At 44.2% G+C, this 72089-nt stretch overlaps 3 protein-coding genes across 7 annotated transcripts in view; 1 reads left to right on the forward strand and 2 right to left on the reverse strand.

Moving 5' to 3' along the window:
- Positions 1 to 7124, reverse strand: part of kcnip4a (potassium voltage-gated channel interacting protein 4a) — a 116395-nt gene extending 109271 nt beyond the window's left edge. For both annotated transcript variants that reach the window (XM_029455146.1, XM_029455143.1), the window contains exon 1: positions 6914 to 7124. In XM_029455146.1, coding sequence (XP_029311006.1) covers positions 6914 to 6974 — 61 coding nt within the window. In that variant the 5' untranslated portion in view covers positions 6975 to 7124. The remainder of the gene's footprint in view (positions 1 to 6913) is intronic.
- Positions 7125 to 13165: 6041 nt separating this feature from the next.
- On the reverse strand, positions 13166 to 41905 carry adgra3 (adhesion G protein-coupled receptor A3). Of its 3 annotated transcripts, XM_029454879.1 has the most exons (20): positions 39633 to 39679; positions 36571 to 37344; positions 28996 to 29067; positions 24805 to 24876; positions 22466 to 22537; positions 22315 to 22386; positions 21728 to 21888; positions 20698 to 20911; positions 20356 to 20520; positions 19918 to 20119; positions 19687 to 19836; positions 18560 to 18718; positions 18125 to 18292; positions 17779 to 17986; positions 17449 to 17657; positions 17191 to 17315; positions 16974 to 17097; positions 16400 to 16545; positions 15900 to 15995; positions 13166 to 14978 (listed from the first exon to the last, which is right to left on the reverse strand). In XM_029454879.1, exons 2-20 carry the CDS (start codon positions 36801 to 36803, stop codon positions 13451 to 13453), a joined length of 4176 nt encoding a protein of 1391 aa, XP_029310739.1. In that variant the 5' UTR covers positions 36804 to 37344; positions 39633 to 39679; the 3' UTR covers positions 13166 to 13450. The 3 variants fall into 3 exon arrangements, with proteins under 3 accessions (XP_029310739.1, XP_029310741.1, XP_029310738.1); XM_029454881.1 differs by lacking the exons at positions 36571 to 37344; positions 39633 to 39679 and adding an exon at positions 41869 to 41905; XM_029454878.1 differs by lacking the exon at positions 39633 to 39679 and having other exon boundaries at positions 36571 to 37554.
- On the forward strand, positions 39669 to 43669 carry gba3 (glucosidase, beta, acid 3). Of its 2 annotated transcripts, XM_029454882.1 has the most exons (5): positions 39669 to 39897; positions 40489 to 40713; positions 40949 to 41745; positions 42718 to 42841; positions 43433 to 43669. In XM_029454882.1, exons 1-5 carry the CDS (start codon positions 39843 to 39845, stop codon positions 43633 to 43635), a joined length of 1404 nt encoding a protein of 467 aa, XP_029310742.1. In that variant the 5' UTR covers positions 39669 to 39842; the 3' UTR covers positions 43636 to 43669. The 2 variants fall into 2 exon arrangements, with proteins under 2 accessions (XP_029310742.1, XP_029310743.1); XM_029454883.1 differs by lacking the exon at positions 42718 to 42841.
- Positions 43670 to 72089: the final 28420 nt, after the last annotated feature.

Raw genomic sequence — 72089 nt, forward strand, 5'->3', positions numbered from 1 at the left:
AATAGTGCGTACAGTCAGTTCACATCGCTCCCTCTCACACTTGTTAAATGGACTGTGGCGTTACCATGGCCAAAGTCATGTCTAGTTTTAGAGCAGAGAAAAACATGAAGTATGAGGAACTGAACACACAGCACAAGCTGCTAAGAGAAAGTTGTGTGTGGAGGCAAACCTCTCTGAATACAAACACACACACCTCCAGAGACTGGCGTCAACCCTTTTACCACTCCGCTGCCCTCTATGACTGCGTGTCGTTTTGAGTCAATGTGTTGGAATGCCTCCATAAATTATTCAGCCGCAGCGCCTGCTATCTGAAGATAACAGCGAGTCTTTATCGGTCAGCGTGTATGGAGACGCTGCGCTGGTGACTGTACAAGCACAGAGAGGGATCTGCACCTTCTGTGTGAGGATGCGTGTCATTGTGGCAGCGAAGCATACGATGGAATATAGAATCAGCAGCTTTATGTAAGGTCACTTTCATGTTCTCATTTTCAGCTCAAACAAAAGGGCACTGCTCATCTAATGTGGGCTAAAGATCGGGAAAGTTACAGTCTGTATGCGTTTCTAAGTATCGAGGACAGAAGCAGTTTCAGCATAAAACACAGGCCATGCAATTTAAAGGATAATAACGTGTGTCTTCTGATGTACATGGGCATCATGGGATGAAGGCATTACTGTTGTGCTTTGCTTTATATTGCAGACACGGTCATGTTCAAGGCACATTTCTCACTGGGACAATAAAGTCTCTTCTTCGTCTCATCTTATTTTGTTTAATGTGAAAAAAACAATTGTTACAATTCTTCTATTGGTCAAACAAAAATGCTCAAATTCACCGTGTCCTGCCTCGACACTGTCACAGATTAATCTACAATGAAAAAAAGCATCTTAATCCCTAACGATATTCTTCACTTTACAGGTACATTATGTACAATAACACTTTCTTACCTCTTGTCTACATCAGCCTATAAAGCAATGCACAATATCTAAACATTTATCTTTAGGACTACGAGTTGACATCTGACAATTTACTTAACAAGTCAATGTTAATTTAATGCTCTCATTTAGATTTACCAGTTTGTTAGCAGTTTTATTTATCTTTCACTATTAATCCTCACCTACTTTATTTTGTTATTATTTTTCTCTCGTCCGTCTTGTTCAGGATTGTGTTGTGCGTCATAAAAAGACAACGGATATGCAGAGCGACATCGATCTGAGAGAATATATTAGGCTATAGCAGGTGCTCCTGTGATGTCAATATAAATAACATAAATAACTCAACAGAGCACAGTGTGTGCAGACTTATAGCTCAACAAGCTTCACGTCTCTGTTCAACCACATGGTGTCAGCCTTGCACATCACATGGACACTGCGACCACACAGGAGACACATCCCTGACATCTATTCTAGGTTGAACGTTAGTCGACACAACACCTCTGATAATTACTTACCGTTGATCTTTTGACAATCATTGGCTATTCTATGGAAACTGCAGTTATATTTTCAATCTACTTTCAGTTCTACTCCATTTAACAAGATGGAGGCCGGCATGTGGCTCATGTCTGGGAGCTTTGCATGTCATCATCTCCCATCGGAATGACAGATATGTTTAGTATTGTGTATTCTATATTAAGTGCTGGCAATGCCCTGCAGGACGGGGACTTTTGGAGGGACTGAAGCCCAGAAGAGGCTTTGGAGCCCCCACCCCCCCATTGGAAGAAGAAAAAAGACAGACAGACCCTCCAGTCAGTGACTCGTGCCAAGCCTGCCTCCACATATGGCCTTGTATGATGTTCAGCTCTGACACCATTTCATCAAGGACTCCTTGGGAAGTTTCATACGACCAGACATACGGCGGATCATTTAATGTCGGTGGCCAAATGATTATTTTCAGGCTTTGAGGCACAGTGGAGGGAAATGTTGGGGGAGTGACATGTGACAAAGTTAGAACTCATCTCAAAAGCATTATTTGTAGAATGATAATTCAAGCAGTGATAAATACAAACGATAACTAATGTGTGCAGTGCCAGAATATCTGATCTCTAACAGAAAGAAAGACGACAAAATGAGAAAACATCAATAACTTTCATTTTCTATTGTCGATTATCCCATGAAGGTATCCCAGCATGCACTTGGAAAGAGGCAGGTTACACCCTTGGCAGGTTGCCAACTCATCACTGGGCACCAAGGTTATCACGACACTAATCTAGTTTCTCTTTGCAGAGCAGCTCGGAGACAACTTAGAAGTTCAGGGTCCTACTGAAGCAGACAGACACTCTCAGGAGCATCAACAACCATTAGAATAATGTTATGAAATAGAACTTGAACCTTCATCCGACTGTACAATCGTAATAAAAACAGAGCAAATCAATTGTCCGATGCCGAACTGTAGCGATAAAATGCTAATGGTTTACTTAACCTTAAAATAAGTTGTTTAAAGATAGAAAAGGTATTTCCTCCATGTTCCTTCAATCTGTATGAAACTTCTTCACGGGTCAGTCGGCTCTCTGCGCATCGCAGCAAAGTTATTCACAGACACTTGCAACATCATTAAATATCGATAAGACACCGAGATAAAGCAACAAATGAAACGTTAATGAGGCATATTATCCACATAACATAACACATTATTCCATAACTCGGGCATAATTTGATATGTGCTGAGAAAAGTCAATGATCATTTGACTTTGTACTGTGAAGCTTCATAGAAATAGGATTTCTGGACAGAAAGGTGGAAACATGTTTCTGTTGATCCTCTGGGCACCAGGGAACGTTTTATCTTTAATGTGACTTTAATGGAAGTCTAATGTAGAGAATCTGCGGCATGAATCAGCCTGCGGTGGAAATCTAAACATGAAAGACAGGCCACTTGTTTTAGCACTCCTCGTTTCTTTATAATTATCACCACAGTGATGAGGCTCCTTCCAATCAGTTGATCCGTCAGGGTCTTCCTCCACCTCTGTCCCCTGCAGCCTCATCCTAGTTCCCTTTCCTCTTCTCCTTCCCTCATTCTTCCATGGCCCGAGTCCCAAAGCAGATGGTCCAATGCAAGCAGATGCTCCCCACCCACTCTCTTGGAGGGAACAACAAACAGTCTGCTTGGGGGGGGGGGGGGCCCAGCAGACGAGCATGGAAGTTCATGGAACAATTAATCCTAGATTTGACCAAGTGCTGTTTTTTCTTTATTGACACGTAGAGAGGAAGCACACAGGTGGTCACCAACACAATCTACCAACGACAAACTTCTTTCCAGGTCCCATCTTGATGCAAAGGAGGACAATTAACTTCCCAGCAGTTGGTACGCCATTAACACCATCTGATGTGCCAAATCTGGCTGTTTCATAAGTCAAACTGTCCGATTCAATCTATTTATAGAGTGAAGTGGAGATAAACCTGAAAAACCTTGATTGATAAAGTCACATAACTACCTCACCACCTGAACATGTTGTCACAATGGGTCTTTTATGAAGCGGCCACTCAAAATGTGCAATAGATAACGACACCATCAGCGTTTAGCTTGGTTCCCTTTGAGCCTCGCTTTCATTAAGCGTCTGCCTGCAGAAGCCCGTCACACACACACACACACGCAGGATATCTGTGTGTTCTCTCACTAACAGCCAGGATCCTTCGACACTGGTTTCCACCTCGGTAAGTGAACTCAGAGTTTCTCAGTCTGGCTATGAGCGCGTTCAAATAAAAAGGGGCGGAGTTTGCAGTATATGACCGATCACAAACAGGATGTGCCGTCAGCAGAGTGGCACATTTTTTTAAAAATCAAGCATTGACTAGAATATTAGACAAATATGAAGAAGTTCAACACACAATCCAGACTGTGTGAATGTGTAAACTAGTAGATATATGACATCGAGGGCACGAGTAGATCTGACTGTAATTACATTTGTGTTTTCCATTAAATGAAGGTGTTGCTTAGATGTATTCTAACAGAATATAAGATGTTTCGCACGACACACGGCTGAAGAAGCCGACTTATAAAGTGATGTATATGATATGATTTGATATAAGTTCGCATCGCCTTGCGTTACTTTGCTCCGTGTACTTTTCTGTATGCTGTAAGTGTTTAATAGATATGAACATAAACCTGTTTACCGCTTTGAATTAAATTCTTATATTCATTTGCTCCCAAGTACGCTTCACACCACCGGGGTTGCAGCTGAAAAACAAGACTAAAATATTGTCACACGCCACAAGAATAAAACTAAGCAACAAGTTCATTTACCAGAATACACACATGTACTTCTAGTCAGATACGTGCCCTATATGGAGCTGTGATATTAAAAACTTGTTAATGCACATTCAGTCAGATCGTTTGCTCTTCTTCCTGCTTCTGGCAGTTTAAACGGCTGCTTTTAGCTGGATTATGACTTTATATAGCCTATAACTTCTTCGTTTTTGTGTATTGTTATCTTTATCTTATCTACGATTGTTTCTAACAAATCAAACGGCACTTCTTTTGCTCTAACAAACAGAAGAACTTTCAGATCGCTGATCTGCGCTGCGTACTGTCACAACTTCCCTCTGAAAAGCTAAAACACAGTGTTCTGCTGTCTGACACATCTGGAGCAGTTTCTTCAATGTGCAGCTTCCCTGTGATCTCCGGACCCCTGGCTGAGAAAACACACACCGCATGTGGTCAGTTCTCCACGTCATGAAAGCTCAAAGCTGACATCTGAGAACGGACAAAATACACTTTGGTTCCTCTGCTTGTAGCACAAGGATTGTACATTATTTAAAATCATTCCCAACTGAACCATCAGTAACTATATCAGCATCTATCAACACTGTGTATCCCATGCTGACATCTCTAGGACTCTGTGACAACACATTTAACTCAGGAGTCCTAAATATTGATTATTTCAGAAAGTTGTTTGTTCTCAATGTGCATATTTCTGTTGTGAAATTTAACTCTCCACCTTATGCTTGCACTTGTCCCCACATGGTGTTCTAACATGGCACATCTTGTGTAGTCTCTTGATGGAGAGTAATCTGCAAAGTTTAGTTATTTAACGAGTTCTGTTGGGAGATATTATGCATCTACAGGCTAAACATAAGCCAATGTAATTAAATGCAGGGTAAATGAAGCATTGATTCAACAGCTATAAGGTAATGCCTTATGGTAACATTTTTACTGTTTATATTTTAGTACTTAATGTTGTTTAGCACTGTTCCGAGGCCATACAATACGAGGCATAATTAGCTATGATAATTCAAACTGACAAAAAGGAAAAGAGGACATTCATCACTTTTCTTTGTGTGATTTATGCCCACAATGGACACAGCTCATTCTCAACCATTTGAGTCCAGAAGACAGAGCTAGCCGTGGTGCTGAAAGTAGCTCATCCGGAACAATAAACCTTACGGGGCTGCGTCTCATATTCTGAAACTGAGGGATACTAAAGGAGAGAAATGTCTCGGGGAGCCGCTGGGCACGCACCGACACAAGTTTCAATGGTGATCTGAGAAAGCTCCGAGGCACTCATGCACAGAATCACGGCACCGAGGAAGCAGCTCTGGGAGGATCAACTCATGGCTCGGTGGATGAAACATTTTTGTGGGCGATCGTTACATTTAAAGATTTCCCCGGGGAGGGATCATGATGTGGAAGCCCACTGGGGACAGAGTAGAGGAGGGGGGGGGCTTCAGAGAGTGGGGAAAGAGAAAAAGTATGAAAAGTTCTGGCATGAGTTTTACTATTCAATAGAAGATATTTGAGCAGCTACATACATTATTGTTCTTTATTCAGGGCACGGGTAAGAGAACCTTGTACATCTAAATCCCGGACAGACACTTGAATACCTCTCAATAGCTCAAATCCTGAAGGTATGACTCCTCTCCTTAACAAAGGATAATTAGGAGTCAATTAGGTGTGCAAACAAACATTAACCTGAGCCAGGAATGATGAGAAGTTAACTGCTCTGAGAGGCAGTGAGGAGCCTGAGGGGAAACCTATGGACTATAACTGAGTGATCATTATTCTGGATGCCGGCCAAGTACTGTGGAGGGGTGAACCCAGGAGAGGACTTGTGCTACTGAATCCATTATGGTCGTTTTTGTTTTTTTCACCGATGCCCGTCTGCCCATTAAATTCAATTATCACAAGTGGGAGCAAAACTTTCCTGCATACAAATAAAGTGTGGGCTACAGTGGCAGATGAACATGAAAATAACTATCTCTCCTGCAACAGGGATTTCTAAACCGTACCTACTAAAAAAAGAAATGTGCTTGCCCTGGGGGTACAATTATTCAGCAGAAACAGAATAAAAGAAGAATTGCTGCCCAGCATGTTGATTTTCTGACAAATTGACCAAAGAGAGCATCAACCAAACACATTTTCGTTTCAAGAGAAGGCAAAAGTTCAGACATGACTCTACAGTTACCTGGTAGTGAGAAGAAGAAAAAAACATTTATGTTGCAAAAGCATGCAAGCTAAACTTTGGAACGAGAAAAAAAAAAGTCACGCCAAACTCCATTTAAACAAAACATACATTTAATGTTGCCTTCCAGCAAATACGAACTACAGGGAAATGAGCGGTCATAGTCACCCTTACATACAATTTAAACTTTTTAAACTAAAGCCATTGACAGTGTATTTTGTGTCATTTGAAGCACAGTGCTAAATAATTAAGCTAGTAAATCAAGTAAGCGTTAACGCTAACATTTAATAAGTTGTATAACCGCTACTTTTATCAAATTAATGCGCAATAATTACAAGCCGAATTAAGGAGTGGTCCTATAAATCACAGTAACATTTTAGTTACACTGTACCAGATATATATTTTTAACTATAAACAAGACAACACTAAATTAGGATTATTTATATAAGGAGTTTGGCCTGACGTTTTCTCCATGCAAGAACACCAATTAATGACCAATAAATGAGAACATGCGACCACAGTCCTACCAGGTGAAGAAACAGCCGAGTCCACCCGGCCGGAGATGGTTTCTACCCTCTTAGTGTCCATAGTTTTTATAAGAGTTGGACTTTTTTTAGTCGAAAGAGCCTCGTTTCTGGATGTCGTCGGTTCCGACTTGTTCACGGATCGGACTAGTTGCTGCTCATCCAACTCCCAAGTTTAGAGTGAGAGAGAGCGCGCCGGAACGCTGCTCGTGCACACGGGGGCTGGCGGGAGCGCGCATAAGTGGGTGATGTTGGTGTTGTCGCAATGTCTGGAGATTTATTAGAAAAATACATTTGGTTGTTAATGATTTATAGTATGCCTATTGCTGTCAATGCATCAACTACTCAGAATTTAGATAATTGAATAATAGTTTTATAATTTATGAAGAAAACTACCAAACATTTGCTGTTTCCATCTTAAATGTGAGGATTTGCTGCTGTTTTTATATGATTGCAAATGTTATATCCCTGGGCTTTGAACGGTTGGTTGAGCAAAACAAGCGACCTTTTAAAAGATGATGATGATAATAACAATTATTATTGTTTACACTTCGTACTGTGAACCGTTGCATGTTCTTTGGAAGATTTTGCACATTTCTGCACAAAACTACCACTTCTAAAAACTGCACAGCTCTTTAATTTTAATCCAGATATATTGTACATATTTCTATTGTAATTCTCTTCAATTTTATATTTATATATATTTTTTTTTTATTATGCACCAATACACTAAAGCAAATTCCTTGAATGTGAAAAACTACTTGGAAATAAACCCGAGAATTAATCTGAAAAACATGAAATAAAAAGCGGATTAATTAAAAATTAAAATAATTGTTAGTTCCTGCCTTAAGGCAAAAGGCAAAAATGGTTGAAAATTATCTCAAATTGAGACACGACCGTACTCATATAGATTTGTTTTATTACTTTATGATTTTCGAGGGTTAATTCTAAAGAAAACCTACATAAATCCTTCCCAGAGGAGTGAAATACACATTTTAATATCCATAGTGCAACAATAACAACTTTGAAAGTGTGGCTCAGGGACAGGGTTTTTATCACAACCCCCCCACACAGTTTAGACAGTTACATAATTCTGCACCAAGTCGAATCACTTTGTGAAGCTGCCGGATGGAATGGGAGTCTGCAGACAAATGCATACTTACTCACAGCAGCCCAATGAAACAAGACCGGCAATAAAGCCTCGATGAAAATATAAACCCGGAATAAATCAGACCTGCTCTTAGACGACTGTCAGCTATTTCGAAGATTAGAACATTTTAAACAACAGAGCACATCTGTTTCATGGCAGCAGAGATTTTGCAAAGGAGTGTGTAACTGTCTCCCAAGAATACCACAAAGGATCGAGTTTTCTGTCTCACTGTAAAACACACACTTCTGTCAAACACAAGAGACAGCTTTAGACAAATCATCAAACAGGAGGCTATTTGCTCCGCTGGTATTACGGGAAATTGCTGACACTTCTAAAAAAACAGGAGCTTCTTCCTCCTTAAATGGTTTTGATGTGCACGTTAGAGCGAGTAGCTACTTTTATTCAGTGTAGTGAATATTTTTAGACACATTTATTCCTGGAATATACATGAATCATGTGCAGCAGATGAAAAACAAAGTATAAACCTGGTGTTACATGTTCCAGGTACCTGGCATCATGTATTTCAGCACATTTATGAGAATAAACAGGAATAAACAGAAGCGTGATGAACTCAGGTGTGTTGCATATAAACTGTAAGAGCCGTACGCATCTTTCTATTAAAAGTGTTTCATTAAATCTGAAAACTGTTTTGAGATAATTAAATATTATATAACTGCTATAAATGCTGATAATAAAAGCTACAACATGGTGTAACAATAGTACGCTGCAGGTAACGATAAAGGCAGTCATTTAAAGTGTTGCTAACATTAGCACAGCCACCGTAAGCTAGCTACTGGTCATAACAGACTAAGTAAGGCTGTAGCAACAAAAAGCCTGAGCGTATTAAATTCATATTGCTTGTGCATTAAAGTTTTCACTTGTAAGAGGAAGAATGTGATGTTAATCTTTGCAAAAGTTGCAATCTCTCTTTAAAATGGCATGCTAACAATTTGCAGTAGGCTAGCCTACTGTCTGACAAGCGTCTCCTTTTAATTGTATTAAATGAATCAATTTACTTAGAAACATTAATCATTTAAAGCAAAGGTTTAACATTTTGGGAAGTATACTTATTTGCTTTCAGGTGGAAAGTTTGATGAAAATATATTATTTGTCTGTTTGAATATGAAGCTAGCAGCCTGTTAGCTTAGCTTAGCACAAAGATTGAAAACTGTTAGACTGACAATCAAAGATTTTCTCTGTTTTATATGATAAAGTGAATATCTTTGAGTTTTGGACTGACATCATCCTGGACTTTGAGAAACTGGGACGGACACGTTTCACTGTTTTCTGACATGTTATAGAACAAACAATGAATCTAGATAATAATCCACAGATGAATAAATAATGAAAATACTTGTTGGTTACAGCCAGATTGTCAAAGTGTGTTTGTTGTGTTCAATATTTGTAAATCTCCATCCACACATATCTAAAGCCTCATCACAATCCCTGCAGCGTGTCGACAAGACAAATGCATCCCATAGACAGCCTTCAATCTGAGAAGTATGAGTTTAAGAGAGGGCTACTGTCTGAAACTGTCACTGTGAACAATGAGTGATACTGTTTTTGAGGTGGCTATAAATAACAGAGCACCTGGACATAAAGATGGAGCCAGAACGAGCTCCGACACAGTGTCTGGCACAGGTAGATGGATGGCAGAGCGAGGGCATTAATGAGAGCACAGGTCCACCAACACATGGGGAGAAAAGCTCTGCAGATGGCTTGATGTCATCATTATATAGCAGTGTGTGTGTGTGTGTGTGTGTGTGTGTGTGTGTGTGTGTGTGTGTGTGTGTGTGTGTGTGTGTGTGTGTGTGTGTGTGTGTGAAAAGAGGATGGGGAATGGCACCTAATTTTCTCATCATTATAGGAAGAATTTGGAGAAGATAATAAAACATCTCTGTGCAGGTCCACTTTGATTTGACTCGTGTGGACGAGAAATATATTGCCCATGTAATTAAAGTGCAGTTTATCTGAATACAAAGCAGGAGTCATCATTTGATCTCACTTTGGGAAAACTATCCGAGTACACATTCAAACTGATCTAATGATATTGAACCAGCAGCAGCACCCTCTTCTTTGAGTTCAACAAATGAGCATCTATTTCTGTCCGGCTCTCTGATGCTACCCAAAGTTTAATCAGGATATATTTTGGTTTGCACACAAGGTCTCTGCCCTGTGCTTAATGAGGAGGCTGTGCTTATATTAGAATCCTGTATCTTCCATTCATCTAAACACAAAGATAAAAAAATGACCAGAACATCATCACACACATTCCAGGAGAATAAGAACGACTGCGCCACAATGTAAGAGTCAGATGGAGCTGAAGCTGCAGTCTTCTTGGGAGATTTGACAGGATGAGATGTGGAGTTGTGTTTCACTTCATCTGCCAAGACACATTAATCAGTTTGAATGAAAGAAGACAGATTGGATGTCATAAAGGCGATCTCAGATTAATGTACAGTCACAAAAGAGCCATATCTTCCTGGTGTTGTCTTTGAGAAGTCTTTGGACTGTGGACTCTCCTCACAACACATTCAGGTGGACTAACCATACACCCAATGTAGAGCTGAGGACAAAGTTTGCTTTAATCCAAAATCTTGAAGTTTAAATTTACCAGTTTGAGTCATTGTCATGCTTTCCACTTCCACTCAACAGAACATGGACAGGAAAGTTTCTATTCCTATTCAGCATTATCAGCATAAAGTGCAAAGAAATGGAAATCTGCACAGTCACATCCTCTGGCTTCAGTGACAAAGTGAATGATGTGCAAGTATAATATTCTGCAAGTATGAAACCATCAGCAATTAATATTAATAATATTGCTAAAATGTGAAGCACAATTGGCAGTTTCTGCATCGCATTTGTGCAGTATAGAGTGTGTGTGTGTGTGTGTGTGTGTGTGTGTGTGTGTGTGTGTGTGTGTGTGTGTGTCCAAGTGCTTAAATGCAAACATTTGCTAAAGCGCTGACCTGAGCTTTAACACAACTTGCATACTGATGTGACTTCATTTGCAAACATTTACATAAAGAAACTTCCCAAACTGCATACATTTACCAATTATCTCCGCAGACAGCATTGTGACAGCGATCATCACAAACATGCTAATTAATCTGGGGGGGGGGCACACTGCAGGTAAAAATGTGTGGCTCCCCTGGACAGCCACAGCCACCTCATTACAATCAGCAGTCAGATGGCTTCACTCTCCAGAAAGTATAAATCTCCATTGCAGTGGCAAGTCTCCACATCAGAGCCAGATGCTTCCTGCAGGCGGGACGAGCAGCGACCGGAAAATGTAAACAGCACATCAGCTGTCCGACGCCGGTCGTCCCGGGGCCTCCTGGTGAGGCATGGAGCTCAGATATGCTCCACAGAGCGCACTAAGTGGAAAGTGGCTGGAAAAGAGCAGTCATCGCTGCATCTGAAAATAATTAGATGTATTGTTTCTGGGATCTGACCCTGAGACGAAGCAAAGATCTAAATTACTGTTTGTTTCATCTTAATTTATTATGGATTTGTGCCCAAGGTGTCCCTGTGATCTGAAAGCAGATACCATCAGTGTATTTACCTTGATGAGCTTTTCCCCACACGGCACAAAACATCCTCCCATTGTCAGTCGTGCCCCGCTGACGACCTGAGATGAACTTTATAACAGATGGCAGTGCTAAAGAACCTTGGCAATTATTTGAAGATCACTCTTTCATGCCTGGAGGGAATCAGCGAGGCTGCGACTAATCACGGCGTAACTGCTCCCTACATAATTCAAAAGTCTTATTATAATTTGTCACATCCAAGATGGCTGGGCAATATATCTTTGCCTGGGTGAAATGTGTGTTTTATTAATATGCCATTAATGAAAAATTGGAGCGATGCTGTCGCTCTTCTTCTTCTGCGACGGGGATGATCAGCCGGCGACTTTACTGATCGTTTCTTAAATGTGGAAAATTGTACCATTTTGCAGCAGAACCTTTATAATTCAACACTTAGTGGCATGCTGTGAGAAGATATGAATATCACTTTCAACAGGAAGTGATTGACTTATTGAATAATATCAAAGCACTGGACAAGATTTCACTCAAACAGTGTGCATGAATATCTGAAAATAACTAATCTATTCAACAGTGAACATGCTACTTCTGCATCGATTCATCAGTACTTGCAATTAATACTGTAATATATGGTGCCAGTTACGGGAGAATAAGTACTTTTAGAGTGTAACAGCTCTGAATACATCTTTCATCACTGCTCCATGGATGATTAGTGAACGGGCCTGCCAGACGCAGGTCCACGGTCCCAAAGTGTCTGAGAAAATGTCACATGAAACTACAAAAACAGCTGCAAAGAGACACAATGAGAAAAGGGGCAACACCACCACAGACACACACAATACATAAACATAAAACAACCACAAAGAGACTCAAAATTACGACATACAGACGAAAAGCAACTAGAAAGAGACACAAAACAAAAGAGGCGAGAGGAGAAGTGTGTGTCTTACTCCTGTAGGAGAGAGGGGGGGGCACAGTCTCTAAATCCCCCTGCTCTACCCTTAAACCCTGCAAAAGCAGAGCACGGATTCAGCGTCAGACTTGAACGGCCCACGGCTGTTGACACAACCACCATGTCAGATACATTCAAACTAATCCATTTCTAGAAAAAACTCATACTTTGTCTGCTGGATGCCGTGTGCCCGGCAGCGCTGTGGAGATGTGAGTGGGACTCCGGTTCAGCTGTCGGCCGTGGAGCAGAACGGAAGGAGGTGAAAGAAGCTGCACTCTTCTCTTCTCCTTTCTTCTCCTGGCGGCTGGCATGTGAGTCAGCTGTCAATCACAGCGCGGGCATCGAGTCAGCGCGAGTGTACGGTGCACTCCTCAAATCTGTAGCGGGCAGGGAGAAGGCATCTATAGAGCCCAAAGCCACCAGCCAGCTGCAATTAAAGTGTGCTCCGCTGTGGAGAAAGGAACCTGAGGCCACCTGAAGGTCAGCAAAAAACCCAATTACCAGCTTGTCATATATTGTCAGCAAGAGTAATTCTTGGAAACATAACAGCTGACTCACCTTTGCAGTCTTGCAGGGAGAGAGGAGATCACAAGAATACAAACTTTCAATTAGGTAAACAGAACTTTTGTTTTATTATTGTTGGGGCAAACTATTAAACGGAAAATAACCCCCGGGGTAAGGGTATGCAGTTTCATACAGAACTCTGAAAATGGCACAACAAGGTTTGGATTAAAGTTATAAAAATAGACCATTTACAAAAACATCTACAAAGATAGTTCAGTGGCAGTAATGATTTGATTGTACATGAAATAAATGTACAATCGGAAAACAAAAGAAGACATTTCACAGTTTAAAGGCGTCTCACGATGCAGTCTTTGGGACGGAAACTGTCGCTACACAGTAGTTTCATGTTTCCACAAGCCCGTCTTTACACTGGCTGCACTCTCTGTGGTGATTAAAGGCACAAGCTGCCCATTTTCTTTAAGTGTGCCACCGTTCTGAGTGACGAGGTTGAGTCCGTACGACTTGGGTTGGGTTTCTAGTTCAGTGGTGCCGGGCTGCTGTGCAGGGTCAGAGTCTTTACTGGAGATCGACCCAGCAGCAGCAGCAGCAGCAGCAGCAGCAGCAGCAGCAGCAGCCGCTGCCGCAGCAGCAGCTTCAGCTTCAACTTCAGCATCAGCAGCAGCAGCAGTGACCAGCTCAGTGTCTTCAGTTACCACCGTCCCGTTCTCCAGCGTGCTGCCCCCTCCTTTGTCTGCGTGGCGGGAGCGGCGCGGCAGGCTGGCGCTGTCACTGCTGTCCTGCTGCAGCTGGCTCTGATGGCGCTCTCTGTAGGCCATGTAGGCCGCCCGTCGACTGTTGCGTGCCGCTACGTCGTAATGGTGGTGCCGCCTGTGGGGGGCGCTCTGCACGCTGCCCTCCACGCTGGTGGGGACGTCGTAGGCGTACTCTCGCAGCACAGTCAGCCGACTCGCCCTGTGCGCTCGTGCTCTGTTTTTATGATGCCTGCTCGCGTGTCCGTTCGGGACAGTTGTCGGATTGTTGATGTTGTTCATCGGGCGGAACTGCACCTCGACTGGAGCTATGTGCATTTTAATTTCATTGTCTATCGAATGTTCCGTCAGGCTGTTGTCTAAAACGGCTGCACCGTTGGCGGTCACCGCAGAAGCGGACTTACACTGCGCTGCCTCTGCGTGCAGATTGGTCAGCTTGCTGCCATGGGCGGAGTTGCGCATGCTTGGGGCGCTTTTATTTGTGTAAGAAGAGTCTGCGCTGCTGTGGCCGCACCTTGTGGACTCACCGTCTGCTTTGCTCGCAGATCCTGCAGTTGACGTCATCGCCACGCCTGGCTGAGGCAGAAGCGCGTCCTCCTGTGCCGAGTAGGCTCGTCTCCCAGAGCAACAGGCCTGGGACCAATAGCGCCTCATATCCTGTCTGTTGACACAGTGATGCGCCACCATGAACGCCCCCAGTGCCAGCGCGGCCACGCCGAACAGGCAGGTGAAGGCTAAGTCAAAGGGGTGATCCTGTGACACGGCCATGGCCCCAAACACCCAGAGGGCGGCGTACAGCCCCAACGCCCCCGCCGCACCCATCAGCTGAGCGACGAAGGTGTGCTCATTCTCCAGCGCCGTCAGCGGCACAGAGTGCGAGGCAGACCCGACGGAGGAGGACGCCTCGTTGGGCTGCAGCTGCAGAGTGAGGGGTTGGCAGTGGCTGCTGGCAGCGTCCGTCCCGGCCTCTGCGTTGGCCGGAGCCAGATGCTGCTGCTCTTCGGCCGGCTCCTTGAACTCATAACGACGCTCGGGGTGCCGGCGCAGCTGGAGCAGGATGCTGAGGAAGTACATGCAGTCCACAAAGATGATGAATCCCACTGGGCCATAAAAAGCCCCGATACTGGGCTCCCAGGCCATCCAGCAACTAGAAGGAGAAGAGAGACGGCTTTAATAATCTTATGGTATATCAAGATCACTTTACCTCCGCCCAGGAGGTTATTCTAGGGCTTGGTTTGTCTGTCAGCATGGTAACAGAAAAAGACAGATTCTTTTGACACTTGCTGGAAGACTTGGTGACATCAATGTGTTTAAGCGCTCTGAACGGCAACAAAATGCAACAAATCTTCTTTGTAGCGTCCATGTTGTTGCCACATTACGACTTAAAGCTCCTGAACACACCGAGGTCAGAAGAACGACTTCCCACCTCTGGGAACGGGACCATCGGAGGAGCATGTGAATGCATCAGCCGGCCTTGACGGAGGTCTGCGTTCTGAGAGACGTTCTAGTTTAGCAATAACTTGAATTATACGGCATCTCCTAAAAGTAAAAGTGCCACCAGTGCTCATTAAAACAATACCACATCTTAATCTGCCACCATCATTATTTACTTCACAAGCTCTTTGAAGAACTTTTGCGTCTCGCTTTTCCAGTCACTGTCCCATTACATTTAATAAGCAGGCTGGATTCCTCTTTCTTGCGAGAAATTAATTAAACTCCACAGACTTCATACAGATACGGCTCCAGATTTCTCAAATAGTCAGCCGCGTTGCACTAAACATCTAAACAGCTGCTTGTGTGGAAGCGGGGTGGGGAGCGCGCTGTAAACTGGCAGCAGTTGCTTGTTGCTTGGATGCACATTACCATTAATAGGCCTCCATAATCAGAACTTCAGGGAATAAACTTCTCCTACCCCTCATAAAAATATCCATTATTTACTAAAGCAACGCAGCCGGCCGGTCGATAACTAAAGCCAGCTCCTCCTGCGGACAGTGTGAAACATCTGACGGGCCGGGAGCACGAGCAGCATTACCATGAGCTTTAATTGTTTTATACAGGCGCTACTTACTATTGTGCATTAGTCCGGCTGCCGTAGTTTTTGATGTTCGCTGCTGCAGTGATCCCACAGACAATGATGGGTATCCCTCCGCCGATTAAGTAGAACCTTCCAGAGAGAGCACAGAGAGCTTTAGTCTTCTAGGATGGAAGTGGACACTCGACACTGACACCATGTGGCACCAACTAACATGACCACTAAGACAAAGGTCTATGACATACATCTTCTCTCTCTCTTTAGAAATGTCGAGTAAAAAATATAGGAAAAAAAAGTATGTAAACCTAACATGTCATTTCATAACAATGTAAACATACTCCCATCTTCAGCCTGCGGAAGATGCGTTCAAGAGTCACATGTATGAAGACAAAGTATCACAAACGACCTGATTCTGTCACTAAATACTCATTTGGAATATTGCCCTCATGCTAACATGTAAAGTTGCCTTGTCCAGCAAAGAAACTAACTAACCAACTGTACAACTAGATCTGTAACGTAAGCGCGGTGTGTCGTACCTCAGCATAGGCCGCGGCGGCGGCGGAGGTTCGTCCAGCTCTTCGTAGCGCTTGGCTTTGCGCGTCACCTGTTTGTAAATGTTGCGCGCGGTCACTCCCACCCACAGAGCGGTGGCCAGAGTCGAGTAGTGCAGCAAGATGCCCACCTGCAGGAGAGTGCATCATTATATACTTACTTGAAAGAAATGCAATCAATCTCCGACTGAGAGAATGCAGCTGGTGGTAAATTTCACCAATAAAGATATAAACGATGAAAGGCAGTGCGTCAGTATTTTAAATGCCACGATGATCCTTGAGCAATTTTGCATCGAGTCTGTCATCATCCGTCTTGTGAGATGTGTCTTTATGCCCAAAGGGGATTTAAGGAACAAACTAAAAGTTCTCTGCCGAAATCTTTGATCCGGGTGCAAAGAAAAAGCCTCCAGATATGGAAACTATGTACTGTATCGGTCTGAGTTTCCACAAGTCTTTCTGAGCGCAGTGAACTTAGCCAAGGGCAACTTTTAAACTATCGTTTTCCAAAAGGAGTTTTGGACTCATTTGTGACTGCTGATTGTTGGAGGCGTTCACTCACCGCCTGGCACACGCTTGCATATCGCGTCTGATTTATGCCGCCGATGAAGACCCCGTAGGTGAGGGAGATGTGGAAGCAGAGGTTGACCAGCATGTGCCAGAACTTGCGGCTCACACGGACAGACCTGAGGGCACAGACACACAGAATAAGTTTAGTTATGGACGGGACAGTCGTTTATGTCCTGCGGGGTTGTGAACATGAAGAATATGAAGGTTACCTGTGATGGTAGAGGTAGCTGGTGATAATGGTGAGCAGGCAGATCAGCAGGATGATCGTAGTGGCGTAGATGACGGGGTGCAGGGGCTGGATGCTTGGGGAGAAATACTCCACGCTGCTGAGGTCCTGCATGACGGACGGACGGATTAATCCTCACTTCTAAGTGATATTGTTACTTCACGTCACGAATGATCCTGATATCTATATAAACATTGCATGTCTACGTCATACGGCGAAGATAAAGAATCACCCAGCCTACCATCAGGAGGCCGTAGTTTCCCAGAGAGTTGCAGGATATGGTGGTGAAGTTGTCGTGATGACCCAGGATGCTGCAGCCGTCGCTCTGCCATCCTCCCTGGCCTTCCACCAGGCTGAAGTTCCAGCAGGCGGACACTGCGTCAGAGCCGCGGGCAAACCGCCGCAGAGTGATGTTAACGGGCGTCCGGAGGACACGCAGGGACATGCCGTCTGATGGAAAACATCGACAGACATTTTATTGAGTGAAAATGTTATTGAGCTGGTCAGAATATTCTCAGATTACTTCTCTCTTTGAAAAACAAACATATTAAACACAAACGATCTGACTTACCGATCTTGGCCATGATGACAGGAGTGGAAACGCTCCTCCTCTTCCCTCCGTCAGCCAGCTGGGAGGAGTTACTGGTGGAGGGGAAGAACTTGCCATTGCGGAAGCCCAGTAGATGGAGCCTGTAGACCGTGTCCTCTGGCTGCCCAGGCAGCGCAGCCTGAGTAAAGAGAGCCTGAGGAAGCTGCAGGGAAGCCTCCACAATGGTGCTCTATAGGGACGTAAGACACAATCAATACATCTACTGTAAAAACATGAAATGCTTCGTTTACGTCAAGCAGCTGAGGAGTTCATCTCATGTGCGTGCTGGGATCAAAACCAAACCCTGCAGCCTGCTGACGAAGCTGACCTTGTGGAGGATGCTGGAGAAGGAGCTGGTTGTGTTGCATTTGAAGGTGAGTTGGCGGTCCTGCCCCGGCGTACGCTCGGGGCTCGGCCTCTGGAACAACATGCAGGTCATGCCGTTCCAGTCGTTGGCCCGGACAGCGTGAGCCTCCAGTGCGATGTTGGGGGAAGTCTGGAAGGACAAAGGAAATGGACTCAATTCATTTTAAAAATGTTATCCTGCAAAATGACAAAAAGGTCCTAATTTAAATCGCACAAAGACGAGTGCAAAGCAGGAAGATCTTGGTGGTGTTTCTCTTCATCTCCAGCATGAACTAAACACAGAAGAAGATGCAAAACGACTGAAGAGAAACACAAGAGACGCAGACGTGTTGCATCTTTCAGTCCGGGGGTCTGGCTCCTGTAAATGTAAAGCTAAAAGGCAGACGGAGGGACTAACCAGGGAGAAGACCTGCGCTGTGGCCAGACGGTAGACGGCGATCTTCTGGAGGCAGGCGATGATGCGTGAGCAAGCCATGGCTTCACGCTGAGCCATCCACAGCACCCGCTCATCGGCCAGCATCAAGTTACTGGCCATGCTCACCATCACCTCACCCAGCTGGGACACAAAACACACATTTACACGTGAGGGAGTGTACACGACTGTCTCACGAAATATAAAGGAATACAATTAGTATTGTTTTACATGGAACTGTGGGACTCGAGCATGGTTCACCTTACAACTTTTATACATTGAAAAGAAAAGCATCACAATGTTGATAAATACCTCAGACATTCTAAAATATATGTTTGTTTTCTAAAAATAAATATTGCTCTTTGAAAAACCATGTGACACACGTGAACATATATTTAAAAATAAAATTAATTTGTATTATTTTATGTGGGATAAATAGTGTTACTCATAATTTGACATTAAATAAATAACACTGTATGCATCTATTTGTAGAATAAGATTTATTCACCTGAATTTCTTTCATGTCACACTATAGGACACATTTATGGTGCAATTCAGTGAACAAATAACAAACATAAATGTTGTGTGTTGCAAAAAAAAAGGCATTTCTAAACACATATTTGTCAACTACCCACACATTCACTCATTCATTCAACAAACATTCACGGCACTGGCTTGTAAAAGTCGTAATCACAACTTGTGTGAGTCCATGCAGCAGCAGCAGAAGCTCTTCTCACTGACTCGAGTGGAAACATAAGATGTGCGTGTGTTCAGACAGCATCTTGTTTGCATCAAACAGCCACAAACACAAGCTGGAGGGGAGACTTCACTCGCAGCTCGGCGACTATTAGAAACACATTTCTTGCACAAGTCGCCCGACTAAACTTTTAATAAGTTGTTTAGTGCTCTGCGCCTCCAGGAGTCACAAACGCGCTCGGAGCTCCTTCACTTTGAAAACTTTTCCTTTTGTTGTCCTCCAGCTGTGCCGAAAGACATCGTCACAAGACATCCTTTGTAATCAGACGACATGACAACAAACAGCTGTTGAGCATTATTCCATTTGTCCGTGAAGGAGGACATGCATCGCATTCCAACATCACAGCGGCACTCACATCTTTAAACTTCTCGACAAACTTGGTAAACTTCTCGATCATCTCGGCCACGAAGATGATGTCCATCTTGTCGGAGAAGTTGGCAGCATCGACGGTGTAGACCAACAGGCGTCGAGCCCTGGCCACCACGTTGCTCTCATTCAGAGGCATCTAGCAGAGCACACAGAGAGAATGAGTCTGACGGGCAAACAGGAAGGATAAGAGAGAAGGATCTGATTCTCAGACACAGACCTGGTTGATGACGAATAGGAATCTTGTGACGTCTTTCTGGAACTGGCAGTGTGAGTAGTCCTCCTCCGTCCACAGCCCCTTGCGGTCGCAGTAGCGCCACGCCCGCTGCTCTTCGCCCGGGCCGCCCGAGTAGGTGCCGGCGCTCGATGGCAGTCTGTTGCAGGGGAGGTAGGCTCTGATCCCCGCCAGGGTGCGCGGCCACCTGGAAGCAGACAAATGAACACGTGAACACAAAGATGTTTCCTTTAACGGAGACATGCAGCGTTTTCTGCAGCAGAGTCATGTTCTCATTATGGCTCAAGAAGTCATTCACATGTTTAACCACAAGGGGGCGCCACCGTGCTTGGCATGACAGCATGTTGCACAAGTCTTATATAGTTATTGGCTGGAGCGCCCCGAAGTAGCAGTGAGAAGCTCTGCATCCGTGTGTGCACTCACTTGAACTCTCCCTTGTTGTTGGAGATGCGTTCAGGAGCACAGTACTCCGCAGAACTCTCCAACACCACAATGTGGACGGTCCTGGTGGTGTTGCCCCGGCTCGTCTTGACCCGGCACTCCCAGTTCCCAGTGAAGCCAGGCTGGATGTTGGAGATGGTCAACGCACTGATGGGAAACACGAAGCAGAAGTCAGAGAAGATGCAGATGCGGAGCAGGAAGAGCTCGACACAGGTGCTTTATGTATCTTAACAGGGAATCCAGCTGTTCAAATGTAATTTCAATGAAATAATCAATGCTTTATTTCCTCATATACACTCTACCGCAGAGACATGACTGCCTTACCTCGCAATCAGAGAGCAGTTCTGCACCATGTGCTTCTCAATGAAGATGCCTTGGGAGGCGTCGGTCTTGACCATGCGGCCGTTCTGGTACCACAACACCTGCATGTCCTCGGCCACGAAGGAGGCCTGGCACTGGAAGGGCAGGCTGTCCCCCTGAAAGACGACCTGCCGCTGGGACGGAGTCAGCTGGAAGGAGGGCAGCTCCAGAGGAGCGTCTGGGGGGAACCACACAAAGGTTAGGAAGAGATTTAGGTCGTCATAGTAATTATAATTATACTATACTACTAATTATAGTATTTTATGCATTTGAGTTTGTTTTAAGGGAACACGAGCCCAGTTGGCTTTAGACCTGAGCTTCAATATTTAAATCACGTTGCTGTTATTTGATTCCACAACACGAGACTGCATGTAGAAAACAACAGACTCATTGTGAAGCGTTGCAGAGTAGCTCCATCTGCTCGGAAGGTCCAGTCTGTTCAGTTTCTGCGGTTCAATGTCACAAGAGCTGCTTTTTGTTTCGGTTTCAACTTTAGTTTACGTTTATAACCCTGCTCTGGACACACTGTCCAAAAAGTGCCGAGAGGAAAACAAAACAGTGCCTTGAATTGTGGGTAATTTGTCATTCATGTGAGGCCACGGCTCCTGCTAGACCTGTGCCATTTATTCCATAATCCCTCACTGTGATGAGAGCCAAACTGATAAGACATGAGCAAGTACAAACAAAGGCAGCCGTGGCCTGCGCGGCCCTTCCCTTATCTCCTGTGTCATTGCACAAGCCCCCGCTCCCCAAACACCAGCAGCCTCACTGATACCAAAATAGAGAAATTAAAGAGACAGTGCTCTGTCTTGACACTACAGTCTGTGTCACAACTCAACATGACTTATGTCAACCTTTCAAAACGTCTGACTCTGGACAACAAACACATCAGAGTGTCGCCGAAATGACAAATGAGTCCGTTTCAGAGTGTTGGAACAGCTGCTGTTACAGGGCGACATCTTTGTGCTGTGTGCAGGTGTGTGTGTGTCCCTACCACAGGTGAGCAGCTCCGGCCTGATGGAGGTGATGAGCTGGCCCTGCAGAGACTGGGGGAAGGAGCACTTTGTGTTCTTCACCACGATGTTCCTGTCTTTGATCCAACGCAGCAGCCACAGCAGGTTGCAGTCACACAGCAGGAAAGGCGTCTGAAACTCCCTGTGGATGTGTAGAAACACGCAGTGTTCACAAACACGGGGACGACAGGGGAACGAGCAGATATCAATTTAGGCGACACGTTTGCCAGATGGAAAACTCCAACTTTGCAGCCGTGTTTCATGACTTTAATAGCATTTGTCTAAAAACGGTTTATATTGAATGTTCATAATAAAACATCGACTGTTAAGTAACTTAAAAACTGCACTTAGTTACAGGCCTTCTCTCACCAAGTCAATAACATCTACCTGAAAATGACTTGCAGTAAGTTCCCAGAAGAAACCAGTTGCAACATTTGGACTTCCAGGTGTCGTCTACCCATCATGTGTCGCATGCGTGTACATTTCAATTAAAATTGGATAATTTGATCAGCGGACGTCCGGCCGGCGGTGGATCGAGCGGTGCATCTCTGGTTCATATTATACTTACAGCGACTTCAGAGACGCCAAGCTGTCAAACGTCTCCTGAGCCAAAGAGGAGAACATGTTCCCTGAAAGGTTTCTGGAAAAATAAGAAATGAAAGATTATATAAATGTTTTAGCACACATTCATACATTGATAAAAACGACTGATGACTTACAGTCTGATCAGACTGGTGAGGCCTTTGAAGATGTCCACGTTCAGACAGCCGATGCTGTTGTTGGACAAGTCTCTGCAGGAGGACACAGAAAACATTTCAGAGTCAACACAACATGACGGCAACAACGGCCTGAAACACCATCGATGAGTCAAATCTGGGAATGTTTTACAACGAGATTAGCCGTGACAATCTGATTGTGTTCTGAGAAGAATTGATAAAAACAGGAAAATGCTGACGTTGCAGTTAGATTGTAGAAGAGTTTTTGAAGAGGAAGAAAGAGAAGTGGAACAGAGACAGGTTGAGGCAAAGAGCTCGAATACTCAGCTGACAGGTCGACAACGTTCAAGGTGATTGCAGATCATTTGTCAGAGTGGGCCTCGGGGGGGAACCTACACATCTAAAGGCAGAGCAACACTCTGCGAGAGGATTAATCGCTGATGATTAATGTCAAAAACAGTGTGTTTCTCCTCTGGATGTGATCTGACATGATGTCTCTGGCAAACATCAGATGGAAATGTCTGAGACCGCCGACGCCTTTCACAAGGAATCAAAGGCGAGTCCACGAGCAAACACGGAAAAGACGGATCCTGCCTCTGTGAATTACACTCAACGTGAAGCAGCTGCGAGGAGGAAATATTCACTGGAGGCTCCAGGTGAACTTCAGTGCAGCGTCCTCTGATGCATCAGCGCTGAGATGCGGCACTGACGTCGCTGCATCAGACATGGAGGAAGTTAGTGTAGCCGTCTGTGGGCTAACATCTGAAGCGACCAGTCTGCGAGGGATCCGATCCTCGACACGTGAAGTAAAGAAACAAGAGGTGCTGGAGGAATGTGATCCTGACACAGAACTTTACCTGTCATTGGTCCTGGAGGTACCAGCTGGGGAATGTACTGTGAGGTTATTAGCTCCACTTGGAAGAGACGAAAAAGCCGCCTTTTGCAGGGTTGCCAATGTGTGCGAGCATTGTGTGTCAGGGGAAGGACAACACAGGGGGGGGGGGGGGGGCAGTCACACAGATGGAGAGGAATCAAAGACTGGCCGGAGTCAAAGGGGAGATATCGATGCAGCAATAAGATGGTATCGTGATAATATTGCATGTCGGGGCCTCTGGTGATTCTAACTCCACGTGAACGTGATGTATAAACTGGTAAAGTCTATAATCTAACTCTTCCTCCATCGTCCTACAGCAGGGACAGAAGCTGCGACGCTGGACGCCAACCTTTGATGTCGGGCTTCTGTGTTTACATTCCCAGAGTCCACCGGCACTACCTCATCCTCTTCTTCACTCGTCTTTCTCTGTGTGGCGCTCCCTCCCTTTGAGATGAACAGGCGGGCGGAGAGGCCAGTTACACCGTGTTACCCTCAGACTCTGCAACAAACACCCTGCATGTGTGTTTTGATATGCAGCAGACATATAGGGAGGCATGAATCCATGAGTGTGGCATGAATATAAGGGGGGGGAGTCCAGGTCTGAGCCAAGGAGCTGAATGCCTTCCTGTCTCGCTGCAGCAGCCAAGCTCAAGTTTGTGTTGGCAGCAGCCGGGTACTGTCGGGTGCTTCCAAGTCATACTGTGTTCTCTCTCTCTCTCTCTCTCTCTCTCTCTCTCTCTCACACACACACAACTGAACACTCTGACCTCCCACACACACACACATCCCAGGTGGACGGTGTTCTCTGCATATCAAAATGATGGTCACATGACATTCATAGACACACACGCGTTTATATATCCGCCTCCTTTTTGTTCCTGTGGTGTGTGAAAGTATCGAAGGCCTCACGCTGTCTGCAGTGGACTCTGGCAGCGCGCCAGAGACAACAAGGCCGCAGAAAACAGAGCGATGCTCGGCCGTGCTCCCTGATGGACACTGGATACACTCCAGACCTCCGAGAACACACGCAGCACAGAGACACAACACAGCAGCTGCTTTAAACACAATGTGTGATCGACTCTTTGCTAAAAGCAGCCTCTGACTAAATGTGATTAAACATAACACTTGCACGTACAGCCTGCACAGCACAGACACTACTTCAGCCAAGTTTCCATCTAAATGTATCAGAAGTTTTAACCCAATTCTGAGGAAATCTTCAAAATAAAAATGCAAATGAATGATTTCCCCCGAAGCTTTGGAGCGGCAGCCGTGCTACCAGAGCTTTCAAATAGAAAAACGCTTTAACCACATCTCAAAACCACAAATAATCACAAGAGGACACATTGAACATGAAGCATCTCTTCACTGAGCCTCTGTTCTCACATGACAATAATCAGAACAAGCTTCACACACACACACACGCACACACCCACACACACACACACACACGCACACACACACTACTCACAGTCTCTTGAGAGCAGGCAATCCGAGGAACGCTCCTGGTTCGATGCGACTGATCATGTTGCTCCGCAGGTCTCTGTGGGGGAGAACGAGAATCTTCATGAGTAATTGAAATGGGAACAAAATAAAACTGCAGCCATTAGTCGCTCAAACAAACTACATCTGTGTGTTTTCTGAACACGTTACCGTCGAACCTTGTGAAGATTAACTGATAATGAAAATAATGGTTAGTTGTAGCCTTGTAGCACGTTACAGGACAAGTTACAGGACCTCAGCAGACTTATTCTCCACAATGATCCCTAAATGTTGTAATTACATGAAACCACTTTAACTGCCGGCCTTGAATTTAACATTTCATGCAAGCGTCAACATGGCAGGCGAGTAAAAGTGGCAGGAAGAGACTTGCTTAACGTCTTTAGACCAACTCTAAGATTCCTTCCCCCCCCCCCACTGATGGTGCCCACACAGCTGCATATCAACCTGACCCTCAAAGGCTCGGAGGTTCAAAGGCTTGTGGTCACAGAGTTCCTGCAGTGCTCACCTGCGCTGGCACTGCAGACTCACTCATTACAGTGCAGCTTCGGAAGGCTTTCTAGTCGCCACCTGAACCCACACAAAGGGCCTCTGGGTAACTCTGCCCGTTTGATGTGGAGGAGCTGTCATCTGAAGGTGGGTAGGTGGCCACAGATAAGTCATGGACAAAAAGCATGCAGCTTGTTAAAGCTTTTGATGTGAGCGAGCGGAGCCGGCTTCTCTGTGCCGGCGCGTTGAGAGAAAAATGAGAAGGCAGGACAAAGAAATCAGAAACATCCTTACAAGACTTCAGAGTCTGTGAGAGACGCATGTGGGAGAGTGCGACCGCCATGTTGAGTCTACTCAACACCAACTACTTTCGTAACGTGCAGAGAAAAGCTTCTCCGGTCAGATGTTCAAGCACAATATAAGATTTAAACGTCTCATTTGATATTCTGACATGATCATTTGAGAATGACGTTAACTGTATTCAGAGCTGTCATTTAATGAAGTAAAAACAGAAAAGAAGCAAATTAAGTTGTGTTTTACGATGATATAAATAGGTTTGACACCAGAAGGAGGTACAGAGTGATCTCTGCAGGTCTTCACAGTTCAACCACTAACACTGTGGCTCTTCGTTACATTCCAATACTTAATAAAATGCTCCTCAGAGTCCACAGAGCGCTGCCCGCACGTGACATTATAAATCTATTGGCAGAGAAACATGCAGCTTTTATCAGGCAGAACATTTCTCCAATGTTCCAGAACTCTTCTTCCACCAGAGGATTCACAGCTGCTCACATGTCGACAGGCACACGTGCAAATCTTCCAAAGGTGCGTTCAGGATCCAAACTAAAACACGCGTGACATGGAGTAAAGACGAATCAGAGTTATGTTTGTTATCTGTCGTTTGTTATCAGCTTTTAGCTCAAACACACACACACACACACACACACACACGAGGGATGGACGAGCAAACGCTTCTCACATCTAATGAATGGATTTTAACCTGGCAAACAATCTCATTTTATTGCACACGACTTTCTTTTGTTTAAAAAACAACAAAGAGTCTTGCTTTAATCCCTCTGACACATTAGAGCTTCGTCAACGGTGAACTTGGTAAAAAGCAGTATCCATTTGAAACTTCATATTTATGCGTAACTTGCTCACGTCCTTCCTTCTACAAAGTATTGAGCCTTTCAGGAACGGACGACAATCAACTCTTCAGGAAACAGTGCACACGAGAGCCGCTCTGCTCGCTCTGTGTTCCACAATAAGCATTCCTCCACAGCAGCGGATTTAGCAGGGAATTAGCATGTGACGGTCGCCAGCTTGGCTCCCATTTCTATGAGGAGAGTGATAATGGGGATTCTTTGTGGCTTATTTCCAAGCAGGGGCACCTTTGGCCCCCGACAAAACACAGCGGTCTCCACAGTTACTTTGCAATTTCACGCAGAGTGCCGGAGAGGCGTAATCAATTCTCTACCCTCTCCGGCACTCACAGCCAGCTGCTGCTGTCTCCGTCTTCACGACTGCATACAGGCAGTCCAATTGAAGGGAGAGTCTCTTTGTGGACTCAAAAACAAAAAAAGCTGTGAAGGCGGGAGGGCAAGATGGAGATCATCAGCTCATTCAAGCAGACTGCAGAGTGTGAGGAGAAAAGGGGAGTGTGATTGAAGGTGCAGCAACATTCAGAGGGAGAAGCTTCAGGATTCACAGAGTCGCACCGCTGACACCTCTGGCCTTGGCCTGGCCTCATTACAATAACAAAAGCAAAAGCAGCCATCTAACAATCTCTCTTCGGCGGCTGAGGGTGGGGTCTCGGACACAATGGGAGCTGCTTTTGGAGGTAAACTTGCCTGCGAATTGACGCAACGGCAGGCCGGACGGAGTCTACGACCAAATCCACCGGCCAGTCCCAGTGGAGGGAGATCAAAGCGGGTTTTTAAAACACATTCAGCTTCTTGTTTATCTGCTTTGAGCTCTGAAAACTAACATCTGATACAATTCAACGGCCAACAGGGAATTCTCCAGCAAATCTAGAAACAGCCCGGCAGACGGATGTCTTGTTAAAATCAAGTTATGAGCACAAGAGGAGAACATTCTGCAGGTGCTTTATGCTGATGGCTTCGGCGTCAGCAGGGTCCAAAGACACAAGTCACATGCTGTAATGGTCATGACAAGTGTGCATGTGCATGTGTAAAACAGTTTGCAAAAATATAGATGTTGTGGGACCTCGTTAACCTCGTATATCTTCTGTATTTCTGCTCTTTTTCAGCAGACGGAGGAGAATGACAGGGGCAACGTGCCCTTAGAATTCCATATCAATGCAGTCATGTGTTAGTGCAGCCCTGGGTGAAAGCACGGCCATTAATGGTCTGGTTATTTTATCTGCATGAAGCCATTCCACAGTGATAAATCAGCCACGGCCCATATGTGCCGGCCCAGAGCCATTTCATGAGGTCTTTGTAGGAAGAAAACACGGCTGATGACATTCCAATCTCCAAAGTCAGTCACATGGTACGAACGGCATCTCTCCGTAGCGCGAGGAATCTCAGAGATGTACATATATATATATATATATATATATATATTATATATATCAGTATATATAAATGTCTTCATCTAGAACTCATTTTCTTTGCCACGTTTTTTTCCCCATTAAAAGACATTTAGGATTTACAGAAACATGTGTCCGAACTGCATTTAGAAATAAACCCCATCTTATTTTAGGACAGGAATTTAGCTCTTACAAGATTTCTTAAATTAGGACTCCTAACTTAGAATAGCATAGACCATGTCCTACATTTAAATTAACAGTCTGAATGGCTCTGACAGTCGGGAAACAACATGAAGATGGAAATAAAACACAAATGCACTAAGTTGTTTTCTAGCATGCTGACAAGTGAGAGCTGTTGATATAACGGCAAAGACACGGGGGTGACAAATCTAATTCACAACTTCACTTTAGGGTTTCTAAAGTGAAGTTGAGTTCGGAGGTCTGACATCAGATATGATACAGCCATGAGTTTAAATTCTTCTGTAATGAGAAGATAGGATTTCTACATTTTGAAACACAAGCAGCTTGTTTCTGTAACGAGGCCCCTGATACTTCACACCCGGTGATAAAGTTATACTTTGGGAAGCGGCGCGGCTGCCTACATGTCCTCTCGAAGAAAGTGGCCCCGCCCCCAGAATAACCCAGCAGCTGTATGTTGACGGTAAATCACCAGGCAGACAACAAGCCTCGGGGATACACCTAAAATTAGCCTTTTCAAGTAGCATCTCCACCATAGACTGATAATCTGAAGCTAAGTGCTGTGTTTCTATGACCTGGATGTTCCACTGGCACGAGGCCAACATGTGTGTTACAACCCTTCTGCTCCACGAGCACAAGCTGCACTCGTGGAGAAGACGGATGGTTCCCTGCGGATGCGGCCGCAAGATTTAACGTGAAATATGGAGACGACACAAAAGCCTTGGTGAGACCTCATGTTGCAACATTAATATCTGCTCGGCCAGATGCAAAAACATACCTTTTAGTAAAAGTTTGTCAATCTTAAAGCAACAATGTCAGATGTGTGATGAAAGCATAGCAAAGTGTATGCATGACTGTAAACATGGATACATTCATGCTCGTGTTAATCCCTACCAGAGAATAGAAAATAATAATTATACTTACAGTTTTTCCAAAGTAGGCAACCCAAAGAAGGATCCATTTCTGAGTTCTTGAATCTTATTGTTGTTTAGAATTCTGTGGAGAGAGAGAAACATGAATAAGCACAAAGAAACAATAAAGCAGAAGAATAAAGTTCACATTATATTGCATGATTTTTGTCTGGTGTCATGAAAACCAGCGGCAGCACTGAAAATACCAGCAGCAATGTGAGTTAATTCAATTGTAAAAAAGTGGATTCAAAAGGACAAAAAGCACGTGGAAGGACGACATTACTGCATCTTGTGGACAGATAACAATATTAAAGTCCACTCTGTCCTCGTGCCAGTCTTAGCTTCCAGTCACAAAATGTTCCCGACACCAGAAGAAGAAAAACGAGTTTCACTTCAGGGTATTTCAATTGGCAGCGTCTGAGCTCTGGCAGGTGACGGGTCGCCGCAGTGACATCACGTCTCTCTGCTGAGTACATTTGACTTTAACAGGAAGATGCATCATAAATCGGATCTGCAGCAGCAACGACTTGCAGATTTATTTCCAGTAACTAGAAGAGCCAGAGACGTGTTAACGAAAGGGAGCAATAGCTTGTGCATTTAATGGCTTCTTTCTTGGCCCATGATTCAACCTGCCAGCAAGTTTCATGAAAACAGGGTTTGAAAATAGTTTTCAGAACCAGAACCTCCGTGTTTCTAATCAAACACAAGATAAATATAATTAAATGTTGACATAAACAAAGTTAAACATTGTGTGCTTGTATGTTATAGTACTAGGAAACAGCTGAGTGATAAATGGTAAATGGAGGACATTTATAAAGCACTTTTGTGCAAAGCGATTTACAACACAAGCCAGCATTCACACATTCACACACACACATTCATACACTGGTGGCAGAGGCTGACATACAAGGTGCCACCTGCTCATCAGGAGCGATAAACATTCACACACTGATGTGGTTTAGTGCCCAAAGACACTTGGACCTGTAGACTGCAGGAGGATCCAAAAGAGAATTGATCAAATCAGATTTTCAGCTCACGGCGGATTAATTGGGATGATATGAGGCAATAACAAGTAAGCTGAGCTATGTCTTCCATTCCCACTTTAAGACAAGGAACAAGTACACATCCAGTTAGAAAATCTAGCGAGCTGGAGAAAACTTCAAGTCCAAGTGTGACTTGTTGATTGCTTCCTCCCTGGGTAGTAAACCACATTTTATTAGCCAGCTGATTCGCTGCATACCGAGCTGCACAGTAAAGCTCCACTTTCTGTGCCCAAGAGCTCGGAGAGTTCCCGGCTTTCTCCCCAAACTACTCCCAGAGGATTTGGGGAATCAATAGCACGGTTAAGTCCCACCAGAAAGCCCAAGCAGCGACTTGTGGTGAGCATGTGTTTCTGGCCAGCTGGGAGGGGATGTGGTAGGTGACATACATGCGAGCTGCACCCACAACCTGGGGCCAGATTGGAGTCATTACGGGGTGTTGAGGGGTCGTTTTATGACAGGGTTGGACGGTGGAGACTCATTGCAGATTTGCTGCTGGCTCGCTGCTCCTCAGTGTGCACACAAACGGTTCCTGTGTGTCACCGCCTGGGCTTCTGAATGCTGAAATGGCAGATGTTAAAAACACGGTGATGTACAAGGCTGCAAATTCTAGCACTGCCTGTGTACACATGATCTGATGATGTAGGCAGAGACCCGGCCGGGCCTCCCAAGATTGTGTTCACAAAAGTCTCATTTATATTGAAGAATAGTTAGCATACCAGTGGGATGCATTTCCCATGAGGCCTGTGTGGAATAAGGAATGTGGCAGTCAGAATATAAAGAGAGCACAACACCTTACAACACACACAACTGCAGTTACTGACCGTTTGTAATGCTCGGCTGGCGGCTGAACTTAAGACTCCTTCAGTTGAATGTCAATTAGCAGTCAATGTACTTTAGTATCACACATTTCCTTCACAACCTGTACAGCAACACGTCTATCGTTTGACCCCTTTATCAGATAAGGAAACGCTCAGTGTGAACTAGAAGGGCACTCAGACATCACGTTTCCATAAGTGTAAAAGAATGCGTGTCTCCATCCCGTGATATGGATCCGCTCCCAACTTTACCGGGTTCCTCCTTGGACATGCTACACCCTTCCACAAGTCTTCTAAACAACGTGTCTTGGGAATCATTGGAGTCTGGCTGCATAAACACACTTGTGACTCTGCGAGTTGCCAAAATACATGTGTGGCAGAGTTCTCCTGACAGTCATGAGCCCTGTCTCAATCCCTCCCCCCTCTTCCTCATGACAGCAGTGGGGCCTCTGTGTGTTGGAATCGGAGCCTTCTTTACACTGCAGACTATACGAGCAATATACACAGCGAAGCCTCAAATTTGGATGTAGATTACGGTCGTTTAACAACTCCCCTCCGCCTTCAGGACGTCTGTAACTGTCCGTCTGCTTCCTTACAGTCTCGGCCTGAGGTCTCCAGACTAAAGAACTGTATCAGGATATTCTCCGAGCTGGGCCTCGAGCGACAAGAGGTGGGGAGTCTCTCTTATCTTGATGCATAGATAAGACCTGATTGAGCTGGAGCCGCAGGGGGATCCTACCAAATCTCACATTCTGTCTCCTGATACAGAAGCTATAAATCCCAAAGACATTTTTGGAAAAGCTGTGTCTGGAAGCCCACTTTTTTACTTGTAATATAAAATGCATTGGCCTAAATGCTTATCTTTCCTTCAAAATGAGTAAATATGACACGATGGAAGGTAGTGAGACAAACACACGTTTTATAGCATCCGCCTCATTATGCTGAGAAGGAGTAAAAATGGCCTCTGCAGCCCCCTCTCACACAGCGCGCTTTAAGGACAAAGCCAACTGGTGCCCTCTCAACACTTCCTTTATACTCAGGAGGCTTTTAGACAACCAACTCCCAAGAGTGGAGAGCTGTAATCCTTCAACAGCTTTTCAAATACATTTCACATTGAGTTCATAAAACCCTTCTTGAGTGACCTCCTCTGAATATAGCGGGTGGAAAAGTGGGCAGCTCAGGTGGAAAGGGGAACGAGTCCAATGGCTGAGGTGCTGTGACGTGCCAAGATAATCCTTGTGGTTATCCAGCACTTACTTGTTCCACTAATAAAACAAAGATCTATTAAAAAAAAAACCGAGGAACCAAAGAGTAACTGAGGTAAGATCAAGTCTTAAAGGGATTCACTTGTGTTGGGGAAAGGTAGAAAAGGATTACTGCCCCTTCAATCCTCTTTCAACATTCAACCAAGCCATTAGAGCAACGTATTCCCCTTACAGCTCTCTGCCTGACTGGGGAAATGATCTACCGTGCAAACACCGGGATGAAAGCAGATGAGCAGCAGAGTTAACACCGTCAGACGACAAGGCGTCGCACAGCCTCATATCTACGCACTAAACTGGACTGCTTGTCTGGGATTAGACGAGTCTTGGCAAAGTCAAAGCTCAACAGGTCTGCGAAATGAAAGGCTGTGAACTGAGTAAATGTGCAGCTACTACGAGGAAACACACCGGAGCATTCCTTTGGGGCAAAGGCTTGCCTGGAAGCAACACAAACAAACCCTCTGAGGACATGTATGACAGCAGAGGCTCTGTTCTAGTTACACAAGCACTCTGAAGACTCCCTGCATGACATAGTAGCTGCTTAATGTCAGGGAGAACAAACATAGCAGAGGATTGACGCTGGGACGGATCATGCATTCCAAACTGATGCGTCTTAGATCTTGAAAATCCAACAGGAAACTTCTCCACAAGCCTGAAGGAAGTGAGGTCTCCGACGAGGACACGTAACCCTAACAAGAAAGTCTACTGCACCCCAACGTGTCATCAAACTATGTGCGCCTTTTCCTGCAGCATGGGAGGAAATCCCTGCTTTCTTCCAGACATTAATCCTGTGCTGCTCTGTAGGAGAACCAGGTGCGCTCATTTGCACAGTGTAACCCAGGTGCTCCTGTGAAAGGATCCTGAGTACACCAAACAAGACCTGTAAAGAAATACGAGCCGGGAGAGAAGCTTAAATAAAGTCAGTTCCTGTCTGCATGCATGTAGGCTGACACTTAAACATGCACACACTCATATACTCCCACATATACTGCTCCTGATTTACACTTCCGTGTGAGGCAAAGGTTAAATTCAAGCCCTCGTATTTTAGCCGAGGCCTACACACCGACATGGGAGGACAGGCCAGCTGTACACACATTTGTGTCATTTCCTCTCGGATTACTTTGGCATGCGGTATCATTTGGAGAGCACAAATGTGGGGAATGCATCACTCATTTTCCTCTGCACAGGCAGTCAGAGCAGAGCTGCAATAAATATCTACATGCACTTTATCACAGGGCGAATTAGTACCAGCAATCATTTACGTCTGGGAAAATAATAGCTGCTTAACTGTGCTCATGTACAGATGGTTAAAGTAAAGGGCGAGGTAAAGACCCATCGTGTGAGAGTATCTGGGGTGCAATAAGTTCACTAAAGAGCAGAGACTTTCTCAAAGAAGTGTGCTTGTGGTTCAAATCTTTTATTATGTTCTCGGAAAAGCCTGATTAAAATGTCTATTCAGTAGAAACCAGAGCTGTGAGGAGAAAAACAGGAAATCTCAAGTACAAAGGAGGGGGGCAGGTACGATGAATGGAGAGGGTCTCTAATCACACCGAGCTTATACTGCCGCTTCTGGCAAGGCCTTTAATTAACACACGCACACGCACACACGCACACACACACACACACACACAACACTATTCTAAAGCTGAGCAGGCGAGTTGAGTTATTTTGTGAAATGTTTTTTAAAATGGAAACTGTCAGAAGTAAAAGTTATTATTTACAATTCCGAACTAGAAGAGCACTCCCCGAGGCCGTTTCCATGAGTGAAACATATTGCATGTATCCGCCCTGTGTGATTCGGATTCTTTCTCGGCCCACGCTACACCCTTCCACCAAGTTCAATCAAAACCGAGCCGGTAGTGTTTCTGTAATCCGACAAACAAACTGCGAGAACACGGGGAGAATTTCATGCGTTCACACTAAGTAACAAGGAGAAGTAATGGCCTTGAGAAAAGTCTCACAGCAGCTGAGGCTCCGCTTGAGACCAGCTGTTCCTCAGCCAGGGTCAACCCACCACAAGACAGTGAGGGGGGGTCGTAAAACAAGACCACCACACCTACTGAGAGGGCGCGCCGATTTTACAGGACATAAATTAACACCCAAAAACTGTGCAGCATGGATGACTGTTTCACTGCTGCTCGTGTCTCCAGGGGATTGTGAGCAGAGCAGCACCAGAAGAAGACGGTCCTGCGTTCCTACAACGGATGGCGACAAATTTCGAAAGTGGAGGTTGAAGGGAATTCCTGGAAGTTGTACTGCTTTTGGTGCGTGCTCCTTAATTACATCCTCCAGATGTACAGTGCTTGAGCTCAATGTTAAATCATGAGGAACCTCCAATCCATCAGTGTCAGAACAACATGACATGGACAAGATGAAGGCTTACTAACTGCCTTTAGACTGCAGCTCAAACAGATCAGCGCATTTCAAATGCTATACATATCTGAACACACGAGAGTAATTCAGACCATGAAATTCAAGATCCACTTCTGCAAAGTTAGTTCTTTAGATATAATGCTCCCCGTTTATTTAGGTACTGTGTGGTCATTAATGCTCGAGCCAGGAAATGAACATTTATTTCTTCAACAGTCTGCACACAAGCAGCATCACAACAGGTAAGAGCCATGTGGCTCCTGACACTGTTAGGTTAAACACACACTAACAATATGGAAACCAGAGAGGACTATGTTGTTTCTTTTAAAAGGATATTTAGTCTTAAAGAGACTCATTTAGACTCTTTTACAGACAGGTCCCTTTAACACACAGTTGAGTTGTTACCAGGTGTTCAGCTCCACCCCACTGGGCTAATTTGGATTATTGTTTTGGCCGCAAGTAACTAGTTAGAATGAACATAAACCCAAACTCCAAGCCTAACAATGTCCCTGCAGAAACACGATACAAACTCAGAGAAGATGTTCATGTAGTTCTTCAAATCCATGTCTGCATTTCCATGCTACAAGAATAAATAATAACTTATGCGTTACCCTAACTCAAGCAAGTCTCTGCAACTGTCCTTTAATTTGGATCCTGACTTCACTACAAACCACGAAAAGCAGATTTTAAAACCTAACCTACATCTCTAACCTATAACGTTGGAACGTGCTTCAAAGTAATATACATGTGGTTTGTGGTAAACGGGTAAAAACATGCAAACTCACTTAACTTCACAGCCAATCGTCTCCCTTCCCCTCCCTGGAGTCTATTATTTGCTTTCCCCTCCTGCACCCTGCCCTGGTATTCTCATATTTCCCCCCGTTGCTCACCACCACCACAAAGCACAAGTGCAATGGCAGCTTTGAATGGAGGCATTTCCTGCACGTTGTGTTGAAGGTTACTTTTTTTACTTCAAATCCTCTCTAATCAAAGTGCAAACACTGAACAGTCGGGCTGCAACTGACTCATTGCTTTATACGCAGATTCTTTTTTAGATTTGGTCTATAAAATGTCCATCATAGTCTAATCGTTGGTGTCAAAGAAAAGTCTAAAACATCCGGTTTACTGAGATGTCAACACACACACACACACACACACACACTGGATCTCACCCAGCTGGGGGTGTGTGTGTTTCAGCCAAGAGGAGAAAACACCACAAGGATTACCTCAGCAGCTAATGAGGCTCTATTAAAATGCCTCGGAGGTACAAGATAAGTGCCTTGTGTGAGCACAAAATATCTTCCAGCCTGTGTGTGAGTCACTGCAGGAAGACAGGCGGTTACTATTACACAGGGTTTACACACACACACACACACACACACACACACACACACACACACACACACACACACAGCTGCAGTGATGTATGGCTGATGAGACGCCATATTTATCTGGTTTTATAAATAAGATGGATGACATGTCGGTTAATCACTTGTATTAAGATGATGATAAATTCATTTTAAAAATGTATTTTTCATACTAAATGAATTAATTCCAAGAAACTTTTGAGTACATGCCTGATAAACGCAAGATTTAAAGTTGTGCATGATTCTCTGTGGAGAAACTCAGTTTACAGATCTGTTAAATCAACTAATCGATTAGTCGACAAAATCGTGTTAGAATTTGTAAGCTTTTTTTTTTAATTCAAGACATTCCCATCATTTGATTTACTGTGTGTTAGTATGTGGGTTTTATTTGGGTGTGTGTGTGTGTGTGTGTGTGTGTTTCTTCTCCGTCTCTTTATGAGGGTTTTGGAGAGGGGGGGGGGGGGTGTTGTTTTAGTTCTCGGTTTTAACACACCACAAAAAGAGGGAAAGCTACTTTGGAACACACATTTATACTTTGTATAATACTGGTTTCCAATAATAAGTAGAGTACACAGGGATTACACAGTAAGTAGTAAACATGAAGCAGTAACCCGTGGATCATTAGCCTACTGCTAAACCTTAGTAATAAACCTCGTACAAGTTTAGTGGCTTTAGGATTAATGTGTTTTAAATGAAATGCAAAGTGCATCTCCTGACTGCTGAATACTCACAGGGTCATTGTCCTGTTGGGGAAGGAGTCCGGGGGTAACACCTGATGGAGCTCCATGTTGCTGCAGACCACTTTCCTCTCGGACGACAGGCTTTTCCCACCGCTTCTCGGGCGCTCATCATTTGATTTGCAATCAGATGATACCGCCGAGCCGCCGCCGAGCAGCACGATCACAAACAACCGCAACACATCCAGCCTCATGTTCACACACGGGACAGAAAACCCCTGCAGCATCGGTAAAGGAAATGTTTCGGTAGTAAACGTGTCGTGCAGCTGCTACGGAGCTTTGTTATGAAGACAGAAATGAGACTTTCGCCAGAGTGTGGTTTGGCTCCGGCGCGCCGTCCTCCTCCATTTCTCGCAGGGCTTTCCCTTCGTGTGTTCAGCCCGACAGAGGTGTCCTTCTTTGTTTTCCACACGACTCATTTATAATTCCCTTTCCATCCCGGAGTGCTGCTCATTTCCTGCAACTCTACAAATCCGTGTGTTTAAGCGCTGAGTGTGCGCGCTGGTTACTAAATAACTTGTGCGGTTGTTGAGAGGCTTTCTTTGTTGCCCATAGCGTGGGTCCGATCCTGTGTTGTCTTTTCCACGGGAGGGAGGCAAGGGGCTTGCAGCACTCCCAGGTTCTCCGCTCCAACTTCAGGAAACAAGGCCAGGACCTCTTTTTTAACCCCTTCTTTAATTCCGCAGAACTTTGGACTGCATGTAAATCCAAACAGGGCGAGTAAACTTTCCGTGTCTCTTCTTTTCCAGGGATCAACAGGAAATTACTCTGGAAAAAAAAACAAGATAAAAACGCTACTAACACTTCTCAGCTCAAAGAGTGCTGCAGATGTAAAAACTAAAGTTTAAAAAAAGCCCTATAACTCTTTAAAGAAGAATATCCAAAGTTGTTTTGTCTCTTTTCGCTCCTCTGCGTCTTTGGAAAGTATTCAAGGCCAGGTCTGTCCATTGAGAAGTCCTCCTCCTCCCATGGCTCTGCCCCAGGATCCATTGTCAAGTCCCTGGGAGTTAAAACCACATCCGCTCCGCTTTTCAAAATAAAACTCCAAACATAGGCATTTTAGGTTGCAATGGCCTTCCCTCTACTCAGGCTTCAGTGGTGAAAGTAACTTGTCTCAAGGACTGAACTAATACATTTTCAAGGTTTCAAGGTATCTCCATTTTATGGTACGTGTACTTCACTTTGGGAAGAAAATATTCTACGTTTTACTTCACGAGCCTACCTTTATTTCACAGCAGTACTAAGTAAGATACTCAAGTTCTGTCTTAAGTACAATTTTGAGGTACTTTATACTTTTACTCGACTACAATTTGGAGCCTGCTTTTTCTGCACTACATTTATTTGGAAAAGTTAGTTACTTTGCAGATTCAGATTATTAATACAAAATAAATCCATGTATAATTTAAGATGACCCCAGATAAAGCTACCCAGCAGTATATAAAGCCATTAAATACATTCCACCATTAAATCGATAATTATAATCCAATAATATAATTTAGGCCTCTATTATTCTTGAAATGGGCCATTCTGCATAATTAGTACTTTTACTTATCTAAGTAAATTATTATGCTCATACTTTATTACTTTTTCTTAAGTACAATTTTGAATGTATGAACTACTTTTGTTTTGCTCTTCTGACTTGAATGATCTGAATCCTTCCCCTGCTCTTCCTCTGTTAGCCTCTGAACAAGTTCAGTCTAGTTTGCTGTGCACACAATAGCCGTGAAAGTAACACAAATCCAACTTTACTGTTGTTGTAGCTATATGAGCGGGATGTTTAGACGGCGAGGATTTGTTTGCCCTTTGGCAAACAATTCATTTTCTGTGTTATGATCAGGTTGAGTGGGTCCCTTCATTCTATAGAGAACTGGAGCAGAGAACAGCATTGAAGTGATCACAGGCCAGAGAACATATTATGCCTTCAGGCCATCATGCCTTCACCTCTTAGTCTATTTGTTTTCAGGACGTAGGCGTCATTGGAGCACCCTTTAACCTTTTTCTGTCTGCATACATGATGTCACATTGTTGTAATGCAGCATATGGTGCCATGGAGAATACTCAATAATTTAAAACTAATAAATTATTTACATCTGACTGACTGTCAGTCTGACGGTCATCAAAGGCTGTCATAAATCCAGGACATGTTTTTACACAAAACTTCATTAATAATTAACTTAACTAAGAATGTGGGCTCTTTGAAAATCATAATTACATAGTTGACATATTATATTATTATGTTGCTGTGTAACTAATTTGATCAAATATTATTTTGACCATAAACATGTAATGATTTATGACAAACTATTCCTATTATTTACTCGTAACATTAACGTCTCCACAGAAAAATGGCGCTAAAATTTCACAAAGTAAAAAAAGTTTCCAGGTGTTGTGCCTGCCCGAGATGCGCATGAACCTCCCGGGAGCGCGCATGCCGGGCGTAAAGCACACAAGGCTATGATTTAAAAAACATATATCCTTCTTTGTGGGGTTCATCATGATAAATGATCTGCAGTCTGAACGTTTATGGCCATCAATGTTTTATGAGAAAATAGTTTCAGTAAGGATTCGACATTCATTTTTCTGCATTTAAAAAAATAATTTAGGAATAACATTTTATTACACAAGTCTGGAAAAAAAACACAGCAGAAAAGAATAGTTTACACTCAGAAATATGCACATTTCAGACCAACTGTGTGAAGTAAATGACTCTAAACGTTCATAAACTACATTCTTCAGATGAGTTTATACCAATAATGAACCCCACAAAGAAGATTATATTGTTTTTAAACGGTTCTTTACAATGTATGGTAGTTTTCACTGTGCGCGCTCCCGAGAGGTGCATGATCAACAAGCCTCATGTGCTGCTTTCAAGTGCTCCTCGGAAGATTTGTAGATCTTCAAGTCGTGAACACAACTTTAAAGGGAAACTCAAATTACTGACCCGAGTAACCAAAATACTTTTAACTGAGTCTTTAGCCATAACATATAAGTAGTAATGAAGGGCCAGAATGACGCAAAGAGAAAGAATATTACAGTGTATTGTGGTTTTAGTTTACCTCGGTTGTAAATCCCACTGTTCGGGACAATCCTCCACGCTCCCTGAACGTCACACATCGGGGTGGTTCCTGGTCGGCTGCGTTGATACGTAATGTGTGTAAACCTGTTTAAATGTAAGATTTCTACGCGACATACACATTAGATCAACACAATGCAGTAAAATACATTAGAACTGCTTTGATTTAGTATCCTAACGCTAAAAAAAAACCATGTTCCCACGAGATTTTGCGTGGGGAGCGGGAACTGCTGCGTATCAAATTGAAGGTATGTAAACACAAGCACGAGATGTATGGGTGAGTCACTAACACTCGCGCAGGTTAATATAATAAATAGACCTAAAAGAAAACCTCCAGTCAAAGTGTCGTTGAGACCAAAACGTTTAGCTTTGTTTTTAAATAAATTATATACATTAATTGACAATGAATGATGCAAAATCATTGCTTTCACATTCAGAAAGTGCACTGTCTAACCCTGCCCTAGTTTGTGGTAATGTTGTATAATAACCATTGCATTATTCCTATTCGGAAGATACCATGAGCCATATGTGTTTCTTATAAAGTCCAATATGTCAAACAAGGATTTTAAGAGCAACCTTGAACTTCCACCATTGTAATGTATAAACCAATAGACTGTGTAGCTCACAGGGCACCCTAATGTAAAACTGACACACTTACGCAAATCTAAAGAATTATGTTCATAACAGAAGGAAAATGTCAGCGAAAACAATACAGTCACAATTAATTCAGTGAATCCACAGACACAGTTTAAGTCTCAATAGAAACATTAGTGATTTCATTTATGTCAACATCCAACGTACTTTTATAAAAATGAAACCGCCTTTATGTGCACATCGAGGTGGCTGGCAGGCAGACGGCAAGGGACCGAGTATCTGGGACACATTTTGTCACGAGAAAGGCAGAGTGTTTGGGGAGCAGAATGGAGATGAGGCCTGCAGCAGCTACGAGCTGTGGGAGAAGGACCTGGAGTGTATCCAGCAGCTTGGACTGACACACTATCGTCTGTCTCTCTCCTGGGCCCGCCTGCTGCCTGATGGGACGACACGACACGTCAATCAAAAAGGTATTTCCATATCCCCATTAGACCCATGCCATGTTTGAATCCAAAACAGCACGATGGAACCAGCATTTTGGATGATTGTAGTGCTGTTTCACCTCATCACGAGGAGACCGTTGATACTTTACCATCTTCGTAATGAAGAAAAGGTCATTTCAATTTGAAAAATAAATCCAAACCCTCAGAAGTCCAGAGTTCGGTCCCCAAACCTGCTCATTAACAGCAGCACTGTGTCCAACAGGTGTGCAGTACTACAACAAGGTGATCGATGATCTGCTGGCCTGCAGTGTATCACCTATGGTCACACTTTACCACTTCGACCTGCCTCAAGCTCTCCAGGATCAGGGGGGCTGGAAATCCGCAGCTACAGCGACCCTGTTTGACAGCTACGCCAAGTTTTGTTTCCAAACATTTGGCGACCGCGTCAAACTCTGGATCACTATCAACGAGCCCTACGTGTGCGCCAAACTAGGCCACGAAGACGGCATCCATGCCCCGGGGTTAAAAGAACCGGGGACTGCCGCCTACCTGGTGGGCCATAACATGCTGCGAGCCCACGCCATGGCCTGGCACAGCTACAACTCCCGCTACAGGACGCAGCAGGAGGGCGCCGTGTCTCTGGCCATCAACAGTGACTGGCTCGAGCCGCTGCACGCGGGTCGCACCGAGGATATCGATGCCACTGAACGCCTCCTGGCCTTCACACTCGGGTGGTTCGCCTGGCCCGTGTTTGTAACTGGAGATTATCCAGAAGTGATGAGATCTGCCATCGACGCTCAAAGTGAGAAGTTGGGCTGCGGCTCCAGACTGCCCAGTTTCTCCAAGGACGAGCCTGCAGTTCTGGGCACAGCCGACTTCTTTGCATTGAACTACTACACGTCTCGTAAAGTGAAGCCAGGAGCCGGTTGTGGAGAGATGTTGTGTATGAAGAGCGACCGAGATGCAGGAGAAGTTTTGGATCCGTCCTGGCCTGTTTGCGGTGTGTCCTGGCTCGCTGTCGTGCCCCATGGGTTAAGGAAACTTCTCAAGTACATCAAGGTACATCTGCATCTTCAGCTCCATCAGGTTCATTTTCTTTATCCTTCTGTCCAACTCACTACAAAGTAGATCTGCACAACACATAAAAAATACTTTTATATATTACCAAATGAAACAAAATACCTGAAATATTTACACACAGCTGACATTGCATTTCGTTTTCCGACCAAATCTTCGCTCATTTCAGATTTCCGACGACTCGCCACTAGAGTTTGGTTGTTTGATAAATTGATTAAGAGTGATTGCGATTGGCTGCATGCAGAGGCTGCAGGTCACTCACTGTCGACACACTTTGTGTATCCTCAAAGCCTTAAATCAGAGTAAATGATGCTCCGTCATGACAGACTTCTCTTGGAGACGGAACATTTCCTTTAGCATGAAGCAGCAAAAAAGTTGAAGCATGACGTGTTTGAGTTCATTTGCTTTACTTGACACTGCACGTCCTGCGATGGGACTACTTCACATGCACACACTGCGACCTTCATGCTGCTACAAAATACATATATATATATATATATTGTGCAGCGCTGCTACAAAGTTTCTTCAAACTCATCATTTACTTTGAGTGTGAATTCAATCAGCTGAGTTGTGAAGTCATTTTTCTCTTTTCTCTTGGCATCAAACTGAATTGACCAACAAGAAGACGAATCACCTTCAAGCAGAGGAGTAGAACACCCTGACATTTGTTTAGTGTCTCGCTATTGATTTTGTATGCGGTAATCTCCTTTTAACACCTCCAGAAACACATTGATGCTTCATTAGTGCTGTCACATTGAATGAAACAGTTACTTTGCTGAAAGTGTTTGCAATTGCAATTTCCTGCTGTTGTGCCTTGTCACAGGCCATTAGTTTGATCTTGGCACCGTTGAAAAGCAGCTAAACGGCACACTGTGGACCGATCTGTCTCTCCCTGGATCGTCTGACAGCTGAGATGCCTTGTTTGACAATAATATTTGCCCCACCACTTTCCAGGACACTTTCAACAACCCAGCAGTCTACGTCACAGAGAGCGGCTTCTCTCAGGTGGGGCCGCTGCAGCTCCACGATGTCCAGCGCGCAGAGTTTCACAAGGACACCATCTTGGAAGTGGCTAAAGGTGAAGGCTGGTGGATGTGCACACTGCCATCATCCGACAGCAGTGGGGTCCAAGCTAATGACGGCGAAAACATTATCTTAATTCAGCGTTTTGGAAACGATCTGCAGAAACGATAACAGTCAGTCCTGCAGCTGCTGGACTGACTGTCCTTCGTAAAGTTAATGCTCAAATGTCGTCTCTCACGACTTCAGCTCTTGCTGTTGGGTTTAAACCTGTCACAGATCTGTGTCGCAAAGATCGGTTACTGTAGCGACAAAGGTTTTTCCCTCAGTTTAGTTGTGCACATCACCTGTGCACCGTAGATAAAGTCTTAATTCTCCTTAACTCAAGTTTTGTTCATTTGGATCAAATCTTGCAGGGATGTTTACGTGGTACACTAATGATGTTACATCTGAATGTGCAATAGATTCATTAAAACTGCATATTTTTCATTGCATGGATACGGAAAGTTGTTTCTTCCGCAGGACGGCAGAGCAATCATTTAGAGCGAGATGCTCCTTTGGTTAAGTTACATGTTTAATTCTTGTTGCAAATATTTTCCTGCCTCGTCATGTTCCTACGTCTTCTCTGTGTCTTAACTCTCACGTGCAGCTTTACAAGACGATAAGGTCAACGTGCGAGGATACTTCACATGGTCTCTGCTGGACAACTTCGAGTGGGCGGACGGGTTCAGCGTTCGTTTTGGATTGTTCCATGTCGACTTCACGGACGCAAAGCGAAGCCGAACCGTATACCAGTCTGGGCGGGAGTATGCGAAGATTATCTCGAAATACAAATGTGGTCAATCCAGATGAGGAGACGGAATAATACAAATAAAAACTTCATACGCTCTTATAAAACTAGACGTTTCTGCTTTGTTTTATTGTCAGATCCAACATCTAAAGCACTCTGGATTTATTCACGTCATTGGTATTCAGTGTGTTTGAGGAGGTTGATGTAGAGGACAGTCCTCACTCAGAGGGCCGGCTGCTGAAGGAGGATGTGTATGAATGCTTTTGTATGTGTCCGTGATTAACAGCATTATTATCGTCTTGAATAACAGAATTGTTCTGTGCCTGAATGCATTCACCTTAACGTATGCAGCTTCTCCTTAAATCTACCTGCGACTCACATCGTGGGTCTTTGATAAGCAGCTAACGATGAATTCTAAATGCTGTAGTTTGTTTATTGTAGTTTCTGGTATTTGAAGTACAAGATAAACTACACAGTCCATTTGGTTTTCCTTTTTATATGCGACACCCTGTACCACCTCACCTACCACATTGGAAAGATCCCATCAAAAAGTCGGTTATCATAATGCCGCCAGGCTGCATAAAGCACACTCCAGTAGCCTCAGAAGGGAAGCCAGCTGAAAGCAACAGATGTCCTGCCACAGGAAGAGAAGTGTAATGCCATTTGTGTTCCCGAGACAGCTGTGCAAACTCTCTACTTAAAGAAAGAAAAGAGTGAACAAGGCGAAAAGCCTCCCAGAGGCCTTCTGTTGATTCTGTGTGAATGCTGTGGTTAAGGCAGGATTATTTATATGGAGTGCAGAACAATCCGCTGTCCATCAACAAGGCTGAGACGCAGAGTGACTATAAGTGTGTACAGGTGTGTGTGTGTGTGTGTGTGTGTGTGTGTGTGTGTGTGTGTGTGTGTGTGTGTGTGTGTGTACAAGTGGGATATTTTAGATCATTTGTTAAGTTTTAGGTTCACGTAAAAGGAAAATTCCACTTAAAATGGACTTGATTTGGTGATTAACAGAAGCAGTGTGAAGCGCCTGTCTGTTAGCCTGCACCGCCACCTTGTGGTGTTAAATGGAACTACAGCGTTGAATTCAGCAGATCAAAGTTCCCTGCACTGCTTCACAATGTGGTGTCACATGATGTGCTGCTGCGAGCAATAAAACGCATCCTGTTGGTGTAACAATAAACAACTAAAGCAGCTCCCTAACCACAATACATCATAGATTTAACACAATTAATATTTATGCCCCAATGTGAAGGAAAATATCATTTATATTCTGTGTTGGGAGACTTTGTTTGCATTAATAAGCACGGTGTATCGTGACATCCAGTTGACTGTGCATACTGCTCTCAACAGTGAGTAATGCCCTGGTGGCCCTCCTCCATCTACGTCAAGCCGAGTGAGATTCTCCTTTGTCTTATGATGAATAACAAGCTATTGTGGAAACATGAATAATGCCAGTGCCGCTCGCATTAGAACTGCTTTGCAGGCTGCTTTGAACGCAAAGTTAAACCCCATCTCACACTCTTTCAACACTAATGAAGTTCATTTCATATCTGTGGCTCTGTCACAAGCTGCTGGTGAGCTTTAAATCTCAGCAGAGTGATGGCGACAGACCACAGAGCACTGAACGTTTACTGAACACATGTAATACGCAGCTTGTCAGGTGGGGGACACTAGTGGGAAACTGATTAAAAATCTAAATGTGTTGATAAAAACTTCAATCTTTTATCGTGGAAAATAAAAGCAACATTTGATAATTTGCCAGAGACAGAAATCCCAACTAAAGCCGGTTTGAATCATGTTTCAACTGAATTCCCAGCTGACAGTTGATTAGTATTTCCAGCAGCTGTCTCCCAGTATTGATGGATGCAATCTCCCTCCATCCCTGGCTGGAGCTGCTGCATGGAGGAAGCTGCAGCTGGATTGATTGAATGAAATATGAGCAAGAAGTTTCTCTGCACTTAACGAATGTTTAGCCGTTTGTGGGGGACTGAGGAATAATATGTGCCTATTGCAGGTTGGAAAGCTTAAAACATTAATTAGCATTTAAATAATTCACTCCTGCAGTCTCTTTAATAGCCCAACTACGAATATTCAACTTCAATTCATTACAGCGGGCAGAATTTATTCTGATTAGGCCGCGGTGTAGAAAGCCACAGAAGAAACCATTTCTAAATGTGCTCTCCAATTAAGCGCCAAATATATCATGTGTATAGATAAGTTGCTTTTGACAATGAATTAGTGCGTTTAATTGTAACATTCAATCACATTCGCTGCCGGAGATTTACCCCGAGGAAAATTCTGGCAAATTGCCAAGAGAGGCCCATTTGTATTTGGCCAAACTCAACTCGTTACATTCTGACAGACACTATGAAATATTCCATAACTGGGAAATTCATCTACTTATTATAAATGAGCTAAATCATTTCGCTGCTGATAAACCATCTTCATTGTGGATGATATTATTAAAAGCACAGTGCAGTCGGTGCAGTGCTTACAGGTGCAAAGGGGAAGACTTACCAAATAATTACCTTTTTCTATTTACTGATTACCCTCATATACATATTCCCTGGAGAAATGGTATAATTAGATTGTTGCTTCAACATCAAGATGAAGAGACATGAGCCACTCCCTTCCTCCGGAGCGCAGATACAAATCTCTCGCTCCCCTCTCCCCCCTCTTTGTCTGGGTGTCTCAGTCAGCTGGCGAGGGACCCTCTCTCGCTCTTCTTTCCACTCACTCTGCAGCTCATCATCTTCCCCTCTCCTAATCGCATTGCTCATTTTCCATTGACAAGAGAGTATGAGGAGGGAGGAAGAAAAAAAAAAAAAAAAAACACAGCACAAACTTTCTAAATCCCATTGACCTACTTCACCAGACATTTCACTGGGAATTCATATTAGTGCAAAATAGTTAGAAGAAGAAATGTTTTCTCTCCCCCCCCCCCCCCCCCCTTCTTCACAACCCCCTCCCTCTCTTTCAGCTGGGAGCCATTTCCCTCCACATCCCGTATTTCATCCTGTAGGTCCACTACAGTGCTTTACACAAGTGGATAAACGCCTTACTGTGGCAGGACCAGCCGTCTGGAGCTGCGGTGCCACTTTAGACTGTGGCATTAGAAGCATGACATCCGAGCTATAAAAAGCGCTTTGGAAGACCTCGTCTTTGATTGATGGGTTTGGCGGTGCAGACAAGATTGAGGGGGATGAATATCTCTAGGCCTTGAAGACAGGAAGTGGAATTATGACGGACCCATACAGAGAACTGAAGCAGCGAGACGAAAATAGAGAAAGGCAATTCAAATCTTTTTCTTTTAAGTCCCCTCCCTGAGGGACTGCAGATGACCCTGCTAACGACTGTTGAAATTCTAACTCCCCAGAGTGTGATGGCGCCGCGTGATGGGAGGGGGTTCGCAGACCTGCCTGAAAAATTGAAAGCTCCTAGAATATTCAGCTAACCCTATGCACTCGGTTGGGGGGTGGTGATTGGAGGGGGGGGGGCACATGCAGAGATTGGTATTCAGGGTCTGTGTCTGTGGTGGGTAAGCCCAGCGGTGGTGGCGAGAGAGAACCCCCCCTCCGTGTGAGTGTGTGTGTGTGGTGGCCAACGAGCCGAGCGCCGTGTCTCTGGGGAACAGTGGTAGAGGAGTGCGAGGGAACATAAGTGAGGAAGAGAAAGATGCCAGGTGAGTGTAAGTGTGATGGCGGTGTAGTTATCAGCAGCGAGACTAATGACGTGGATATAACCTCGTGCTCCCAATATGCAAACACAATGTCATCAACAAAGAAAGAGGGAAAAGTTCATCTGCTCGAAATCTCCTCGGAAACTTTAGAGACGGAAAATGGTTACCTGGGGGTCTTACCTGTCTGAGAATAATGAAAGGAACACAGGGGGCCACTTACACTATGAGCTTCAGCCTACGTTTACCTTGGCCTCACATGTCAATCAAACATTTAAGGGACAGTTCTGGTTTTGTTCCTTCTTCCTCTTGTCATCGTCGCTCCATAGCACTACTCTGCAAGTTGTTCTACAGCAGAAGACAATCCAACAGTGCTAGTACGTGAGAACAACTCTGCTTTCTGGCTTCGAGATGGAAGACGCTCAAGAAAAGAAGTTCAGGTATTTCCTGAAACAACAAGTGGTTCCTGAGGAAGACTCCACAGCTCATCTTTGATTAACTGCTGACGCTTTAGGTTCAGGCCATTTCAAGTGAGAGCGGACGCATGGGGCGCAGAGCAACAGTGCGCGCGGACTAATTAACTCTAAGTGTTGTAAGACATGCTCCCTTCTCACCCGTGTTGTCACTCACGGTTTGAGTGGCGCTAATGAGAGAATTATCTAGCCTCGGACCCTGGTAATGCATTCAGACGAACACCAGCTGACCTGACCTATGAGATGGCTTTTTAATCTCACCACTTAATACCAATCAGACCTGCTTTCTCACATGCCTACACTGGGAGGGCCCTCTGCTCCAAACGCCGCCGTCCACTTTTTCCCCCACTGTTGATCTAAGGGAGAGCGTTAATTGTCTTGGATGGCTCAAGGGCTTCTGCTGATATTATGCAGGGATCCTCAGGTGCGCAGGATAAAACAGGTGGATACGGCTTCTGAAGTGTTTGCCGTGCATCAAAGTGAAACAGTTTGAGTGCGTGTGTGTGTGCGTGTAAGCCCCTTATCATGAGAACCCAGTTGAGGATTAAGAAGGTTAATAAGGTCACGAGTTTGCAACAAGAATCTGTGACACACAATAGAGCTTTGGCATTGTTGGATTACCATAATCATCATCCTTTGGTGCCCAGACCTGTGACTCAATTGTTGTGCTCGCAGTGTTTCCAAATGCAATACAAACGTTTTGCAGGGGGGCGGGTTGGGGGAAGTTAATAATTACCTGCTGGTATTACCAATTTAAGCATTTATACATCAGCAAGTAATCCTGTGTTTCAAATTGGATCAAGGTATTTTCGGTTTGTTGTGCAGCGAGCTTAGCCGTGATGGTTTGTTCCAGCCAGACGGCACAGAACTTGTGGGCAACATGAGCAATAAGCCCTTTCAAGTGTTTGGGCTGCCGTCGTTTTTGTGCTCGAGGTAACAAATAGCAGAACAGCCAGAGTTCAAGGCTGCTCGCAAAATGGTTGGTGCGTTTCAATGCCTTTTGGGGAGACTTTCATTGTTATAAATCTTGTGGCATACTCGGAGCGTGCCTTTGTTCGTGTGTGCCAGGGAGTCAAACTCAAGCTTGGGTACAACATCTGCTTGTGTAAACTTGCAAATGGAGGTTTAGAAGGCAAGTGCACCCTCCTGGCATGCAACCATCCCACACTCGCAGCATGCGGAAGTGTGTCGGGACAGGGAGGGGGGAAACTATTGATGAGTCTAATATGCAAGGTCTTTCCACCTCCCTCAAGTCATTAGAATCTATATTCTTATATTGTTCACAAGCAGTCAGGATTTGCTTGAATGAGGTCCAATTAAAAGGGATTTAATAGGATTTGCTTATTGCTGATTCAAGGAGGTGGTTGTGAAACATTCTGGTAGCAATTTCACTCTGCAATGTATATTTTAAGTTGCAGTATTGAATAAGGAGTAAGCTCTTTGCAGTGTTGTCATCTTTAAGGAAGTCGTAAAAGATATTATACTAACTCTGCAATAATGACGGGATTAGATACGTTATTACGCAGCTTCATTGGATCTACAGTATCCTGACTTAGGATCAGTGCAGACGGTATTTTGACGGCTCTGCATGTGTGATCAAACCTCGTGTCAGAATACGGCTCTAATTATGGCGGGTGGAAAGTTGTGTGGCGATGACTTGCGCAGACACACACACACATACACACACAGTATTCAATTACGTGTTACTAGGCAGGGTGCATTGTACAGCACATCTTTACATGTCGCTGGTTGACAGCTAATTGTACGGCAGACAATAAAGATCAGCTGGTGTGTTGTGACATGCGCGTGTGTGGCAGAGTCGCAGCTTTTGTCTCTCTATCTCAGCCCACAGGCCCATTGTCATACCGGCGCTCAGGTAACAGGCCCAGTCGTCACTCATCTGCCTGACGGCTGCTGCTATCTGCCCTGCCGGTGACTGATGATGGGAGTGTGGGGTGGCAGTGTGTATGTGTTAGCACCAGACAGAGTGTTGTACCGAAGGGGGTCCGTGGCAGGCAGGGAGGCGATGAGGGAGGCGAGATGGATACCAGCCTGACTGAGGGCCGGGTTAGAGGCCAGTGGGCAGTGCTGCATTCACTGGCTGTGCCCGTGAGCAATGCAGGGGCTATTGTGCACAGCAGCCAAGCAAGGACAACAGTGTGGGTGAGATGGATCAGTTGTCACATGGACAGACTGACACTGAGAAGAAAGTGGAGAGAGTCGGCAGGCAGGTGGGCACTGTGCAGCTGGATGGCAGAGAGGGCGAACAAAAAGATGTGATGCGACTCAAATTCACCAGCAGAGAGGAAGAACTGTCATACACGGCTTTACTATTACTCTAAAGAAGTGGCTGTCAAACTGTACTGAGCAGGTCCACCAGCTGAAGTTGAAGGTTTCGGTTTAATGGAGAAGCAAGGATAGTTTATTTATGTAGCACCTTCTTATACACAGAGCTCATCCAAAGTGCTTTACACACAAGAGATAGGAAATATAGAAATATAAAATAAGATGTGTAGGGATCTAATTATCTAGAGAAATGTCTTTTTGCAACTGTCTAATGGTCTTCTTGGGGGGGGGGGGCAGGAAGTGCATTACAGGAGTCCACCCTACAAGACATAAGAGCGTGAATGATGCTTTGTAAATCCTGCTTAGACACAAAGTTTCTTATTTGAGAGGCCAGAATGAGGATTTTGTTACAGTTTTGTGGCCACTGCAGTTTAAATCTTCATCAATTCATGTTAGAACAATAAACAAAGAAGACGGCGTTCATGCTCGCCAGGATTACAAGACTTCTGTCGGCAGAACGTTTCAGAAAGTAAATGAAACGTTAAGTCGAATGGACAGATTTTCTTTGAGGCTCGACTGGAATGAACAAGTGATGCTCATCAAGTAACCCGAGCTGAGAGAAGTCTACGTTTCTGTGTGGTTCACAGCCTTTCTGAGGCAGGTTGGGTGAAGTGCAACTTGCCTCATGACAATGGAAATGGTTTTTATCAGATGATTATTTGAAGAACATTGAGTAAGTCTGGAATCATGAATGCGTTTCCGTGTGTGCGTGGACGTGCATAACGCACAGGTGGATGATATGAATGCGCACGGACGTACGTGTGAGCGTTCTCATGCGTCTGCTGTCCGGGAAGATCAATGCGTTCGCATCGATGTCGTCTTGCCCTCCGCACGTGAAGTGAATGGAGGGGGAGGAGGTGGTGGCTAAAGGGTGGGAGGAGAGTGGGATGAGAGGCGCGCGCTAAATGGATGCGATGCAAATGGCACCAGAGGACATAGGAATCAATTTACCTTATTGAAACAAATGAGAGCAGCTCGGCCCTGCCATGGCAAGTGTTCTTTTTTCTTTTTTTGGCCGCCCCCATTGTTATTGTAATTAACCCACCCAACCCAAATCCCTGACCCTCCCTTTCACAAACACAGCCAACCCCCTCAACAGCCCCGTCCCTGATGCCTGGGGTCCCTTTTACCCTAATGAAAAAGCCTCAGAGGTGCCCAGGTAAAACTGGAGGTGCTGTAATCGTGATTCATGGCCCTGGGTGACATGCTAAAAGGCATGGGAGATCTGCCTATGAAAGCATTTAGGAAAGGGTTTTCCATGTGCGAGCGCCAACACCCCCCACTTCACCACATACACACACAGAACCCCCCCACCTGTAATGACTTACGGACATCCCCTGCTCCCAGCATGCTCTCATGTTTATACACTCCCCCCATTCATGGAATCCCAATAACCAAAATGGACTCCACCTAACATGCAATGACCTCGGAGGTAAGTGGCCGGCGCCATGCCTATTTCATATAGTGATGTCCTATTGAAAATGAGCCATTCTTGTGTTTAAAGGTAGGCCACATTGACGCCTAAGGTCTAATTCCCCAGTGTGGCATGGGCATTGTATAGGGTTCTTGGGGGATGGATCAATAGTTAGAGAGAGCGATGGGGTCACAGTGGAATCAATGCGCTGGACAAACGACCTCCAGCTGCCTCCCGCACCTTCCAAGCCGCTTGACACCTGAGGCAATCTTTACTGAAACGTCCTCTGCTGAAATGCCACAGGGCCACGGGCTGCTGAGCAGTCACTCATGCAGGGCTCCCGAATCAAGTGGTGTATGCAAACCGGGTCTGCTGTCATCCACGGCAAAAGGCCTTGGCTCAGCGTTACTACATAAACAAAACTCATGCACCTGAGAATGTCAATTACTTGCCGCCTGCCCCTTTGGACGGCCCCGTGCTTGATGGCCAAATTGGGATTAATTTGGGAAGGATGGGGCCACTGTAGAGGTGACACGGTGTCGTTCCACCCCAAAGAAAGAGAGGCGGTTGTGGCATGGAGAATAGGAGCAGCAGGCCGACTTGATTGTTCCCCTATTACCCTGCACAGCGTTTTGCATAAGCGGCAAAAGGCGCTGATGAAAACAAGTGGTGGTTTCAGGTCGGAAGCAGACACCCATAAAATTAGCTTTTTTTCCCCCTTTCCCTTCTTACCCTTCCGCTGGTCCGCATAATTCAGAAGAGCCATCTTGTGGAAATGTCATCGTGTGGTGGCGGTGGAGCAAGCAGTGTGACAGAATGCTGTAACGCCTCCCGGGCTGGGGCCCTCGCCACGCTTGCCACGCCCGAGCCGGCCTGACCTTGCAGGTGCTGATATATGCAGCCACATTGGTGTCAGAAAATGGACAACGGGTGCCTCTTCTTTGTGGAAGCTTTTAGCCTCCGCCAGCACAACTTTCCCTCCAGTTTGGGTTCATGGAGAGGTGGTGCATATTTCCAAGTGAGAGTGTATATGTTTATTTGCTTGAGGATATAGATTTATTCTCTTTTTTTCCTCCTTTTCTTTTTTGAATAGAGGTCAATTCCCCACCGTGCATTCTCTTTTATGCACCCACACCCTATTCTTCATTCGTCTTACCTGCTGACACATCTGACAACACGCTGCTGTATTATTATCTCCCAACCCCCAGGTCTTTACCTTCCAGAACAACACAGGGACGGCTCGACTCCTCCACCCCTTCTCTTTCTCCTTTAGAAAACTGATTATAAATGGTCAATTTTAAAATAGACTGGAAAGTCCCCAAGGCTGCTTGCCTTGTCAAATTGAAAAGGGACAAGGACAAGTCAGTCGACTTGCCCCCCGTCCGCCGTCCTGATATTTCCGAGGCAGGCGTACGAGAGGGAACATAACAAATTCCCCCCATGTGGCGGGCAAGGCGATGGCGAAGGATGACGAGGGAGGGTGGGGCGTCAGCGAGCTGAGGATCTTCAACATCTAGCCCTCAGCATTTATATCACAAGTCTCCACAAAGAGTCTATGGATCACTCCAGTGGGCTGGTGTTGGCAGTATCAGGAGAAGCCATAGGCTGTCAGGGAGTATGTGCCTTTCATATTTCACTGTAGACAGCCTTCCCTTCTCCCGGCCTCACTCACAGCAGCCTTTGAGGATAATATCTTCAAATCTCTCCTTGCCATGCTGAGAGGCTATTTTTAAATAGATATTTATTTCATTCTCTCAATTTCTCTTCCCCACCCCCCTCTTTGTCCTACAGGTATAGAGCTTTACCGTTTGTGACCAGAGGAGAAATCTGCACAAAACGGAGAAATGCTTGTGGCAAGGCAGGTATCTCTTCCTCTATTCAGTTATTTTAAAAGAGAAATCTGTATTTTCTCTCTCCTTTGCTTCCACTTTAATTTACCCAATTATTCTAAACAAAGCTAAAAAAAAAGAAGGACACTGAAGATGAACTTCATCGCCCCATTATGCTGAGATCTCATCTCATCAACAGACAGAGTGAATACTTGATTTTATGAGTCCTCCGCTGATCTGCAGTGACTTTTTGTGTTAACAATAAAGACCCTTTCTGATTAATCACACTATTGAGATGGAAAGCACCCTTTGATAAAGCCGAGATGTCCATTGCGGCATGATTCATCTAGGCGGACCTCGCAATCAGATGGGACGTGTGCCTTTTCTCCAACACGTATCCCCTCGCTCCTCAGAATACATTAGAGGAGTGTGAGCGACGGAATCATCAGATACCACGAGGTGAATTGAAGTGGTCATGAACCTAGTGTCAAACTCAAATAGCTGAATGGCGATAGATAAAACAAACAACGAACGTGAACTGCGTACAGAGGGAGGCGAGCAGATGCGCCGCACTGTCGAGAACTTTTACAGATGAGGCCCGCTAGCCCTGCATCGCAATTGGGCCATTATCGAGCGTGACCCCTGCTGGAAGCTAGGAACATATGACCGGAAATGTATGTATTGCATGAACTTTCTCCCCACGTAGCGTGAGATGAGTTATGTTTCATGTTGGATTGCGAGTCCCCCGGGTGCACGGTCCTCTTGACCCACTGCAAAAAATAAATAAAAAAGGTAGATGGAAATTTACGAGCTGCGACTTTCTCTGTGGGCTGAATGTTGCTAATAGCGATGTGACCGTGCTGCAGGTTGAATACTGTGGGGATAGAATACACAGTGATAGACAATAAAGCTTGTTCACTCAAAAGCCTTTTTGCTCTCAGTCCTTCAAGGCAGGCCTCACAAAATGACTGCTTTTCTGCCTGAAGCGGTATTACTCTCATGTTTACCATCGCAGACACAAGAATATTAGATAAAAACCAGACGCTACGACCGAATGCGTTACTATACCCTCCTCCTGTATTCCCTGACGATTGTCTCTTGCACAGTAAGCACATTTGAAGTTGTTGTCTGTTATTCTTTATCGTATTTCCTCTAACCATGGCTAATAACACTTATTCCTATCTTCCTCTATTTCTGGGCTAAGCCGGGTCTTAGAGTTTGCTCTCCGTTTTACTGAGAGGAAGAAACTGCTTGAGTAAGCAGAGGAAGGATTCCTCCGTTGCTACTTCAGGTAGTCCCCTCCCTCCCTTTAGCTGAGATTTCTATCCCAGGCCCTTATTATCACCAAACAAGCACTTTTTGATGATGATAAGTAATAGCCACATCCCTGTGTGTAGGACTCACTTCTCAGGGGAGTAAGGAGAGCATGCTGGTCATTTTTCTTGCCTGTTTGGCGTCCAGCGATCCCAGCTATATGGAGGGGGGGGGGGGGGGTTTCTGTGTTTGTGCAGCACTATTCACAACTGAAGGAATGAGCAGAAGATTGTGTGAGAGTAATGCTTTGTGAGGTTTTTCGGCGCATTTAACTGGTTTTGCAAAAATAAAATACGGAACACCGGATTTATTCTAATGCTGATCACTGAAGACACCATATCTCCTGGAGAACGCAAGCAAAGTGAACCATTTATAAGTTTACCTTTCACATTACTGCTGAAATAAATGGAAAGTGGCCACAGCTCCACATTAAATATTTCAACATTATCCAGGTTTACAATGCGGCTGTCAAACAGTGGGGATAATCCCAGTGATAAATCCCCAAATTGATTGTTTGGAGCAACAATGATGGAGAAGGAACACATCGGAGAGAGGAGGATTTGGGGTCAGAGCTTCCCGATAGAAGTTCTGCAGCCATTAATAGCACAGTTGGGTTGAGGAAGGGGATGATACGCTGCGGACAAAAGTGAAGATATCCTGCAACGAGCGGACACATAAACAGCATCTCAGAGCCTTCTAATCCCACAGACGTGCTCGACAGTGGCCTGTCAAATTGCGCCGACCAATTTGAATGCACAGCAGGGGAACGTCCCTCTTTTCAATTTGGTGGGCATCTTGTTTATTTCCTGCTATAACTGCATCGCACTGCCAAACACACCCCTCAGAAAATCTATAATTTAGTTGGACTTGTGCGACAGTTTGATAAAAAAGTAAAAAAGAAAAAAGGGAAGGAGAGAGGGAGGACGAAAGACGAGAGAAAGATGTAAGACACAAAGGATGGAGGTGAAAACTCTGTCGTGTCTGAAGAGGGTTGAAATATAAAGCTAAATGCATCAAATGAAAGATTAAAGCTAAACGTGCCAAACATAACTGATTTTTTGAACCGAGAGGTGAAAGTTTAGGTCTTCTTTGTAATTTCGCCCGCTATAAAAAGCTGTGGCCTTGAGTGTGGTCTTCCAATCATGCCACTCAACAGAAGTAGAATTCAAAGCAGGTGCAGAGCAGTGAGAGAGCATGTAGCTTCGTGGGGAGACGAGTGTTGAGAAGACACCATGCTTTCACGCATCTGTGACAAATTGGTAATATTTTCTTAATATGTCTTTGAAATTCAAGGGGATTTTAATGACCTTTGGTCACAATTAGTTGTCCTGTATGACATTTAAAAGCAAACATTATGAAATCATTTTGATGCTTCACTGACTTGCACTAAGTAACTTTGGTAAGCGGGTCGTACAACCTCCTAGGAGACGTGCGTGAGTTGATTTTGGTGAAACTGGATCATATTTTGGTGGTAAAATGTTTTCTGGTTCTCCCTCTGGCTGCTCTGCTTCAACTCTTTGAGATTCATGGAGGTGTCTACTACCCACTGGGTTAGCAGCCTAATATTAGGCTTGCTAGGTATTGTGTTGTTGCACTTGTTTGATGTTTGGCTGCAAAGTTGTGAACTATGAAATCATAACAAATGCATTTGTGACTTTACAATATTTACAATATTGAGGACAGCGGTGTATAAGTGAAACTGTTGGGGTGTTAGATCACAGTAATACAGACTCCTACATCATGCTGCTTTAAACACATGTGTTCAATGATTAACACATTTTCAGCATCTAGTTGCATGAAGAAAACCCTGTTTGAGAGCACTTTTTGTAACCTACTCAAAGGAGTAGCGATGTCTGTGGTGTAAATGTATAGCTGTAATGTGTGTGGTCACATGAAGGTGGTGGCTTCCTCTGTCCTGGTGGCTGTCACAGTTGATCCCTGAGCTGCTGCTGAGCAGCCTGACCTTTGGCTCTGCCTTTCAGTGCATTGATCCACTGGTTACTTTGAGCAAAGATGGCTTCCCTCGTCTCGCTTGCTCCCACCCAGTTAACCTCAGTGGACTTGGCGACTGCCTGGGCCCTCGCCCTGTGGCCTCTGACGTGTGGTTGCCCCCATATACACGGTTCTGTGTACGACCCTTTCGACATTATTGCTTTTTTAAATGTCTAAAATCGTAATTTATTCAGAAACAAAAGAAAGGAAGGCTCTTCTTCCAGGACAGATGCACAGGGTCATGTGTTCTAATTTTAGGTGGTGTTAATTGCAGCCCTCTCAAGTGTCCTCACTGCCACCTTTGACAAAAGCACCATTCATAGGCAGGGCGGCCAGGCGGGCTGGCAGGGCGCCGGCTTCGCCAGTTGTTGCTGACACCTCCTTGGCACCGCCAGGCCGACTGGCCGAGGCGTCTGCTAATGCTGCCTTCCCAATAAACACGCCTCGTGGGGTATGTTTTATAAACAGACATTTTGCATGTTCTTTCCTGAGTATGTAACACATGCCATGGTGGTCCCCTGTTGGATTTCAGAAACAAGTTGCATAGTATGGAAGCAGTGATACCCTAAGAGGCACGCTGTAATTTCAAGATAAGCTTGATATGATCAAGACGCAGCATGTGAAATGGAACAGACCATGTGTAGTCAGTAAAACACTGCGGCTGTCTCATCTAAGTGAGGGCATTTTGTCACTTTAAGGCCTGGGAGTTCACCTCTGAGTCGGGGCTCGTAAACATGGTCCCTGCAAAGGCAATAGAGGCGCGGCACGTGCAGCACAAAGCAATTCAGCCTTCTGCCGCCCTGTCACTGGGCTCACATTTCAACCCGTCTTTATTCTCTGCCACAGTTCCAGCAGGGTGTAAATTGTGCTGGGCTGTAATTAATCCATGTCAGGTCAGAGAAGAAGAAGGAAAAAGAAGGGAAACGTGCTGAAGTATGAGGTTCCTTTGATTATAGCACCCCCACCCCATTCCAGTCCACACACACACACACACACACACACACACACACACACACACACACTTATATATACGCCTGCACTATATTGTTTTGCATTCATAAAGGAAATCTGGGACCCCCAAGGAGCTGGGGTCCTCCTACATTACTTTCATGTTTCTAAACCCCGTAAATGCTCTATTTGTCCCATTGTACTCTATCTCCACTCTAGGACAGAGGCAGCCTTCTAGCTGGGGCGTAACTAAATATTTATATCTTCAAAAGACAATTCACGCTGGGCTCATATATGTGACCACAGTATAACCCCAATCTCAACTCGCACCATCAAATCACGAGTGTAGAAAAAGCTGAAATTAAAATGTGCGATCCATATAAAATATATAAGGCGATTTAAAACCCACTCCCCTGCTACAAAAACTTCCAGTAAAGTTATGATGTTTGAAGAATAAAAAGGCTCTCTACAACCAATTTTCAGGTTTAATGGAGGTGAAAAGGTTCATTAAACTCCCACCTTTGGGGATATAATGATGGTGCACCCAATGCTGTTTGTATTATGTGTATTATATGTTTGTATTAGCTCCATCAGAAGTGCTGCTGTCAATCATGTTGACAAACACTCGCATTTAAGGACGGAAGAAAGCTAATTCTGCACGGGAGTGGTCGCGTCAGCTGACATGATGGTATTTATCTGAGTTGGACGCCCTCGTGTTGATTTCAGTCTGTAAAGAGAATGAACTTGGCACATAAAACCCGACGACAATGTCCAACTAAATATATAGCTTATATAAAATATAGTTTGTGAGGGATGGAAGTTATGAATACATTCCTAGATTTGTTTTGGGCATTCTAGCTGTGCAGATCTGTCCATCTGACACTTTTGTCCAGACTGAAATATCTCAAATGTTTTAGCTTTGATTTCCATGAAATGTTCTACAGACAGTCATTACACCCAGAGGATGAATCCTACTGACTTTAGTGATCCGCTGACGTTTTCTTTAGCGCCACTAACCATTGAATGGATTGTCATAGAATTGAAATCCCTCAAATTTTCATATTGTGCCATAATCAGGGCCTAAATTTGAAATCAGTTCAATACTTTGTCTTAAAGGTCAGCATGTGAACAAGCTTTGTACCTGATGAACATCGTCATTGTTTACATGTTGCCATGCTAGCATTAGCATTTAGCTTACAGCCAAATCTGAGTCAAGTGAGCAAAAACATTGCGGTTGCTATTTGACTGTTTCAAAATGGCAGGTTTGTGCAGGACGAACCAGGTCAAGTGAAGATTATCTCTCCAATCAGTGGCCCTGCAGCGTTTTAACCTTTTAGAAAAAGTACCTTGCACGATCCACAACTTTTGCCAATAGAAAACTAAAAAGAGCGAGTCGCGCTGAGTCGTGCTGTAAACGTGGCATTCGTCTGGTTCGTAACGACCATGTTCTAACTGTAAGGAGAGGAACATTCTGCAGACCTGGGCTTTCCTTTGGCTCCTTCTATAGTTAAGTGAGTTTGTGCATTCAGCATAGTTCTTCCATACATTGTAATCAATAAAAGCTTCAGGTATGAAAGGAATCTATATCCTGCTGTAACTACCCAAATCAAAGAACATCTGACATGAAACTTGTGCAGCCACAGACTGAATAGATTTAAGTAACCCTAAAGGGCCTCTTCTTATCTCGTTTTTTTTTTACTCCTTGCGGAGCTTCACAGGTTTTGCTTCATTATTACTTCTGCTGAACATCTCTTTCTTAGTCTGGTGAACAGAGAGATGAGCAGGCGGGAATTTAAGTCTGTCGGAGGGAGAGACGAGCAAAAGGAACCACAGCGTGGAAACTTTTTTCAGGCTCCATTTAAACTTTGAACAGACACTGTAATGCGTTTCACTCCAGACTCTCAAAGGATGAGGGATTTTGGGTTTCAGTTCCTGGCCTGGTGCTCATTTAGGCCTTATTAATCTAATTACTTGGCCAATTGTACATATTTAACATCGCGCTGGTCCCCTCCCAACTCAACTATAAGAAGATGCCCCACAAACTCAGCTGGGTATACCTTTATAAAAAGGAAAATTGCTGAAGCTTGCAGATAGTAAAAAAAAAACCCGAAATGGCTGCAATTCATCACACGATTACACCAATTATGTCGTTGGAATTTGGACGGGCTCAGATCACAGACCTCTCCGTCTGGGACTCCTGGCAGCCAATCCCATGTGCACATGAGTCCGAGATATTAAAGCCCATTTATCTACCTTTGGGGAAGTCTGAGCCAATATTAATGCGCCGACCATGATTCCCCATCATCTGCTTAGTGACACTAGCGGTTTACACATAGGTTATTAATGGTCTATAAATATTCACTTCATGTTTAGTGGGACTTTGTGGCGGCCATTCGCAAAAGACGTTTGTGTCAGCCGGGGAGTCAGACAGGAGTTTTTTATTTCTTGACGTGACAGCGCAATGGTGTGGCTAACCTTGAGGATCTGGCCTGATGGGGAATTGGACCTTGGTTTGTGGCACTACTTTTATTCGCTTGCTTTCCATGATTAGTGAGGCTGTGAATGATGAGCTGCATGCCTCAAACCCCTCATTCTTATCTAACCAAAATACAAGGTTATGGAGGGAGGGAGGGAGGGAGGGGATGGGAGCACCACCCCCCACCCCTCTTTCCCCATGCACTCCAAGTACACCCATTCTTTGAGCAAAACAAATCCATCAAAACTTAAATAAACATCCCTTTCTGCAACAGAATGTGCACAAATACCAGACATATGAAAGACGAAAAATTAAAGTACATTGTGAAAAATGAGTCAGCTGCCTCCTTCTGTGTAATTTCTCCTCTCTACAAGTAGCAGCAACCAGATCTGCACAAAGGCAAATGCAATCAGACAGCTTCCTGGAACATGCACAGCATTGCATACACCTTGCTCACCGTGGATTAAATTGCCATTGACAAAGTCGTGTTTTTGCTCTCTCTTTTCTGGATATGATTTGAATTGGATTCATGTAGGTGTTTTTGACACGGAGAGAGGGAGAGAGGGAGGAAGAAACATGCAGTGAGGAAAGGTGAGGACAGAGAGGGAGACGGGGGCAATCAGAGAGAGAGGAGGAGAGATAAAAAGAAACAAATCAGAAAAGGAGGGTTGAGCCAGCGAGAGACAGAAGAAGAGAAAGGGGTAAAAGAGAAAGAGAGCATGTCTGACTGTTTTGCAGGTTCATTCTGATGCATGGAGACAGACAGGAGAATAGATTGGTAGCCTTGGGTGGATAAGGACAGAACCATTCCCCAGAGAGATGGATTAGACGAGGGAGTGGAAATAAATGATCGCAGATTTTAATGGCCTTTTGGCTTGCTGCGCCCCCTCCTCCGCTACTTTCCCATTTCCGAGTGGGGGGAGTTTTACAGTGATGACATTTTCACATGCCAAATGTCTACCTTTTGCAGTTTAACTCTCAAAAACAATCATTGTTGTGTTCAGCGGCAGCACAGTGGTCCGGGGAATGTGAAGGAAGCGTGTCCGTCTGCCAGTTACAGATGCACGGAGAGATAGGGGAAATGGACACCTGAGATAGAACATGTACAAAAGTTGACCTATACAAATCAGGATGCTTGTGCAACATCCCCCAAACAGTATGTACAGTATGAGAAGAGCCTCAAATGTCATGCATCCTTTACTAGAGCGTGCGTACAGGGACACAGGCGGGCGTCACGTACGGTCGAGTGTTTCTGTAAACAGGAAACGGAAAACGTGTGTGTGTAGAACGAGCGTAAGTGTCGTCGTCAAAGTTAAACAGTTACTGCTCAGCTTTCACTAACCTGGGTTCTGATCACAGGACAGGACGAATCAGAAACGAGCTGTATTTTAATACATAACTTCACTTTTTATTTTGGCACCTTTGTGTTTATAAGTTGTTCCTTTAAAGTCAGTAAAGAAGAATGAACCGTATCAGACGGACACCGATACAGAATAACTTTCTTTACGAGTTGTTCTACGTGAACTTTAAAAGTGGCACAAACTAGCAACCTCTCTTTAATTATTAATTCCCTAATTAATGCTCCTAAAGTAAAGCAGTAAGTCATACTGAGTAGTTACTAAGTAGTCCAAGTCATCATTATCTACTATCAGAGTTATTCATACTCATTAACCGTTCATTCATCATCAGGTCCTTCTTCAGTTACAACGACTCTCAAGAAACTCTTCCGCTGTTCACCTGCGTCACAGTTCGTCTGCAGGATTACTGGGGAAACTACGAGCCTGATTTTCACGACTGTATACTTCCATCGCATGATCCAGAAAGCCGCTGTTATGAAACATATCTGTTCAAACACGGACTTCCACTCCCATCTCCCACCGCTTTCTCTCTTCCTGTGCAGAGAGGTGCAAAGGGCATTGCACATTAATGACACTGTTCATATTACGCTGCTCCACCTTACCTCAAAATGCAGCACCACATTAATCATGACAATTCTAACACACATATATATATATATATATATATATAATATATACGTGTGTGTGCGTATATTTAAAATACAGGGGAGCCAGCACATAAGTCAGTATAGTTGAATAATATACTTGGCCATTAGTTTTTATGGAAATATAGCCTTCGGTCGTGGAATAAAAAATGGGTCTCACTCCTAATTTCTGTTATGATAAGTTCCATACCTGATTGCCTCCATAAGAGGCAGATCTGTCTTCATAAGGCCTTGTGAGGCTCCTGACAACTATTTAGCTCTGCTAATCCATTTGTTTGATTTATTTCTTACAGTATGTGGCTAATGTCTTTTAAAGATCTAGCAGCTACAGAGAGATGAAGGAAAACCAATTGCTGACAGATAGCATCAAATTTTGGAGCATCTAATCACTCTTGCATATCTTCCTCTCAGAATTCCTTTTGGTTAATAAATGAGATGCCTTGATGAGCACAAGCGATACGGATGCTATTCTGTGCCAGTCTCGACAAGATAGTGATTTGAGGGTGAGATAAGCATCATCTAAATAATGCATTGCACTGCTCAAAATAAATTGACATGAAACAAATTGCAACACTTCAGCAGCTTAAACTCTGCTAGAGAGGAGGAACACAGAGGAAACAAAGCCTGTTAAGAGCGCTGAAGAAGGATTTAGCAAACTTTATTTTCTCACTCCAACACTCACTCTGTCTCTCTCTCTCGCTTCCTCTTCTGCATTTCCTACTGTGAAGCCTCGTTCCAGATAGACAGAACGCCACCAACATCTGGCTGTCATCTTCAGAGGGGTAGATTATGATCCGGACGAATGACGACGCAGTTGTCACAATATTTATTGGCTTCAGCTCCGATCAGCAGTGATGAAACATGTGACCCGGGTGGACACGGTAATGTCTCTGCTATGACACGCGTTTAAGGGAATATAATAAATACATTCAACAGGGATTTTGACAATTATTATATTTTATCAACCTACAAAACATACAATTAATATGCTCTCCTCAAAGCCACCAGGCTCCATTGAAAAGAAAACAGTAATTTAGTGAAAGAGTTTAAAAGAGAATAAGTAACAGTTATACAGTTTGCCGTCACGTCTGTCCAAATAGGGTCACTTCATCATTTTATCCGATTAGACATTTGTGTGAAATTGTCATAATTAGCGTGTGAATTCTTGAGTTAGGGTCAAAAACGTGTTTTGTGAGGTAGATCTAGATACCGCATTCACGAGAATAAGACAGACGGACAACCCAGATATGTATCCTCGTGTACTGGCAGTGGGAAAGAAGTCTTTCGTCCATCTTAGCGAGTTTTTTCCGTGTTTCAAAAACCTGCACATTGTGCTAGTTTTGGGGGGGAAGATGATGAGTAACAGTTCCTTTCATCACTCTGACCTCTAACCTGGAGAGGCCTTGCTAAGGGACCTGGCCAGCAGGTTGAGGCCAGCGCTGAGATGACTTTAGGGGGGTCTCCAGCCCCGTCCGACCAGGAACATCCGTCATCGTCAGAGTGACCACAACCAGAGCTCAGTCTGGCATATGGGAGGTGCTGGTGGTGGTGGTGGAAAGGGGTGGAGGGGAAAAGGGAGAGATAAAGACTGATGGGGAAGGGGCTCCTGCTCCTCTATCATCATTTCACAGGACTGGGACTGTGAGACAGCAGCCTCTCACAGTGGGAATCACCGCTGCTTTGGGAATGGATGGGAGAAGGTGAAAGAAGAGAAGTAGGAAGCTACGGGAAGGTGGAATGCAATCAGTTTGGTGGACTAGACTCTGTCACTTAAGGAGCCACCGACTAAAGCCAGCTAGTGAGTTGACAGGCTGATTGAAATTGTACACAACAGCATTTGAGAAGCACTTGAAGGGAAATGTATTTGGAATGCTAAGTTGCCGAGTGAGACGTCGAGCGGCTTTCCTCAATTTCTGTGCAAATACATGCAAATACGACTCTGTGGGGCATGCATACACATTGTACACTTATCCTGCAAGAAACATAATGCAGCGCAAAATACACACACACACACACACACACACGCAAATGCAAGTACACACACAAACGAGTATTTACTCTCCTGTGAGTAAATACACAACTAAGGATGTGGAGTGCAAAAGGTACACACACACACACTCGCACACACCAAACAAACACAGGTGCCTTCACAATGACATGCACACACACCTGCACTCAGATTAGGGTACTGCTGGGACTCAGGAAAATGGCTTTAGGGGACCCATGGCAGCGGCTGTGGTTCCCGTCTCTGGCTTAGACACAGCCACGTCGATAACTAATCCTGACCTTTCCCCAGCCACCAAATTGAAAAATAAGAATAAGAAAAAATAAAATAGATGGCGGATGCTATCAAGACGGCCTCTGCTGCTTCCTGCGGGTGTAAGAAGCGCTCCATCTAATGGATCGAGAGAAGGGGGAAGGGGATAGGTGTTGGGATGGCCCTATCTACTTTTCACAAGGTCCCTTCTCGTGGGCTGAGAGGGTAATTCTATCCTTGGGTTGCCCCACTGGCCCAATCCAAACTTGGAGAGCCAGTGAGGTGGATTTCAGCCTGTCATGTCCGTCTTTAAAACCACAGATACACAGCGAGATAGGAGAAATGGACACCTGTGCTTCCATTATATGCAATAGGTACAAACCCAGATGTTGCCCCATGCTCGTACCGGTCAACCTTGAGACCTCAAATACAGGGAGGAAGAAAAGTGTGAGTTTCAGAGACTGTGTTTCCTGCATTCTGGTGGCTTTTAAAGGATGAAAATAAGAAGTACAGAACAGCATTTTTATGTTAAATACTCCAATTCTTGGGAAAGAATACAGAATTATTCAGTCCTGGCGTGAATATCCACGTCGGTGCGACCACGGTGCTCGATCTGGCAGATTTTACAAACACCTGCATTCCTTCCTTCTGAAACAGGAATTCGTCTTTCCAGAATGTATGAAATTTCTGAATGTATTTTTCAGAAATGTTTAATTTTACCGTCGCACACTCATAAGGAGTGCGAGGCGCGAGTCTGTGTGGAAACACACGTTTAAAGGACCAGAAACAGGTTGTGATACAAACAGCAATAAAAGATGTGATGATGTTTAAATCGGGTGAATTGTAAAAAACGGGAATATCAGCAGGGTTGGCATTACATGAGGGGAATCTAACCTTTCACACACACACGCACACGCACGCGCACACACACACGCACACGCACGCACACACACACACACACACACACACGCACACCATCTTCTTGCTCTGTCATACCTGTTAGAGCTCTAAATTACCTTTTACCACAACCATGGCGAGCGTTGCCAAGCATCTCAATGTAACGAATATATTTGGTTACATTACCCAACCACCCGTGGTGTGGCAACAAGGAGGTGACGTCCTCCCACTGGACTCCCAGATATTCATTCATCAAATATGTTGACCCCCCGTGAGGATGGGGGCAACCATGTGTGTCCAACATCAGAAGAATTGACATATAAACTCCATTGCTACGTGAAGACTGAATGTGTCCAAAATATCACTTCACCAGAAGATACAGATGCAATTCTCATTGCTCCAGGACAATCAGTGATTGAGCAAAAGTAAAATATTGCATTTGGAAATATCTAAACCATTTTAGTGAACAATAATAAGAAAATGATGCATCAACAAAGCACTTAGAAACGCTGCAAAATGAAGAGAAAGCTCATTTGAAAATAGAAAATGAAATTACTGCAGTCACTTGCTCAAATGGGACCATTTCCCTATTCTGTGCACACAAAAGGAGAAAACAATAATTTGTGAGGAGGTTCAGTGCTAACCTGGCAGTGGACTCGTCCTGAAGTGCAAAGCAGAAGCACTCAGGAAGGAAAGACTTGCTGAGGTTAATATGCGGGGACTACAAAGTCTGCACAAAGATGCAGACACACTTCTACCTCTTTGTGTTTCTGTGGCACATTTATATGGCTGACTAACAAGCCCTTCACTCCACGTTACAAATAATGTATGCACACACACACACACACACACACACACACACACACACACACACACACACACACACACACACACACACACACACACACACACACACACACACACACACACACACACACACACACACACACATGTTAGTGAAATAGGCTGATATTCGCGTAAGATCCACTAGGGGGAGTGGTAGTTTTCAGTCTCAAAGAGGCAGCTCCATGTCTACTCGATGGAATCTTCTTTTTGCAGAGATGATGCCAAAATTCAAACCTCTGCAGCGAGTTTGGGATCAGTAGAAAAAGTATGATGTTAAGATCCAGTTGTCATTAGTTGATCCTAATCTTGTGCCTCATGCTCCAGAAAGGAGAGCATTCAGCACATATGCAAACTAAAAAAATACAAATAAATAAAGAAGATAAAGAAATACACATGTGTATTATGCAGATCCGTATACTTGTATGTTTGGAGGACTAAAGCTGCCATTATTATAAATAAACTAATAAAGATGACTCAATAAAATAATAAAACACAATCAATCATAATTGTGCAAGTTAAAAAATGTATAATAATATGCACAGAAATAGATAAATAAATACATGTATTTATGAATTAATAAGGAAAGTGATGAATAGGAAAATAAAATAAAAACCCAGAAGTAAATATAAAAAGAGAATAAATTATGAAATAAATACATAAATAGTAATTCATTTGTCAAATAAATACATGCATTTATTTTTAAATAACCTGCATGTGTATTTGATTAAGGAGACTTCAATCAATCAATCTACATCGTTCCTTCTTTTTTCTAATGGCGGCTTTAGTCTTCCATACATATGTAAGATCAATACTCACAATAAAATTCAGTGCACAGACTCGGGAGAAATGTTCTTTTATAAAAGATGGTGCTGCGCAGAATAAATACCACCTTTCTTCCTTTCCTCACTCCATTCTTCCTCTCCGCTGGCAGATCAACCTGTAACGGCCTCTCATTGCTAAGGTATTGGTGCGTTGCGCCACTGAAATCTGTCCCCGTCTTTTGATGCAAATAATACACATTTGTAAGACTCATTAGTCACTCAGTGGGTAATGGTGCCAGACGGCGCCGGAAAACGACAAGGGCAGGTAAAACGAATGGCAGAGAGTGTTAACTTCACACACAAAACAAGTGGACACACAAAACTTTACTCAGCTGTGTGTGTTGCAGATGCCACACACACACACACACACACACACACACACACACACACACACACACTCACAGATTTATGCACAATGACATACAAAAAGCAAACTTGCCAGTTGTTTAAAGGACAGCAGGCAGGGAATGGTAATGTTGGAGATAAACTGCCAAGCTGTGTGTTTATATGCTACAAATGTACTGGGTAAATAACATAAGTAGTCCCCTTAGACAAGACAATGTGCTCAGAATACATTTCAACCATCAGACGGCATCTGGGAGTAGCTATCATTAAGGAAAATGAGCATGTACCCTGTGATACAATTATGATAAGCACATATATTGTAGCCATGTATTCTTACTTTATTCTATTACATTTTCAGATTTCAACAACCAGGTTTTATGATATGGGACGTACGCAGATCAGGCTGGTAATTATCTGGGTTTGACATCTTACACCTTAAAGTACAGCATATTTCTTCACAGAAAAGTCCCCTGAAATTGTATTATGTTATTGCTTAGAATGTTCTCAGTCTGTTCTCAGTCATGAGCATCATAGCTAAGGGTTAAAGGGGCCAGCATCACCTACCAGTAGGTTCAGAACGTCGTTATAATCTATTCACATGGTTGATCACAGACATACAGAAGAAGGCAGTGACCTACCCAAGCAAAGTTACATAATACGTAATGTGATGTGATGTTATGGAGCAAATGTAGGAGCACTTATTCCCAAACCACAATCTTTTTCTGAAACCTAACCACAAAGTTTTGGCTCCTAAACATAACTGAAAGTGAAACCACTTTCCCTCTCCATGAAGAGCATCAACGCTTTTACTTCAACATCACCAACATTAATTTCCCTGACGCAGTGCTGCACTCCCTTTTCTTTCTTGATACCCTGAAAACAATTGAGCGCCTCTGAATAATTTGGGAACAAACTATTAAAATGCTGTTCTCATAAGCCAGAATAAAACAGTTCCTGTCAGAGGAGTCCAACTTAAATTAATGTTGTAATGGATTTATTTAAATTTCTACCGTGTTAACATAAAATGTGCTTCTTTTTTATTTGTACGGCTATTGGTGTACAGTAAGACGTGAGATAAACCTCGGGTCCACTCTAATCACAAAGTTGAAATGAGCTCTGTTCAGAAGTAGAAGAGGCAACAAGTCAAATGAAAGAGGATTTAAAGTGCCTCCTCTACATCATGCACCTTCCCAGGCGTCGTCAGAGAAGGTCACTGGAGTAGCACCCTCCAGTGGTGACGTTACAGCTATTTTCTGCTGTGTTTTAGCTCCTTTTAATGGAATGTTTGCCTGCAGCTATCCACAGCATGGCTAATTAATCGGAGTAATTATTTGCTTAGGCAGACAAAGTGAGCGTTTTGTCTGTGTTCGGCAGTTTTCGACAGGAGAACATTGTGTCCGGATGAGGGCACAGGGACTGCAGCGTGATAGCCGGGGGAGAAAAGTAGGGTTGACGACTCATTGATGCAAGAGCTTTTTTATTCTTCTGAGTCTGTGTGTGTGTGTGTGTGTGTGTGTGTGTGTGTGTGTGTGTGTGTGTGTGTGTGCGCGCTGGGGCACTGTGTCACCTTCTCTAAGATTTGGGTATTTGGAGCCAGGCAAGTCTTGTGGTCTTTGGGGAGACACTAATTAACTGTCTACTGTACGTCGAGCAGCAATTTGTTTTCAGTGAGCGTTTTACAGTGATCGTATCCTTAAAACATCTACTTACACACTGGTCGACAATGGCAAGAACACTCACTGAAATCATAATTGGGACCAAATCATGGACGCAAAACCAAAAGTCAGTCACATCTGCACACACACACTTGGAGAAGGATATGCACACTTAAGGTGTTAAGGTTGTGAAAGGATTGTGGTTACGGTTAATAAAAAAGCAATTGTTACTTGCAGGTTTGTTCCGGTTTCCTGCATGAAAAGTCAGATGCATCCAGCACCGGACCTAAACACCCTTACTCTCCGCCCCGCTACATAAAGGGCACAACACTCCCTGCAGTGCCAATGAAGATTGGAAAAAGGTAGATAAAGTTCTTGAGTTCCTGGATAAACTCCCTGTTTTTCTGTATATGTTACTGCAGTGGATGAAGGCCATAAAAAAGACAAACTCATCATCAAGACAAGAGTGTATCGAGACCGGGATAAGACCAAGGCAGGGCGAGCCCCACACTGTATGACACTCAGGAGAAAATGTGGAACAAGCAAACAGGCACTCCTTAAATTGATCTGAAAGAACAACATTTCCATAAAAACACCCACAGAAAACAAGTGAATTCCTCTTCATTCACCTCTTTTATTGTCATATACTGTACATACGTGTGTATGTATAAGTGTACCATGAGAAATGTCTTAATAATCAGGCATTACAGAGGGGAATTGTATGTGTGTGAGTGTTCCTTTGTTGTGTATGATCAAACAAATACAAACAAACACTAAGGAGCTGAAATCAACTTAACTAGCTTTATTTAACATTCCTTTTACATGCTTTGTGATTAAAGTAATTGGTTGCTTTTGCATAGACAAATATATCTGACGATGCACGGGCAATGTTAGGGATATCACCCGAGTATCACCACCATAGTTGTGGTCTTGAAAAGACCGAGACCTTCGGAAAGATCAAGGCCTTCAAAAAGGCGGAGACCTTCGTAAAGACCGAGACCTTCGAAAAGACCGAGACCTGCAAAAAGACGAAGACCTTCGTAAAGACGGAGACCTTCGTAAAGACGGAGACCTCCGAAAAGACGGAGACCTTCGTAAAGACCGAGACCTCCGAAAAGACCGAGACCTCCGAAAAGACCGAGACCTCCGAAAAGACCGAGACATTCAAAAAGACCGAGACCTTCGTAAAGACCGAGACCTTGGAAAAGACCGATCTCGAGTACGTCAACACTGATACGAGCTGGTGATGACTGGGATTGATTTTGGGCATCTTGGTCGTAACCGGAGGTTATCCCCTACACATGCTCCATCACCTTTTAGATGGCCTTGCTGCTCACAAGAACATTTCCTTTAGCTCAATCATGGCAGTAAATGTGACTGACACAGCCGTATTTCCCTACCCATTACACTGCTCTATGTATCAATGAAGAGAAATAAAAGCGACGTGAACTGTACATTTAGCAAATCTTAGCAGTCACATATAAACAAGCAGTCACACACACAAACACACTCACGTACTCACACTCTCGTTGCTGCCTATATTGAACAGGCTGGGACCTTCGAGCACTCTAAATCTGTTCATCTGTCAAAGTGTCAGAGTCTATGCATCATCCCGGAGTCTTAGGAGCACACATACACAAACACACACGAGACGGAGAGCATCTCTCAGAAGCAAAGCAGAAGGCTTTACCATATTTTAAATGAAGCAGGCTTGCAGAGATATCAGATTGCTCTCCATCTTATGGGAGACGGTGGCTGCTCTTGTGTGCGTGGGAGTAACAAAACATAAACTATTCTCAGGGAGCCTGTGGAGCCTTACAACACTGCCTCTTAACACCAAACAGAAAATCAAAGGAAAAAGACAGATGTTTCCAGAGTAGTCAAAGTCAAACCGACTATGCTGTGCAGAAGAAATTTATTTACCTTGCTCATATGCTCACAATAAAATGAAGACTTGGCGAAGATATTATGGCGAAGATATTATTCAGGTTTTTTTTTCTTGTTAAAGTGAATCCGCAGAAGCAAGAAAATGTGTCAAGAGAGCATGACATTAAAAGGTATAGAAATACGTAGAAACATGTTATTTGGGGACAAACAAATACTTGTTTCTGTCAAGTAACTTCAAGGAAATGTTCAGTTTTTTACAACTTGGGTGTTATCCCTGTAGTCTTGGCCATCATTTCATCCGTTATGAAAACATTGCTCACAAAGTTAATGTGAGATGTGGGGACACAGCAACAGCAAAGTCAGATGCAGCAAAAAAGAATCAGGCGGGTTTTAAACAAGCCAAGAGTTTAGCACATTACTTGTTTTAAGGGTTAAACAAAAAGTAAGTGTACAGGAAATGTTGGCTATGATTACACAGGAAGTCAATGTGTGCTAACAACGGAAATATATGTAATATGATACTAATAAGGTCTGGCTAATCTGGGTTTGTTTGAAACTTGTATCATCTGACTGCTTGTAGTTCGTACTTCTTTGCAATGTTCCCTCAGCATGCACATTGTTAAGTGATAAGGATGAAAAAAGCTGAATTAAACTAGCATGGCCCTTTAAAGAAGGACAGACAACAGAACTGTTTTAAAGAGACTTTTTGCACGCTGAATAAAATAACGTCCTTATGTTGTCTGTTCTTAAAGTAACCCCACTTGTGAAGTACTTGAATGCTACAAAGAGATGCTCAGCCACCACAATTGCGTATTCCTCAGAGGCCTGCATGTAAATGGGAACAGTACACAATGTACTAATATGATTTTGGTTGAGAAAAGGGCACCGAGTCTCCGTACAGGTAAGGGCAGTCATACTGTAGATGCAGCTATAAACAAAAACTGATGCTCATGCTTGTTAGAGGAAAAAGTCATTTGTAATATCACATTGTCAGTGGAATCTCAAAAGCACATCCACCTTTTGTTCCTCCTATCGCCTTTGTCTCAACCGCACACACACAAACAGTTTCTGACGGCCATAACTCAAAGGTCACGGGCGCCCTGGAGCGTGTAGTATCTTACCACACCTCAGTGGTCCAACACAACTCCCAGGTGAGACAGGATGCTGTGGGCTCAGCATGCTGATGCAAGCACGTCTCCTAAAAGAACAGAGCGGAGCAAAGTAATTTGTTTGTGTGTCATTGTCTTTGATTGTTGGCAACTGTGTGTGGATTTATGTGTGTGTATCGAAAACTACAGGCTTTCCTACCCTTCCTACTCCAGGTGCCTTTATGGTCGG

Source organism: Cottoperca gobio, chromosome 18 (genome assembly GCF_900634415.1).
Source record: "Cottoperca gobio chromosome 18, fCotGob3.1, whole genome shotgun sequence".
NCBI lineage: Eukaryota > Metazoa > Chordata > Actinopteri > Perciformes > Bovichtidae > Cottoperca > Cottoperca gobio.

Coding starts and splice junctions, on each gene's coding strand:
- adgra3 (XM_029454879.1), bottom strand. CDS start 36,803: ATGCTGCAGGGGTTTTCTGTCCCGTGTGTGAACATGAGGCTGGATGTG. Junction 20,120..20,355: donor AACAACAAGGGAGAGTTCAA/GTGAGTGCACAC, acceptor GTCTGCTTCCAG/GTGGCCGCGCACCCTGGCGG. Junction 19,837..19,917: donor TCCTATTCGTCATCAACCAG/GTCTGTGTCTGA, acceptor GTGCTCTGCTAG/ATGCCTCTGAATGAGAGCAA.
- gba3 (XM_029454882.1), top strand. CDS start 39,843: ATGTTCCCACGAGATTTTGCGTGGGGAGCGGGAACTGCTGCGTATCAA. Junction 39,898..40,488: donor TGCTGCGTATCAAATTGAAG/GTATGTAAACAC, acceptor GTGCACATCGAG/GTGGCTGGCAGGCAGACGGC. Junction 40,714..40,948: donor ACGACACGTCAATCAAAAAG/GTATTTCCATAT, acceptor TGTGTCCAACAG/GTGTGCAGTACTACAACAAG.